Source organism: Heptranchias perlo, chromosome 20 (genome assembly GCF_035084215.1).
Source record: "Heptranchias perlo isolate sHepPer1 chromosome 20, sHepPer1.hap1, whole genome shotgun sequence".
Lineage (NCBI taxonomy): Eukaryota > Metazoa > Chordata > Chondrichthyes > Hexanchiformes > Hexanchidae > Heptranchias > Heptranchias perlo.
This window is the reverse complement of record NC_090344.1, coordinates 15,636,301-15,708,389: the sequence shown is the minus strand read 5'-3', so window position 1 is coordinate 15,708,389 and position 72,089 is coordinate 15,636,301. Positions and strand designations below refer to the sequence as shown.

Sequence of the window (72,089 nt, the reverse complement as noted above, 5' to 3'; positions counted from 1 at the left end):
GTGAGACCATCCGCTTTGAATCTCAAAGGGCAAATTTTAACATTGTCTCAATGGGAAGAGACCAAAAACTGTGGAGAAGCAAAGAGGTTTAGGTTTCCAGGCACACAAATCACTAAAAGCTAGTGCATAGGTACAAGTGGTAGTCAAAAGGCTAATCGGATGTTGACCTTTATCTCAAGGAGGATGAAATACATAGGGGAGGAAGTGATGGTTCAATTGCATAGAGCATTGTTTAGACCCCATCTGGAGCAATGTGTTCAGATTTTAGCATCACAGTTCAGGAAGGATACATTAGCCTTCAGATTTGTGCAGGGCAAATGTTTAAATTATGAGGAGAGATTGCATATACTATGTTTGTATTCTTTTCAGCATAGATAATTGAGGGTGATTGTAAACGAAAATAAGGAAACCGCGGACATGTTAAATAATTATTTTGCATCAGTATTTACAGCAGAGGAAGAGGATAGCATGCCAGACACCCCAAGGAAACTAATTTTGAATCAGGGCCGGGCGTCACCATAATTAATGTCAGCAAATTAACAGTAATGAAGAAAATAATGGCACTGAAGAGTGACAAATCTCCAGGCCAGATGGTTTCCATCCCAGGATTTTGAAGGAAGTAGGTGAGAACATTGCAGAAGCCCGAACTACAATCTTCCAAAGTTCTGTCAATTTAAGAACCGTTCCTTTACATTGGAAAATTGCACATATCACTCCGCTCTTTCAGAAAAGTGAGAGAAGGAAACCAGGGAATTATCGACCAGTTAGCCTAACATCTGTTGTCGGGAAATTACTAGAATATAAAACTAAGGATAGAGTGACTGAACTCCTTGAAAACTTTCAGTTGATCAGAGAGAAACATCATGGATTTGTAAAGGGTTGGTCATGCCTGATAAAACTGATTGAATTTTTTGAAGAGGTGACTAAAGCAGTAGACAGGGGAATGTCTATTGATGTCTATATGGACTTCAAGAAGGCATTCGGTAAAATCCCTCATAAAAGACTGTTAGCCATAGTTGAAACTCATGGAATTGAGGGCAAATTATTGGCCTGGTTAGGAATTTGACTGAGCGGCAGAAGACAGAGAGTAGGGATAATGGACACGTACTCAAATTGGCAAGATGTGACTAGTGGTGTCCCAAAGGGATCTGTGTTGGGGCCTCAACTATTCACTGTATTTATTAATGACTTAGATGACGGGATGGAGAGTCACAGGTCCAAGTTTGCCGATGACACGAAGATAGGCAGCATTGTAAGCAGTGTAGATGGAAGCTTAAAATTACAGAGAGATATTAATAGGTTAAGTGGATGGGCAAAACTATGGCAAATTGATTACAATGTAGACAACTGTGAGGTCATCCGCATTGGACCTAAAAAAAGATAGATCAGAGTACTTTCTAAATGGTGAGAAGCTCGAAATAGTGGAGGTCCAAAGAGACTTTAGGGGTTCATGTACATAGATCATTAAAATATCATGGATAGGTACAGAAAATAATCAAAAAGGGTAATGGAATGCTGGACTTATATAAGTAGAGGACTAGGATACAAGAGGGTAGAAGTTATGCTACAGCGATAGAAATCCCTAATTAGACCACACCTGGAGTATTGTGATCAGTTCAGGGCACCGCACCTTAGGTAGGATATATTGGTCTTGGAGAGAGTGCAGTGTAGATTTACTGGAATGATACCTGGACCCCAAACGAGGGCTAAATTACGAGGAGAGGTTACACAAACTAGAGTTGTATTCCCTGGAATTTTGAAAAATGAGGCATGATTTGATCAAAGTTTTCAAAATATTAAGGTGAACTGATAGGGTGGATTGAGAGAAACTATTTCTGGTGGTTGGGGAGTCCAGGACTCGGGGACATAGCCTAACAATTAGAGCCAGGACTTTCAGGAGTAAAGTTAGGAAACACTTCTATACGCAAAGGGTGGTAGAAGTTTGGAACTCTCTTCTGCAAACGGCAGTTAATGTGTGCTCAATTGTTAATTTTAAATCTGATATTGATAGATTTTTGTTAACCAAAGGTATTAAGGGGTATGGGGCTAAGGCGGGTCTCTGGAGTTTGGTCACAGATCTGCCAGGATCTTACTGAATGGTGGAACAGGCTCGAGGGGATAAATGGTCTATTTATGTTCCGATGATCGAGGCATTTAAAATGATAAAGGATTCCAAGAGTAGATAATGATACTATTTCCTCTGTTGGGGAATCCAGAACGAGTGGGCATAATCTTAAAATTAGAGCTAGGCCGTTTAGGAGAGAAATGAGGAAATCTATTTTCACCCAGAGGATAAGACAAACCTGGAAGTCTGTTCCCGCAGACGGCTGTGGATTCTGGGTCACTTGACACATTCAAGACTGAGATAGATAGACTTTTGTTGGGTAAGTGGATCAAGTGATATGGCCCAAAGCCGGTATATTGGGTTAAGATACAATACAGCCATGATCCAATTGAATGCCAGAACAGGTTCCAGTGGGGGTTGGTGGTGATTGTCCTCCTCATCTTCCTCTATTCCTCCCCTTCTCTCCAGCACCACTTGCACTAAGTGACGAATATCTGGAGCAGGGGCGCCTACTGCTGGAGCAGAACCTGGTCACGTCCCACAGTATCAGAGGCTGAGTGCATTCGGGATGCGGTTGATGGGTGATTCCACAATCTGACAATTACAGCCAGGATGTATAGAAACATACAGCACAGAAGGAGGCCATTCTTCCCAACTTGCCTGTGGCAGCTCATTGGAAGAGCTATCCAATGAGTACCACTATCCGGTTACTTCCCCATAGCCCTGCACTGTTATCCTTTTCAAGTATTTATCTATTCCCTTATGAAAGTTACTATTGAATCTGCTGTCACCACACTTTCAGGCAGTGAATTCAGGATCATAGCAATTCGCTGCGTAAAAAAACCTCCTCATCTCCTCTGGTTCTTTTGCCAATTATCTTCAAAATGAATCCTATGGTTTGCCGACCTTCCTGCCAGTGGAAACAGTTTCTCGTTATTTACTCTATGAAAATACATCATAATTTTGAACACCTCAGTTAAATCTCCCTCTTAACCTTCTCTGGTCTGGACTGGGAATTCCAGATGTTGAACAGGGACAGTGCAGCTGCAAGTTGTGGTTTTGAGAAGTCCCAGAGAGAGTTTAAACAGTTAGACAATAGTCTGAGATTGTAATATTTGAACTACTTTGTGCCATACGCTGGCCAAGTAAGGCCGAGGATGTCTGGACAGTTTAGCGGGTGGTTTAGCTGCTGGGCGAGGGTCTTCACATTCTTGGGCCATTGGAAGTAACTCTGGAACAAGCAAAAGAGGTACTGAAGATACAGTCTGTATCTGAACCAAATGGCCTAATGCCCTTGCGGATAGGTTAACAGGACCATTTGGAGAAGCTAAACTAATATTTCCAGGGTCGGCGGAACGTGTCGGCTTTGGACTAGAGGTAAAACATGATTAGTAACACAGTTGGCACAGAATAAGACTTGGCTGCAATAAACAATAAGAAATATCACTGGAGGAGGAAGGGAAAGCAAGAGGTTTCCAGGAAGTGAGGGATGCACGAAATGTATTAAAGTGGACAAGAGTTTGCCGGATTTAGGAGAGAGCTGCACAGAGTAGGACAGGAGCGCCCAGAGGTGTGGCAGAGGGAGGCGGAGGGACAGGAGGCCGGAATCAGAGGGACAAGGAGTACAGGGGATGGGGGGCTGGGAGAAGGTGAGAGGTGGGGTGTGGGGACATCATGGGGGAAGGGGATTGTAAACTGACAGTGTGGGAGGGGTGGTGGGGAAGGTTGAGAGATGGAGTGGGTTGACAGTTTGGGGAGAAGGGACTGGAAACTCTCGGTGTGTGGGGTGATGTGGGGCTGGAGATGGTTGTGAGATGGGGTGGGGCTGAAGCCATGGGGGGCGGGGAATTAAAGTGACACTTACGGGAGAAAGTTAAATTAGAAAATTAGAAATGGGAATCAGATGACTTTCTCAAATAATCGGGTCGGGATAGCTGATTATTTATGTGCATACATAAGGCATTGGAAAGATTTTTGAAGAATTAAAAAAGTTATGAATTACAGCTGGACATGACCGAATCGCTATAACAAAGAGATGCCTTATTTTTGGCAAGTTGGGGACCTTTATATTCCTGGAAACCATAGTTACAATGTGGTGAGGAGTTGAACTCCCCATTGCAATTTTTTCCCTATATCTCATTAACATTTATCCCCTTGGGCCCTTTCTCAGTCATTCTATCTCTGAACCATTTGTGCATGACTTTGTCACCTCATGAATTGGCCACCTTACTGCCCTCCCATACTCCACCCTCCAGAAACTCGACATTGTCCAAATCTCGGCTGCACATTCTCTGTCCCAAAACAATTCCTCACCGTTCATCATCCCTGTCCCACAACATTTCCTCACCGCACATCATCCCTGTCCCACAACAATTCCTCACTCCCCAGCATCCCTGTCCCACAACAATTCCTCGCCACCCATTATCCCTGTCCCCGCTGATAGTCTTCTACAGGCATGTAAACAGTAATCGGGTAGTCAGAGGAGGGGTCAGGCCGATTAGGGACCATAAAGGATATCTACTCATGGAGGCAGAGGGGACGGCCGAGGTACAAAATGAGTACTTTGCATCTGTGTTTATCATTAAAGAAGATGCTGCCAGAGTCTCAGTGATGGAAGATATAGTTGAGATACTGGATGGGCTAAAAATGATAAAGAAGAGCTACTAGAAAGGCTAGCTGTACTTAAAGTAGGTAAGTCACTTGGACTGGATGGGCTGCATCCTAGGTTGCAGAGAGAAGTAAGGGTGGAAATTGAGGAGATACTGGCCGTAATCTTTCAAATATCCATCGATAAGGGGATGGTGCCAGAAGACTGGAGAATTGCCAATGTTGCACCCTTGTTCAAAAAAGGGTGTAAGGATAAACCCAGCATCTAAAGGAATGTCAGTTTAACCTCAGTGGTGGGGAAACTTTTAGAAACTATAATCCGGGACAAAATTAACAGTCACTTGGACGAGCGTGGATTGATTAAGGAAAGGCAGCACGGATTTGTTAAAGGCAAATCGTGTTTAACTAACTTGATTGAGTTTTTGGTGAGGTAACAGAGGGTAGATGAGGGCAATGCAGTTTATGTGTCGTATATATGGACTTTAAAAATGCGTTTGATAAAGTGCCGCATGGTAGGCTTATCATCAAGATTGCAGCCCATGGAATAAAGGCGGCAGTCGCAATATGGATACAGAATTGGCTAAGTGACAGGAAACAGAGTAGTGATTAACGGTTGTTTTTCGGACTGGAGGGAGGTGTACAGTGGTGTTCCCTCGGAGTCGGTGCTGGGATAAAACTTGAAAGGGTAGTAAACAGTGAGGAGGATAGTGATACATTTCAAGAGGATATAGACAGGCTGGTGGCATGGGCAGACACGTGGCAGATCAAATTTAACGCAGAAAAATGTGGAATGATACATTTTGGTGGGAAGAACGAGGAGAGGCAATATAAACTGGAGGGCACTACACTAAAAGGGGTACAGGAACAGAGAGATCTGGGGGTATATGTGCAAAAATCGTTAAAAGTGGCACGGCAGGTTGAGAAAGCGGTTAAAAAAGCATACGGGATCTTGGGCTTTATAAATAGAGGCATAGAGTACAAAAGTATGAAAGTCATGATGAACCTTTCTAAAACACTGATTCGGCCACAACTGGAGTATTGTGTCCAGTTCTGGGCACCGCACTGTAGGAAAGATTTGAAGGCCTTAGAGAATGATTCCAGGGATGAGGGACTTTAGTTACATGGATAGACTGGAGAAGCTGGGGTTGTTCTCCTTGGAATCGAGATGGTTGCGACGAGATTTGATAGCGGTATTCAAAATCATGAAGGGTCTAGACAGAGTAGATAGAGAGAAACTGTTCCCATTGAAGGTAGGGTCAAGGACCAGAGGGCATAGATTTAAGGTGGTTGGCAAAAGAACCGAAGGTGACATGAGGATAAACTTTTTTACACAGCGAGTGGTTCGGACCTGGAATGCACTGCCCGAGGTGGTGGGTGGAGGCAGATTCAATCATGGCCTTCAAAATGGAACTGGAAGGCAAACATTTGCAGAGCTAAGGGGATAGTGGAGGGGAGTGGAACTCGCTGGATTGCTGTTGCATAGAGTCGGGTGGACTCGATGGGTCGAATGGCCCCCTTTGAGCTATAACTTTTTAATGATTCTATACACAATTCCTCACCACTAATTATCCGTGTCCCCGCTTATATACAATTCCTCACCACCCATTATCACTGTCCCCGCTTATATACAATTCCTCACCACCCATTATCCCTGTCCCCAATGATATACAATTCCTCACCACCCATTATCCCTGTCCCCAATGATATACAATTCCTCACCACCCATTATCCCTGTCCCCGCTGATATACAATTCCTCACCACCCATTATCCCTGTCCCCGCTTATATACAATTCCTCACCACCCATTATCCGTGTCCCTGCTTATATACAATTCCTCACCACCCATTATCACTATCCCCGCTTATATACAATTCCTCACCACCCATTATCCCTGTCCCCGTTTATATACAATTCCTCACCACCCATTATCCCTGTCCCTGCTTATATACAATTCCTCACCACCCATTATCCCTGTCCCCGCTTATATACAATTCCTCACCACCCATTATCCATGTCCCCGCTTATATACAATTCCTCACCACCCATTATCCGTGTCCCCGCTTATATACAATTCCTCACCACCCATTATCACTGTCCCCGCTTATATACAATTCCTCACCACCCATTATCACTGTCCCCGCTTATATACAATTCCTCACCACCCATTATCCCTGTCCCCGCTTTCCAATTCCTCACCACCCATTATCCCTGTCCCCGCTTATATACAATTCCTCACCACCCATTATCCCTGTCCCCGCTTATATACAATTCCTCACCACCCATTATCCCTGTCCCCGCTTATATACAATTCCTCACCACCCATTATCACTGTCCCCGCTTATATACAATTCCTCACCACCCATTATCCGTGTCCCCGCTTATATACAATTCCTTACCACCCATTATCACTGTCCCCGCATATATACAATTCCTCACCACCCATTATCACTGTCCCCGCTTATATACAATTCCTCACCACCCATTATCACTGTCCCCGCTTATATACAATTCCTCACCACCCATTATCTCTGTCCCCGCTGATATACAATTCCTTACCACCCATTATCACTGTCCCCGCTGATATACAATTCCTCTCCACCCATTATCCCTGCCTCCGCTGATATACAATTCCTCACCACCAATTAGCCCTGTCCACGCTGAGCTACTCATCCTCACGGCACATTATCCAAGTCCACACTGATGAAAAATAGGTCCCCACCACACATAACCCAGTCCACACTGATCTAAAACAGATCCCCACAACGCATAATCCCAGTCAACACTGATCGACAACAAATGCTCCCACACATAATCCCAGTCCACACTGATCTACAACAGATCCCCACAACGCATAATCCCAGTCCACACTGCTCTACAACAGATCCCCCCACACATAATCCCAGTCCACATTGATCTACAACAGATCCCCCCACACATAATCCCAGTCCACATTGATCTACAACAGATCCCCCCACACATAATCCCAGTCCACACTGCTCAACAACGTATCCCCCCACACATAATCCCAGTCCACACTGATCTACAACAGATCCTCCCACACATAATCCCAGTCCACACTGATCTACAACAGATCCTCCCACACATAATCCCAGTCCACACTGATCTACAACAGATCCTCCCACACATAATCCCAGTGCACACTGATCTACAACAGATCCTCCCACACATAATCCCAGTCCACACTGATCTACAACAGATCCTCCCACACATAATCCCAGTCCACACTGATCTACAACAGATCCTCCCACACATAATCCCAGTGCACACTGATCTACAACAGATCCTCCCGCACATAATCCCAGTCCACACTGATCTACAACAGATCCTCCCACATATAATCCCAGCCCATGCTATTCTATAACAAGTCCTCATTGCCCATCATCACTTTCCACACTGACCTATAAGGCATCAGACTTATATTCCTGCAGCCGCCTCTAAATGCTGACGTCTTCATCCCACCCTATAGCTGCAACTCTATCCAATCCTACATCCCCAAGCCCTGTGCCCTATGAGACCGAGATCCTCTGTGTTGAAACCATCTTTGCCCCACTGTTAGCAAAACATTCTGCTGACTCGCTACTCTCTGGTATCTCCTGCTACTCTCCTATGTCTCTCCGCTTCTCTCTCATTTTAAAAACCTTCTCAAAACCCATGAGATTGACCCAGATCTTCGTCACACCTCGTCTTTTGGAGAAAAATTTGTTTGCAGTGTAGCTGGGTTTTCAAAAAGGCCTTCAATTGGCAAATTGACATCTCACTGAAGGCTGGTTGTAAATGATCTATCGTATCATTAAGTATTCTTAATGAATACTTTCCGTCTGTCTTCATAACAGAGGTTGTAGTTAAGGAGTAAGAGTGTGAAATACTGGATGCAACAAACATAGTTGGAGAGGAAGTATTAAGGGGCTTAGCATCTTTGAAAGTAGATAAATTGCCAGTTCCAGATGAAATGTATCAGATTCTGTTAAGAGAAGCAAGGGAGGAAATAGCAGAGGCTCTGACCATCATTTTCCAATCCCCTTCCTGGCTACAGGCGTGGTGCCGGAGGATTTAAGGACTGCTAATGTTGTACCGTTGGTTAAAAAGAGAGAAAAGGATAGACCTAGTGATTACAGGCTAGTCAGTCTAATCTCAGCGGTAAGCAAATTATTGGCATAAATTCTGAGGGACAGTATAAACCATCATTTAGAAAGGCACGGGTTAATCAAGGACAGTCAGCATGGATTTGTTAAGGGAAGGTGGTGTCTGACGAAATTGGTTCATTTTTTTGGGAAGGTCGATGAGGGTCATGCATTTGCTGTCGTCTGCATGGATTTTAGCACGGCTTTTGACAAGGTCCCACATAGCAGACTGGTCAGAAATGTAAAAGCCCATGAGATCCGAGGAAAAGTGTCAAATTGGATCCAGAATTGGCTCAGTGGCAGGAAGCAAAGGGTAATGGCTGACGGACATTTTTCTGAATTGAAGGCTGTTTCCAGTGGGGTTCCGCAGGGCTCAGTACCAAGTCCCTTGCATTTTGTGGTATATATTAATGATTTATACTTAAATGTAGAGGGCATGATTAAGAAGTTTGCAGATGATACAAAAATTAGCATGTGGTTGATATTGAGGACAGCTGTCGACCGCAGGAAGATATCAATGGACTGGTCAGGTGGGCAAAAAGTGGCAAATGGAATTCAATCCGGAGAAGTGAGAGTTAATGCATTTGGGGAGGTCAAACAAGGCAAGGGAAAACACAATAAATGGAAGGATACTGAGAGGTGTAGAGGAAAAAAAGGGACCTTGGAATGCATGTCCACAGATCGCTGAAGGTAGCAGGACAGGTAGGCAAGGTGGTTAAAAATGCATACGGGATACTTTCCGTTATTGGCCGAGGTATACAATATAAGAACAGGGAGGTTATGCTCGGACTGTATAAAACATTAGTTAGGCCACAGCTTGAGTATTGCGTACAGTTCTAGTAACCACATTATAGCAAATATGTCATTGCACTTGAGAGGGTACAGAGGATATTTACGAGGATGTTGCCAGGACTGGAGAATTTCAGCTATGAGGAAAGATTGGATAGGCTGGGGCTGTTTCCTTTGGAACAGAGAAAGCTGAGGGGTGCTTCAATTGAGGTGTATAAATTTATGAGTCGTCGAGATAGAGTGGATAGGAAACACCGATTTCACTTAGCAGAGAGGTCAGTAACCAGGGGGCATAGATTTACAGTAATTGGTAGAGGGATTAGAGAGGAGCTGAGGAAAGATTTTTTCACCGAGGGTGGTGGGGGACTCGAAGTCACTGCCTGAAAAGGTGCTAGAGGCAGAAACCCTCATCATACTTAAAAGGCACTTTGATATCTACTTGAAGTGCTGTATCCTACAAGGCTACGGACCAAGTGTTGGAAATTGGGATTGGGCTGGGTAGTTCTATTTCGACCGGCACCGACACGATGGGCCAAATGGCATTCTTGTGCGCCGTAAATTTTCAGTGTTTCGATATATGATATAAATGGAGATGAAGCAGCATTGGTAGAAAGGTGGTTTTCGGACAAGAAGCTAAGTGTTGGAGTGCGTGGGCGTTGCTTGGATTGGAGAAGGTTTGGAAGTCCTACACCCCGGGTTCATTAATGCTCCACTTTTATTCCTGATATATAGATGATTTGGATTGGAGAAGGTTTGGAAGTCCTACACCCCGGGTTCATTAATGCTCCACTTTTATTCCTGATATATAGATGATTTGGATTGGAGAAGGTTTGGAAGTCCTACACCCCGGGTTCATTAATGCTCCACTTTTATCCCCGATAGATAGATGATTTGGATTGGAGAAGGTTTGGAAGTCCGACACCCCGGGTTCATTAATGCCCCACTTTTATTTCTGATAAATGGATGATTTGGACTTGGAAAAAGGGAACACAATACTGAGATTGGCTGACAATAAAACAGTAAGGGATCTGGTCGACAGTGAGAACAGTAAAATGTTTCAGGCGGACACAAACACGTTTGCAGAATGGTCAAATATGTGGCAGATTTAATTCAGTATGAATTTGGGGAATGCATTTGGGAGGAGAACCATGAATAGAAGCATACGTTCAATGCATTGATGTTGGCTGAACCGATACTTAGAACTTCACACAGAAAAGAGTGTATTTTGTGCTTCTATTAATCCGTGCTCATGGACGGACACTGATATTTTGGCCGTGCCCAAGTTCCTGGCGTGATTAAGGTTGCTCCATAATGCTTTGGTACTGTGTGTGCAGTTAAATAAAGAACAAATGGCCAATGGTATTGTGGATTTAACAAATAAAGACACAGACACAGGCATAGACATAAATCTGTGATGGGTTCCGCTTGGGTGATGACGGAAAGAGTATTTCCTCTCTCTGCAGAGTTAGTGGTGGTCCTCAAATCAAGATTGTCCCTTAAGTCTGAGACTCGAAGTTAGGAGAAATGTATTTCTGCAGGAAACTGTTAAAGGACACACTGCTTTGCCACAGGCATTAGTTGATGCACAGACTATTGCATTTTAACGGAGAATGTGAGTCATCATTTGAATCAGATCAACATTCAGTGCTTTGGGAGAGAGAAAGAAAGTGGGATCAGTTGTTGACTTATCTGGCTAGTAGCTGACAAATGGGCTTTCTGTGTGCTGTAAGTGCCTATGGAAGGAACTAGAACAAATCGCAAACCTTTTTTTACCTCGGAAATGTAGTGAGGAGAGTTGCTGACACTGCGGATTGTCTGTGGTTAGTGTACGGAACGGAAGGAGAGGCCAGTTGGTAATTTCTAATGCCGTTCATTTGTACTGTGGTCCTGCAGGAGTCAGCTGATACTGGAGAAGAGACAGGGGGATTGGTGGAATAAAAGGGAAGGCAACTTGTAGAAATGTTGCAAGGACTAATCAAGCTCTTTCAATCCATTACATCTAATATAACCTACTTGATTTGCAACAGAACATAAACAGATAAGACTGGTGGATGGCGGAAGTCCTTGTGCTGGGAGAGTGGAAATTTACTACAATGGTGCCTGGGGGTCAGTATGTGATGATTCCTGGGATCCATTGGACACCGATGTTGTTTGCAAGCAACTGGGGTGTGGATATTCACTCACGGCGACAGCTCCGGTTTCCTGTGGCCAGGCCTCGGGGCCAATTTGGTTGGATGAACTGAGATGCACGGGTAACGAGTCGCTACTTTGGGAGTGCGATTCATCACCTTGGGGAGAGCATGACTGTATTCATAAAGAAGATGTCAGGATCGTATGTTCAGGTAAGTGAGTCGACACAGCAAGAGGGTATTCATGTTAAAGGAGAAAGGATTGTATATTCAGATAAGAAACTAAAGACAACAGGAGTGTGTTCATATAAAACGGGTAAAGGATGTACATATATGGAAGGGACGAAACACTTGATCATCTTCCCGAGCCAGTGATGAATGAATTGATCGAGACGGTAAAAGGCCGGGAGTCATTAGAGATTAGGAGGCGGTATTGTTCACTGAAACTCTCCCCCTGTAGTCCAGGACTGAATTTATAAACATTAACAGTGAAGCGAATTCCATCAGATGTCGGTGACAGATTCCAGTATCAATATTCCTTCCTCACTCCATCAGATGTCGGAGACAGATTCCAGTCTCAATATCCCTTCCTCACTCCATCAGATGTCGGTGACAGATTCCAGTATCAATATCCCTTCCTCACTCCATCAGATGTCGGTGACAGATTCCAGTATCAATATCCCTTCCTCACTCCATCAGATGTCGGTGACATATTCCAGTAACAATATCCCTTCCTCACTCCATCAGATGTCGGTGACAGATTCCAGTATCAATGTCCCTTCCTCACTCCATCAGATGTTGGTGACACATTCCAGTATCAATATCCCTTCCTCACCCCATCAGATGTCAGTGACAGAGGGCTGTATCAATATCCCTTCCTCACCCCATCAGATGTCGATGACAGAGGGCTGTATCAACATTCCTTCATCATTGTCGAGTTACTGACACTCACTTCTATTCACAGAGCATAAGGAGATCAGATTAGTGAAAGGACGTCATCCTTGTGAGGGCCGAGTGGAGGTGTTCTATCGAGGATCCTGGGGAACAGTTTGTTACGATGACTGGGATAAGAAAGACGGTGAGGTGGTCTGTAAACAGCTGGATTGTGGATCAGTTATCAAGATTCCATTCGAAGCCCATTTTGGAGAAGGGACTGGGCCCATTTGGCTGGATAACGTTGAATGCCGGTCACACGAGTCCTTCTTGTGGCAATGTCTCTCCGCACCATGGGCTCAGCATGACTGTAAGCACAGAGAGGATGCCGGTGTGGTTTGCTCAGGTAACAGCCTGTGTTTACTCAGTGCAAGTACCATTCATGGATATCTTTACTACAGTGCATCATTTGGCGCATGTGTCTTGTACTGCAGGAAATCAATCGTTAACGAAGAGCGACAGTTTCCATTCTTGTACTGGGACACCTGACCACACAAGTGAACATTTACCAGGTAGTTTCCTTTTAAATAATATGGTCTTTACGTGGGATTCCGCTAATGAGTCATAAAATAACTGAACTTCATGTTGATTTGTTGCTATATTCAGGTCAACAATTACGGTTAGTTGGAGGAAAGACTAACTGTTCGGGAAGAGTTGAGATCATGTTCAATAACACATGGGGGACGGTGTGTGACGATTCCTGGGATAGGCGAGAGGCCCGTGTGGTGTGCCGGCAGCTCGATTGCGGCTCCGCCCTTGCGGATTCCGGGGAGCCCGTGTTTGGGAAAGGCGAGGGCCCTGTATGGCTGAACAGAGTCCAGTGCAAGGGAAGCGAACTCTTCCTGTGGGACTGTCGGTCATCAACATGGGCTGAGCGGGTCTGTGCTCACAAAGTCGCCAGTGTGATGTGTTCTGGTAGGAGCAGGAACATGTTTATTCAATCAATGGACGCCTTCATGTATTCATTTCCGTGCTTCATAGGAAATCTCTTGTTATCTATTTTAAAAGCGAGAGTGTAAAATGCTGATTTCCTTTCAACTGATATTGAATATTCGGCTTTGTCATCTCCCCATAAAACTGCAAAAAAACTACATGTACTTTTCAGTAGAAATTATTTTGTTATTTAATTTGAGAATATTGATTGATCCGGATCAGTAGTCACTCTGTTTACTGATAAGATGAGACTGTTTGTTGTTTCAAACATTCTAAGATTGAACCATATCCCCTTCCCCCTGTTTCCTGTAACAAACCAGTTCTCCAGTTTGTTCTCTTCCTACAAACAGCCTCAATTAAAGTGGAGGAATGTTCCCCCTTTCTGAAAGTGTTGTTTCATTGAAGCAGACTTATCGCTGTTCCCACAATAATTCGCTCTGTTTGTCTTAATCAAACTCCTCATTGCCCCTCCTCTGTCACTCCGCCTATCGTTTGTCTCTCTGCCGACAGTTACGGCAGTTCAAGTGGAGATTCATTGTGCCAAGTATTTTCAAACGTTTCGAATTGATAGGGCAAACAATAAATACAAATATATATTATTGTCTTTCATTCATGCTTTATCCCAATTTAAATTCATTAAGTTTTGACCATAGTTACTGCCCCTTCAATTGTGACATGCAACAAATCAACTGACCCACAGCCAGTTTGTCTCCTCTTCAATCCTTGTCCTTGTTATAAGAACTTCCTGCTGTGACCCTATCTCAAAGTTCCTATTTACTGCGATAGTTTTCTGCTCCTTGACTAAAAATCCAGCATTAACTCTCGACCTTAGTTAGATTTGAGTCTTGTCAATGGAGAAATCGCTGCTTTGGTCGGATCATTGTCCTCGTGTCTGTTTTAGTTACAGATGTGCTGATCCCGGGGGGAATAATATCCACGCCGGTTGCCGTTTCCATCATCCTGGGAACCCTGTTGGTTTTTGTGCTGATTGCACTAACTGTACAACAACAGAGACAGTCATCAAGAAGAGGTACCTTTAATCTTAGAGCCTCGGTGATCAGCAGTTTTCTGTGTGTGTTAAGGGGCTGTAAATTGCTCGCTGTAATGCTCGATCCCAGTTGTGAATCAGTCACCTTCTCACACTTGAAAGTACATTCTATTTTGTGGTTTTGAATGGAACAAGACAGGGGTCATTTATTCGGTGGATTTTGTTCTGTTCCTTGGAGATAGCTGTCGGGAGGAGTCCGGAATACAATGAATGAAATATATCTGTTTTACTCCTAAACAGTGAAAAATCGTAGCTTCAGTTATACGATTTCCAGACCGGGTGAACCAATTTATCAAGAAATCGATGACATTACAGCTGGAAGAGGATCGCGTGAGTCCCACCCCATGACATGTTCTGTCTGTCCAGGTGTCGCTTCCCCCCAATAAAACTCCGCTGCATTGAATGTATTTGGGACCAGTCCCGTGATATTCGGCCCTGTTCACAGGACACCTCCTTTCACGGTGAACATGGTGCTGTCTGATTGTTCAGATTATTAACTGTTGTCAGCTTCATGTTTGATGGGATTTCTATATTTCTCCCTTTCCTGTCTTTTCACAGTCCTCCTAGTTTCTAATTCTGAAGCTTTTTTTTGAGTGTTTTTCCCTACTCTCATTCAGAAGGTTGTGTCGATGTACTCTGAGCAGTCACTGTGCAGTTTATCACACTCTCCTTGCCGCAGAGGGCAATGATGCTCCGTGTTGCTCCCACAGGTGGGATCACTGAGAGCACTGCGGTTAAAGAGTCCATACAATGAATATGATCACACTTATTACAAAGGCTCTGAGGTGTGAAGACTGTAAATGTATTTTTGTCTTTGTATTCTGGTATCATACTAACTAATGATGGTATTTGCTGGCGATCTGAACAGTTGACAAGATTTCTGTATGACAGCGTTTGTGTATTTGAAAGAATTTAACAGCCTTAATTTACATTAAATGTTCTTCACCGTTCTCATTTGTTTTGACAGTTTATCGATCTAATAGCGGAGAGATTGATCTGGAATATTATACCAGTTCAAGTTTACATCAAACCGACCAGAACTCGCAGAATCCTGAAGGTATGTACTACCCAGAACTGTGTAATAGTTTGTGACTGTTACATTCCGCATCTAATTACTCAGATCTGTGTAATATTTTGTAAATGTCCTTTCGTTGTGTAATTACTCAGATCATAGAATTTTACAACACAGAAGGAGACCATCCGGCCCGTCGTGCCTGTACCGGCTCTTTGAAAGAGCTGTCAAATTTAGTCCCACACCCCAGCTTTTTCCCATAACGCTGTGAATTAGTCCCCTTCACGTACATACCGAATTGCCTTTAAAAGTTCCTATGGAATCTGATTCCACCGCCCTTTCAGGTAGTGCGTTCCAGATCTGAGAGAAACAATTTCTCCTCATTTCCTCTCTAGTTCTTTTGCCAATTATTTTAAATCTGTGACCTCTGTTTACCGACCCACTTGCCAAAAGAAACAGTTTCTCCGGACTGGCTCGATCAAACCCCCTCATAATTTTGAATATCTTTATTAGTTCTCCCCTTAACCTTCTCTGCTCCAAGGAAAACAATCCCAGCTTCTCCAATCTCTTCACAAATCTGAAGTCCCTCATCCCTGATATCATCCTGATAAACCTGCTCTGTATCCTCACCATCCTTCCTAAACTGTGGTGCCCAGATTTGTACACAATACCCCAGCTGAGGCCTAACCAGTGATTTGTAAAGGTTCAACATGACTTCCTTATTTTTTATACGATACCTCTATTTACAAAGCCAAGTATCCCATATGCTTTCTTCACCACATTATCAACTTGCTCATTATATACTAAGATCTGAGTAATATTTTGTTCGTGACATTTGGTTTGTAAATACTTAGATCTGTGTATTATCTTATAAATATGACATTCGGTGTGTAATTACTCATATCTGTGTAATATTTTGTGAATGAAATTCGATACCTTATTAATCAGATTTTGTGTAATATTTTGTAAATATTATGATCGGTGTGTAATTACTCAGATTCTGTGTAATATTTTGTAAATATTATGTTCGGTGTTTAATTACTCAGATTCTGTGTAATATTTTGTAAATATTATGTTCGGTGTGTAATTTCTCAGCTTCTGTGTAATATTTTGTGAATTTGATAATTAAGCACCAGCCACTGCTTGAAACATCGACAAAATGATACACACAGGGTGACAAAGAGCCAGGAATAACTAAAATAGTTTCTCACGCACCCAGATCCCTAAACCGGTGATGGTGATTGTTTTGCCATCAGATTGTAATAATGGCCGTGATGTCAATCAGGAATCCAGGAGCTCCACCCGATGGGTTCCCTTGAATACTTGTCAGGACGTGTGCGTCATTACTTTAGGAAAACTCTGTTTAAATGGTCTGGAAAAGACCGCCTTGCGGCTCCACCGCTGTTCTCCGCTAAAATGAACATTTCCTTTTATAGATTGGACCAGAGAGCGCCTCAGTAAACAGGATTACGATGACACTGATTCTGGCCCATTGAATGATCAGACCCCCAGCGCAGAGGGTCCTGGTAAGTTCACCCCTGGGCTCGGAGGCTGCCGACTCATTCCTTTATTTGTAAACACATTTCTGTACAATTGCACCAGCCCAATGCCAATCATTAATCGCCATTCGTACAATTGTTTTACAATTTGTGTTGAAAGTTCCCATTGGATGACTCATGCCTGTTGCCCTAAAAAGCCCGAAAATTGCTGTTGGTGATTAAGCCGACGAACACTTAACCCTGTCATACCACACTCAATTACCGGCTATCATGACAACGAAATAAGTCCAGTTTAAAGAAATAAATCAAACTCAATGTTAAAATAGCGGAGAAAGCAATTTCAATTTTTTTCGCCAATACCTGCGGCAATAATTAACGCCTACGGTTACATGTTGGTGAAAAGGTTTCTCCTGAATTCCTTATTGGATTTACTAGCCACTATTTTATATTTATGATCTCCAGTTTTTGTCTCTCCCACAAGTGGAAATCTTTTCTCTACTTCTCCCCTGTCAAAGCCTTTTATAATCTTAAATACCTCGATCAGTGGGGATATAGCATTGCATGTGTGAGGTCCCGCGTTCAATTCCCAGCATCCCCAAAGGCTTTAACTTGCACGGGCTCGATGGGCCGAATGGCCTCCTGTTTTGTAACCATTCGATATATCACCCCTTTGCTTTCTCTTTTCTAGGACTGAGGATTATTCCATATTGTCGATGGTCCCAAACTGCTTCCTGTAGTTTGATGATTGTGTAAAAAGGGGTTTGTGTTTTTCTCTGAAGTACGTTTTAAAACTCCTTCTCTGATTCCCAACAATCGTTTCCTTCCAGCACCAGTTCGGGGGAGTTGTGCCGATGTTGAGGGCGCGACCCCGAGCAGCACGCATTGTGACTCCTTGCTGGACAGAAGCTTCCGTCTCACACTCAGAAGGACCGCGGACCACCCCGCCACAGACTGTGAGTTCAATTCAGTAGAACGGCCCAGATAGTTAGTTCTCAGTAATCGACCGAGAGTCCATTAGTCTGTTTATTGACAGATCCCTGACCAGAAATATTCTATTATTAAAAAAGTTGGGGAGGAAAGTGCAAATTATCTTTCTGGCTTTCCACATGCAGCAATCTCAGTCTCTGTATCCCCTCCCTCTTTCTCTCCCTCTCTCTGTCTCTTGCTCTGTATCTCTGTCTGACTCTGTCTGTCTATTTATCCAGTTATATATATGTCGCTCTCTATCATCATTTCTATCTCTCTATCATCGTCTCTCTCAATCTCACTCTTCATCTCTCTCCCTCCATATTTCTCTCTTTCCATCTTTCTACATCTATTTCTCTATCTCTCTACTTCTCCAGTTTGACAGAAGGATTTTCCAAACAAATCAAAAGAATAATATAGACTCAATTCTTACACTGAGACAATGGAGCAAAAGGCACTGACCCGAGGGGTCAGAAGACAAAATTCGGTCAGAGGGACTTCAACAGCTGCATATTGTTGCCAAGAAGATTGGCTGAGGCCAGGTCACCGGACTCGCTCAACAAACAGCGCAATGTTCAGAAGGTTCTTCATTTGGAAACAAAAGGGTGGTCGGTGGTCGTGAGGGATTGACAGTAACATTTCACGTCCGGGTTAAAGTTCAGCCCTGAATAGTGTAATGGAAGCGTCCCCTCGTGCGAGCTGTGAGTGAGTTCAGACAATATCAGTCCCAGTTCCAGATACAACCCAGTGAGCACTGGTCCACAGCAAAATTCAGCTTCAATTTGCACGAAACTGACAACTTTACTGAAGGATGAGTGTGGGAATAAGAAAACATCAGACTCGGGCAATGGCAGGGTTCTGTTGAGGTTGCAGTTATGTAAGGTTTTTGAGGCCGAATAAAGGCTCTGACTGTCAACCGTATTACATGTGATGAGTGAGCAGCTGATACCATCACTGATGCACACAATGGTGTCCATGTCCTGCCAACAGAAGCGTTCTCAGGTGCTTTCAAAGGGTGGGGTTTGGAAATGTTGCATGGAATCTGGGAAACACTTGGGGTCCAGACCGAGGACGTGCTCCAACATGGAGCTTGATGCCTAGGAGTGAGGAGAGTGAGATCTGTGCATTCAGGTGGAGAAATACAAAGGCCCACCGCCATCTTCTCAGGACAACTAGGGATGGGCAATAAACGCCGGCCTTGCCAGCGTCATCCCACATCCCGAGAATTAATTAAATACTGAATGCAAATGGGTGATTTGCGAAAGGTCAACATTGATAGTGGGGGGAGTGGAGTGGGGTGATTCACAACAGACCATCGTCAGAGACGTGGAGGGCGTGTGTTGGTGTCTGTGGTAGAGCAAGTTGCAGAGGTGGATGGTCCGGACATTGGAGGGATTCATAAACAAGCAGGAGAATTTCCTTTCAAAAGAAATGCGGGAAAGAAACCCGGGCACGGTCGGCCCCGGCCATAACCCAGATTGATTTGACTTTATTAGTGGACAGTTTTTAACAGTGAGGTGAGAGCTCCTGACCGGCCATCCACAATTGGAAAGATTTCCTCAGTCTTCTGTCCCATTGCCTCTTTATGCGGACAATTTGAGTTTCAATTTCATAAAAGTTATCAACTGTCTAAAATTGTCTTAAATTCATAAATTGCAAATGTCCCAGAGAATGTGAGACACATCAGTTTAAAATAAAGACTGATCGTCACTGTCTGTATTTAGTCAATTTACAGAGTGGGAATGAGTTAATTAACTTCATTTACCAACATGTTTTCTTTTGTTTCGTGGCAGAATTTTGGTTGAAATATTCCAACCGGATGTGAATTCATCACCGGAAGTCCTAAAGTATTCGGCTCGATCATGGACGAATCTCGACTGACTGTCTCCACAGCCGTGGGTATTTTACATATTATCTCATGTTCGTTGCTAAGACAGCTTTATTTTCTGCTAAAATCCCTCCATGAAATTTGCCTTCTCAATCTATAGAATCTGATAGCGCAGAAGGAGGCCATTCGGCCCATCGTGCCTGTGCCGACTCTTTGAAAGAGCTGTCCAATTAGTCCCAATCCCCCGCTCTTTCCCCATTGCCCTGCAATTGTTTCCTTTTCAAATATACAAAAAGAAAAAAAGACTTGCATTTATATAGCGCCTTACTCAACCTCCGGACGCCCCAAAGCACTTTACAACCAATGAAATACTTCTGAATTGGAGTCAATGTTGTAATATAGGAAGTGCGGCAGCCAATATGTGCACAGCAAGATCCCACAAACAGTAATGTGATAATATCAGATGATCTGTTTTCGTGATGTGGATTGAGGGATAAATATTGGCCAGGACACCAGGGATAACTCCCCTGCTCTTCTTCGAAAAAGTGCGATGAGATCTTTCACGTCCACCCGAGAGGGCAGATGGGGCATCGGTTCAACATCTCATTAAAAAGGACCGCACCTCTGGCAGTGCAGCATTCCCTCCGGACTGATCTGGGAGTGTCAGCCTAGATATTGTGCTCAATTCTCTGGAGTGGGAATGAACCCACAATCTTCTAACTCAGAGGCGAGAATGCAGCCAACCGAATCACTCCAATACATGCAATTCCCTTTTAAAAGCTACGATTGAATCTGCTTCCACCACCCTTTCAGGCAGAGCGGTCCAGGCCAGTAACAACTCCCTGTGCAAATAAAACATGTCTCCTCATCTCCTCTCTGGTTCTGTTGATAATTATCTTAAGTGTGTGCCCTTTGGTTACCGACTCTCCTGCCAGTGGAAACGGTTTATCCGGATTTACTCCCTATCAAACCCCTAACTATTCTGAGGACCTCTATCAAATCTCCCCTTAACTTTATTTGTTCCAAGGAGAACAATCCCAGCTTCCCCAGTCTCTCCACATAACTGAATTCCCTCATCCCCTGTACCATTCCAGTAAATCTCCTCTGCACCCTCTCCAAGGCCTCCACATCCTTCCTAAAATGTGGTGCCCAGAATGAGACACAATACTCCAGCTGGGGCCTCACCTGTGATTTATAAAAGTTTACCATAACTTCTTTGCTTTTTACTTTATATCTCTGTTCAATAAGGGAAGGGTCCCTTTTATTTTTAACAGGTTTATCACCTTCTTCTCTGTTACCTCCTCCAGCCTGACAACCCCAGACACCCAATTTTCCCCGCCCTCTGACTCGGATCTCTTCTAACTCTCCCTCCGTCCAATCTGCCATCAGCGCCTCAGCCTTCAGCCGGCGAGCTCCCATATTCTAGAATCACCCCGCTCCACTCCCCCGAGGATCAATTTCCCTCGCCCCGAGTTGCACCCGGCTCTTTGATCAAGCTGCGTCTCATGCCTCCTCTTCCCTCTCCTTCACTCTGTGTTGCCTTTATTTCACATTCTCTTTGAAGCGCCTTGGGATTTTTTTCTACCTTAAAGGTGCCATTTAAAAAGCAAGTTATTGTTGTAAAATAAATAGATATAATGTCTTTCTTCTATAAATAAACATGGGGAATTTTTTTAACTGATGTAATTCTGCGGAAAATGTATTTTGAATTGAATTGTTTTATCAGCTGATGAACTTTGTATCGTTTTATGTCGCTGTTTTTACTCAAATGTTGTTAATGAAGAATATTAAAAATATCTGATGTAACAGACTGAGAACTGCGGTGCTTTGCTATTATTAAGTAAAATTGCTGTCCTCACCATTGCTTTCGGATCGGGATCATCCGTTTTAGTTACATTTTTAATCAGACTATTGCGGTTCCAACAGAATCACCAACACACAAATATTCCAGTTTCTCTGAAAGCCTCATGGAACCAACGAGGGACATCGGTTTCAAAATGACATATAACTCAATTTGGATTCTGCTTTTTGGAAAAAGTCCATCAGGACGTCACAGAAAAAATCAGCCTGTTTGTGTCAGTCGAATCCCCATCTCACACAAGTTATTCCTGCGGCCGAGTGTGGGGTTTAAGGAAAACAGTTACCGATAATTCAAAGATTAAATGCTGTTCAGCAAAATCCAGTGTTCATTAAACATCTGCTCCTGCCCTTGATTTCTGTTAAATTTCTAACTGGCATAAAGTCAATGGACAGACATAATGTAAGAGTTCGGGTGGGAGATGAGGATCATGTGAAAGGTACGAGTGGGATGTCGAGGCTGATCCGAGCTCTGGGTGAGGATGTAGATCTGGGACCGGGATGGGGACTGCATCATACAGCAGGGATATTGAGAGAATAATGTCACCTCCTGCTGGTGTGTACTCCATCATACAGCAGGGATATTGAGAGAACAATGTCACCTTCTGCTAGTGTGTAATCCATCATACAGCAATGATATTGATAGAATGATGTCACCTCCTGCTGGTGTGTACTCCATCATACAGCAGGGATATTGAGAGAACAATGTCACCTTCTGCTAGTGTGTAATCCATCATACAGCAATGATATTTATAGAATGATGTCACCTCCTGCTGGTGTGTACTCCATCATACAGCAGTGATATTTGTAGAATGATGTCACCTCCTGCTGGTGTGTACTCCATCATACAGCAGTGATATTTATAATATAATATCAGCCCCTGCTGGTGTGTACTCCATCATACAGCAGAGATATTTATAATATAATGTCACCTCCTGCTGGTGTGTAGTCCATCATACAGAGTGATATTTATAGAATAATGTCACCTCCTGCTGGAGTGTACTCCATCATACAGCAGTGATATTTATAGAATATTGTCACCTCCTGCTGGAGTGTACTCCATCATACAGCAGTGATATTTATAGAATATTGTCACCTCCTGCTGGTGTGTACTCCATCATACAGCAGTGATATTTATAGAATATTGTCACCTCCTGCTGGTGTGTGCTCCATCGTACAGCAGTGATATTTATAGAATAATGTCACCTCCTGCAGGTATGTACTCCATCACACAGCAGAGATATTTCTAGTATAATGTCACCTCCTGCTGGTGTGTACTCCATCATACAGCAATGATATTTATAGAATAATGTAACCTCCTGCTGTTGTGTACTCCAAAATACAGTAATGATATTTATAGAATAATGTCACCTCCTGCTGTTGTGTACTCCAAAATACAGCAGTGATATTTACAGAATAATGTCACCTCCTGCAGTTGTGTATTGCTTCATACAGCAGTGATATTTTTTAATAATGTCACCTCCTGCTGGTGTGTTCCCCATTATACAGCACTGTTATTAGTTTCATAGAATCATAGAAAGGTCACATCACGGAAGGAGGTCATTTGGCCCATCGAGTCCGCGCCAGCGCTATGGATGAGCAATCAAGCTCGTCCGACTCCCTGCCCTATCCTCGCAGCCATGCAACATTTTTCCTTGCAAGTACTTATCCAGTTCCATTTTGAAGGCCATGATCGAATCTGCCTCCACCACCCCCTCGGGCAGTGCATTCCAGATCCTAATCACTCGCTGTGTTGAAAAGTTTGTCCTCATGTATCTTTTGCAAAACACCTTAAACCCATGTCCTCTGGTCCTTGACTCTTCCTCCAATGGAAACAGTTTCTCTCTATCTACTCTGTCTGGACCCTTCATGATTTTGAATGCCTCTATCAAATCTCTTCGCAACCGTCTCTGTTCCACGGAGAACAACCCCAGCTCCTCCAGGCTATCTACGTCATTTAAGTCCCTCGTCCCTTGAATCGTTCGAGTACATCTCTTCTACACCCCTCTGTAAGGCGTTTACATACTTCCTAAAGTGCGGTGACGTTATCCAATAAATATCACTGCTGCATGATGGTGTAAACGCCAGCAGGAGGTGACAATATTCTATAAATATCAATGATGTATGAACATAAGAACATAAGAACATAAGAAATTGGAGCAGGAGTAGGCCAATCGGCCCCTCGAGCCTGCTCCGCCATTCAATAAGATCATGGCTGATCTGATCCCAACCACAAATCTAAAGAACACAAGAAGTCGGAGCAGGACCCGGCCACATAGCCCCTGGGCCCTCTCCGCCACCCACAGGGCTTTGACCGATCCGAACTCAGCTTCATGTCCAATTTCCTGCCCGCTCCCCATAACCCCTAATTCCCTTTACTTCTAGGAAACTGTCTATTTCTGTTTTAAATTTATCTAATGATGTAGCTTCCACAGCTTCCTGGGGCAGCAAATTCCACAGACCTACCACCCTCTGAGTGAAGAAGTTTCTCCTCATCTCAGTTTTGAAAGAGCAGCCCCTTATTCTAAGATTATGCCCCCTAGTTCTAGTTTCACCCATCTTTGGGAACATCCTTACTGCATCATGATTGTGTACACACCAGCAGGGGGTGACTTTATCCTATAAATAGCACTGCAGTATGATGCAGTAATCATGGTTGACTTTAATCTGCATATAGACTGGCCAAACCAAATTAGCAATAATACTTTGGAGGATGAATCCCTGGAGTGTGTACGAGATGCTTTTTAGACCAGTACGTTAAGGAACCAACCAGGGAACAGGCTATTCGAGATTGGGTATTGTGCAATGAGAAAGGGTTCATTAATAATCTTGTTGTGCGGGGTCCTTAAGGGAAGAATGATTCTAACATGATAGAATTCTTCATTAAGATGGAAAATGAAGTAGTCCATTCTGAAACTAAGGTGCTAAATCTGAACAAAAGAAAGTACGAAGGTATGAGGAGTGAGTTGACTATGATAGATTGGGAAGCTTCATTAAAAGGCATGACAGTGGATAGGCAATGGCTAACATTTAAGGAATGAATGCATGAATTGCAAGAATTATACTTTCCTTTCTGTCGCAAAAACACAAAAGGAAATGAGGCCCAACCATGGCTAACAAAAGAAACTAAGGATAGTATTACATCCAAAGAGGAGTCATATAAAGTTGTCAGAAAAAGGAGCAAGGCTGAGGTTTGGGAATTGTTTAGAATAAAGCAATAAAGGACCAAGAGATTTATTAAGAGAGGCAAAATAAAGTATGAGCGCAAACTTGCAACGAATATAAAAGTAGAATGTAAAAATTTCTACAAATATGTAAAAAGAAAAAGATTAGTGAAGACAAATGTAGGTCCCTTACAGTCAGAAACGGGAGAATTAATAATGTAGACCAGGGAAATGGCAGAGCAATTAAACAAATATTTTGGTTCTGTCTTCATGGAAGAGGACACAAAAAAATTCCCAGAAATGCTAGGGAGTCAATGGACTAGTGAGAAGGAGCAATTAAAGGAAAATAGTATTAATAAAAAATAGTGCTGGAGAAATTAATGGGACTGAAAGCGAATAAATCCCCAGGACCTGAAAATCTGCTTCCAAGAGTACTAAAACGTAGCCATGCAAATAGTGGATGCATTAGTTGTTTTCTTCCAAAATTCTATAGATTATGGAACAGTTCCTGCAGATTGGAGGGTGGCAAATTTAACCCCACTTTTTTAAAAAAGGAGGGAGAGAGAAAACAGGGAACTACAAACCGGTTAGCCTAACATCAGTATTAGGGAAAATGCTGGAGTCTATAATAAAGGACGTGATAACAGGACACTTAGAAAAGGGATTAAACAAAGTCAGCATGGATTTATGAAAGGGGAATAATGTTTGACAAACCTACTGGAATTTTCTGAGGATGTAACTGTTCGAATAGATTAGGGAAAATCAGTGGATGTGGTGTATTTGGATTTTCAGAAGGCCTTTGATAAAGTCCCACATTAGATGTTAGTGTGCAAAGTTAAAGCACATGGGATTGGAGGTAATATACTGGCATGAATTGAAAATTGGTTAACAGATAGCTAACATAGAGTTGGAATAAATTGATCTTTTTCCGGGTGGCAGGCAGTGGTAAGTGGGGTACCGCAGGGATCAGTGCTTGGGCCCCAGCTATTCACAACATATACCGATGATTTGGAAGAGAGAACCAAATGTTAAATTTCCAAGTTTGCTAACGACACAAAAGTACGTGGGATCGTGAGTTATGAGGACGATGCAAAGAGGCTTCAAGGCAAATTAGACAAGTTGAGTCAGTGGGCAAATACATGGCAGATGCAGTATAATGTAGATAAATGTGAAGTTGTCCACTTCGGAAGGAAAACAGAAAGGCAGAGTATAATTTAAATGGTGATAGATTGGGAAATGTTGATGTACAAAGGGATCTGGTTATCCTTGTACATCAGCCACTGAAAGCAAACATGCAGGTGCAGCAAGCAGTTATGAAGGCAAATGGTATGTTGGCCTTCATTGCAAGAGGATTTGAGTAAAGAAGCAAGGATGTCTCACTGCAGTTATACAGGGCCTTGGATATTGTCTGCAGTTTTCGTCTCCTAAGCTGAGAGAGCATATACTTGCCATAGAGGGAGTGCAGCGAAGGTTCACCAGACTGTTTCCTGGGATGTCAGGACTGTCGTATGAGGAGAGATTGTGTCGACTTGGCTTGTATTGATTGCAGTTCAGAAGAATGAGAGGGGATCTCATTGAAACATATAAAATTCTGATAGGGCGAGACAGACTGGATGCAGGGAGAATGTTTCCTCTGGCTGGGGTGGTCCAGAACGAGGGGTCACAGTCTCAGGATACGGGGGAGGCTATTTAGGACTGAGATGGGGAGAAATTTCTTCACTCAGAGGGAGTTGAACCTGTGGAATTCCCTACCACAGAAGGCTGTGGAGGTCAAGTCACTGAATATGTTTAAGAAGGAGCTCGATAGATTTCTAGACTCAAAAAGTATTAAGGGGTATGGGAAGAGAGCGGGAATATAGTATTGAGATAGAAGATCAGCCATGATTATATTGAATGATGGAGCAGGCTCGAAGGGCCGAATTGCTTACTCCTGCTCCTTCTTTCTATGTCTCTTTGTTTCTAACAGATTCACGAAAGGAAACATGGGTCCCTTGGAGACAGAGACAGGAGAAATTATAACGGGGAATAAAGAAATGGCAGAGACGTTTAACAAATATATTGCATATTTCTTCAAAGTAGAAGACACAAAGAACGTATCGGAAATAGTGGGGAATCTACCTTCTAATGAGAGTGAGGAACTTAAAGTATTTAAGATTAGTAATGAAAAAGTACTGTAAACATTAATGGGTCTAAAAGCCGCCAAATCTCCCGGGCCTGATTGCCAACATCATAGGGTTTTAAAAGAGGTGGCTGCAGAGATAGTGGATGCATTGATTTTGATCTTCTAGAATTCCTTGGATTCTAGAAAGGTTTCCGTGGATTGGAAGGTAGCAAATGTAACCCCGCTATTCAAGAAAGGAGGGAGAGAGAAAACAGGCCAGTTAGCCTGACAATAGTAGTAGGGAAAATGGTAGAATCTTTTAATAGGGACGTAGTAACAGGGCACTTAGGAAATCATAATTTGATTATGCACATGCAACACGGTTTTATGAAAGGGAAATCGTGTTTGACAAATGTATTAGAGTTTTGAGGGTGTAACTATCAGGGTACAAAAGTGAGAACCAGTCGATGTAGTATGTCTGGATTTTCAAAAGGCATTACATAAGGTGCCGCACAAGTGGCTGTTACTCAAGATTAGGGTCATGGGATTGTGAGTAATATATTAGCCTGGATTGGGGATTTATTGACGGACAGTAAACAGAAAGCCGGAATAAACAGGTCATTTTCGGGTTGGCAGGTTATAACTAGTGGGGTGCCGTGGAGATCAGTGCTTGGGCCTCAGCTATTTACAATCTATATTTATGACTTAGATGAGGGGACCGAGTGTAATGTATCCAAGTTTGCTGATGATACAAAAGTAGGTGGGAAAGTAAGCTGTGAGGAGGACGCAAAGAGGCTGCGAAGTGATACAGACAGGTTAAGTGAATGGGCGTGAAGGTGGCAAATGAAGTATAAAGAGGGGAAATGTGAGGTTATTTACTTTGTAGGAAGAATAGAAAAGCAGAATATCGTTTAAAATGTGAGAGACTACGAAATGTTGCTATTCAGAGAGATTTGTGTGTCCTTGTACACGGATTACAGAAAGTTAACATGCAGGTGCAGCAAGCAATTTGGAAAGCAATTAGTATCTTGGCCTTTATTGCGAGGTGGTTGTAGTATAAGGGTAAGGAAGTCTTGCTGCAATTATACAGGGCTTTGGTGAGACCACACCTGGAGTACTATGTACAGTTTTGATCTCCTTACCTGCGGAACAATTGCCTTAGAATTGGTGCTAAAAAGTTTGGCTGGATTGATTCCTGGGATGAGAGGTTGTCCTGTGAGGAGAGATTGAGTAGAATGGGTCAAAATCCTCTGGAGTTTACAATAATGAGGTGATGTCATTGAAAAGTATAAAATTATTAGAGGACTGGACAGTGTAGATGCTGAGAGGCTGTTTTCCCTAGCTGGAGACTCGAGAACTAAGGGTTATCATCTCATGATGAGGAGTCGGCCATTTAGGACAGATATGAGGAATAATTTCTTCACTGAGAGGGTTGTGAATCATTGGAATTCTGTACCCCGGAGTGCTGTGGATGCTGAGCCGTTGAGCCGTTGAATATATTCAAAACTGAGATCGATAGATATTTGGGTGCTCAGGGACTCAAGGGATATGGAGATAGGTCGAAAGTCGAGTTGAGTTCGTAGATTAGCGATGATCTCATCGACTGGCGGGGCAGATTCGAGGGGCTGAATGGCCGACTCCTGTTCCTATTGGTAAAGTTGGCCGTTGGAAAGGCAGAACTTGACAGCTGTTCCAAAATTTACAGCCTGAACAGGGACTTGATCCCGAGATCCTCAGATCCCGACCTGTTTTAAAAGTCTGATGTGCTAACGACTGAGTTACCCAGGCTCGCTGTTAGATTAGATCCCATTGTACAGATTCATGGTAGTACTATAAATTATTCCTTGTCGATGTCGAACGAGGGTGAGGGTCCGTTTTTTAAAATTCTCAACAACGTGTTTCGGAGAATCCTTGTTTCTGTTGAACATGATGTAAGAAACATGGACAGTGAACTCGTGAGTTCACAATTCTTTTTGTTTGTGCCAAATATTCTGTCTTCGTTCACACTAATTAAAAGAAAACACTTTACCCAATGGCTCAAAAGCTAAACTTGTTCCACACGGGAGCTGGAAATTGCCTCTTGACCTTTCAGCCGATCAACAATTGAAAGCTGATTAATTTCACACGTTACACCGTGACACCAGGAAGCAAATTTTCTTCCGGAATTTTCCCTACACGACACTTCAAACCGATGAATACCCACTTCACGGAAAGAAGAATTGTGTATTTGGTTCTTTAGATTTAAAGACCTCGTGCCGGCTCCTTTACCATTTCAGCTGCCGTCAATCGCCCCCTCTCCCTCCAAAAACAATATAAATTGGAGGGCGCAATTCTAAAAGGGGTGGAGGAACAGGGGGATATGGGGATGTATGTGCACAAATCGTTGAAGGTGGCAGGGCAGGTTGAGAAAGCCATTAAAAAAGCATACGGGGTGCTGGGCCTTATAAACTGAGGCATAGAGTACAAAAGCAAGGAAGTCATGATGAACCTTTATAAAACACTGGAGTATTGTGTCCAGTTCCAGGCACCGAACTTTAGGAAGGATGTGAAGGCCTCAGAAAGAGTGCGGAGGAGATTTACTAGAATTATACCAGAGATGAGGGACTTAAATTTCGTCGATAGACTGGAGAGGCTGGGATTGTTCACCTTGGAACAGGGAAGGTTAAGAGGAGAATTGATTGAAGTGTTCAAGATCAGGAAGGGTCTACGCAGAGTGGATAGAGAGAACCTGTTCCCTTTGGCGGAAGAGTCTAGAACCAGAGGGCATAGATTTAAGGTGATAGGCAAAAGAACCAAAGGTGATGTGCGGAGAAACTGTTTTTACACAGCGAGTGATTAGAATCTGGAATGAGCTGCCAGAGCAGGTGGTGGAGGCAGATTCAATCATGGCCTTCAAAATGGCAATGTGTCAGTAATTGAAACGAAAAAATGTGCAAGGCTACGGGGATAGGGCGGGGCAGTGGGACGAGCTGGATTGCTCATGCATAGAGCTGGCACGGACTCGATGGGCAGAATGGGCTCCTTCATTTCTGTAACCTTCTATGATTCTATACAGTAAAATGCCACCTGCTATTGCAACACAGTAGGCCAGAGGAGACTCAGTGCCCACATGGGAACACGAAGAAGTCGATGTGTTATGGAATATACTGGTTGAACTTTGAACTCTGGTCAAAATGTTCAGAAGCAAAAGGCTCAACTACTTTAGGTGAGGTTGAAACTCACAATCTCGGCATTTCTCGAGAGTATAATTGTTGTAGAAATAACGCGCGCTGACCGATTGCGCCACCAGAGCCGCGCACGGTCTGTGTCACCAGTGCTCCCATCAAACACCTTCCTCGTCGGTCTCTCAATTATCGCTGAGTGATGTTTCCCACACAGAAGCCTCCAACCAAGAGGCGCTTCGTTAAACATCCGCAGTGACCTTTAAAAGCCGTGGAATCTGAAATAAAACTCCAGAAGATAAGAACTTTTAATTATATTATTAGTGACTTAAGGACAATCATGGTACTTCAAGGAGGATTTGGGGAAATTGGGAGCTGAAACTGAGAAACTCTCTCTGGGCTGTCAGTGACTGAAGAGATGGGCGTTATTTCATTTCAAAATCGAGACTCTGATCTTTCTGATGGGGAAGTGTGACAGAAGATTGTGGTTAGTGGCAGTTGCCGGTGAGATCTAGAGAAGAGGGAGAAAAGACAAAGTCACAGCTGTGACAGCTCAAGTGCTCTGCTTATCTGTAATATTTAAAAAGTAATGTACAATACAGGACAAACCGATTTGGTATCGGTTATCAAAAATATTAAAAGTCCCGGGTTCAAATGGGGATTTGTGAAGAGGGAACGGATTTAACCGCCAGACCAAAATCATTCCACATGAATCTGAAGCGTCTTGCGGAAAACGGCAGTGCGAACTGTTATGTGCGTGTCATGACTTGAAAGACCCACCAATTACCGACAGTATCTTTGAACGAGTTGAGCAGCAAAACCGCGATTGAAGCCGCTTTGAATTTGTCAAACGTGTAGGTGACGAAGGGGATAATCTCCGAAAGCTTGTGATTTTAAAATAAATTTGTTGGACTATAACCTGGTGTTGTAAGATTCGTTCCATTCATTTAATCACCTTCAACAACTCGATTACATCATCACTTAATCTTCTATACACAAGGAAATACAAACCTTGTCTGTGCAACCTGTCCCGCATAACTTAACTATTTTAGCCCCGGTATCATTCTGGTGAATCTGCGCTGCACCCCCTCCAAGGCCAATATATCCTCCCTGAGGTGTGGTGCTCAGAACTGAATGCAGGACTCGAAATGTGGTCTCAGCAGAGTTGATATAACTGTAACAAAACTTCCACCCCTTTGAATTCCAGCTCCATTGAGATAAAGGCCAACATTCCATTAGCCTTTTGGGTTATTTTTTGTAAATGTACACTGACTTTTAGTGATTTCTGCACTTGGGCCCTTAAACATCTTTCCTCCTCCACATTTCCTAGCTTCTCACCAGTTAGAAAATATTCTAACCTATCTTGCTTCGGTCCAAAGTTCATACTTCCCCATATTGTAAGGTTGAACAGACTGGGGCTCTTTTCCATAGGAGAGAGAAGGCTGAGGGCTGACCTCATACTGGACTTCAAGATTATACAATGGTTTGATAGGTCAGATGCAGATCAGGTGTTTGAACTTTTGGTGGTGAGGATTCCAAAACTTGGGGCCATAAATAAAAGATAGTCACTAAGTAATCCAATATGGCATTCAAGAGAACCATATATACCCAGAGACTCGTTAGAATGTACAACTCGCTACCTCAAGAAGTAGTTAAGACGAAAAGCATGGATGCGTTTACGGGGAAGCTAGATAAACACACGGAGGAGAAAGGAATATAAGGGTTTGCTCATAAGGTTAGATGAAGAGGGGTTCGAGAAGGTTCGTCTGCAGCATAAACACCGGCATAGTCTAGTTGGGCCGAATTGTCTGTTTCTGCAATGTACATTCTATGTAATTCTATGTAAGTTCCATCTGCCACAGTTTTACCAACTCACTCAATCTATCAGTTTCCATTATAACTTTATGCTCCGACCTGCACTACTCACTGTGCCACCTAACTTGGTGCCGTCGACAAACTTGGATATACGGCTCTCATTCATTCATCTACGTCATTTATGCATATAGTAAAAAGCTGATGCCCCGGTACAGATCCCTGGGGGACACTACTAATCACATCCTGTCAATTTGAGCACAGATCCTTTATCACTACTCTCTGTCTCCTACCTCCTAACCAACTCCCCACCCATGTCAATGGGTTGTTTTAATTTCCATGTGCTCCCATTTCTGTTAACAATCTCTTATGTGGCACCTTATCGAATGCCTCTGGAAGTCAATATACATATAACACCCATAGACACTCCATTATCTACCACGTTATTATATCTTCAAAAAGTTCAACTAGTTTCGTTGGACTTGACTTCGCCTTTACAAATCCATGCTGGCTCTCTCTGATCAACGCACTGATGGACACACAAAGATAAACACAGCCTGAAACGCCGGCAGTATCGGGATTCACAGGGAAACGGGCAAGCGAAATAGACAAAGATGGAACAGTCTGAACCCCCAAATGAATGTGGCGTGTGGCTGATAGATATTAAAGAGAAGAGGTGAAAAGCAATACCAGGAATTGGCTCCGTGGCTTAGTTGGTTAAAGCGCATGTCTAGTGAACAGGAGGTCATGGGTTCAACTCCCAGCGGCGCCTTTATGTAATTTATACTGTTTCGTGAATCTGGTATGCGAAAACACACAGTGCGGTGTTTGTCCTTGTTCAGGAGCAAACACAGAACTGATCAGCATGCCTCTTCAAAAATGCCCTTTCATTATACAAATAGACCTCTCATGGAATGTGACCGGAACACGTCAATGGAAGGACACCTTCTTGTCTCTGGGTTGGTTGAGGTCGGGGAACAATTCTCGATTCGAGAGTCACAGCCCGGAGAAGCCTGAATTTAACCCTAGACTTGTGATCTTGACTTTTGCAAAGAGGGGAATGAAGTCCCCAAATCACTCCACCTGAATCTCAAGCACCTGCTGAAGAAGTTCAGTTCAAACAATCAGGACTTTAAAGGCACCTCAATGACCTGCACGTTCATTGAACGAGCTTTGCTTACAATTGCATTCGACCTTGAAACCGCTCTGGGTTTTCATCTCACTGAAGCAGAGTGTGTCCGCTTTGTATCTGTGAGCATGTCGGTGACGAGGTTAGCTTTGATATTGGTCGCTTTCAATTTTAAAATTTCACCAAGCATCGGGGAAAAGAAACCGAGAATCGAATTTTCCCTGTAAGTGATGAATTGAAGGGATTGGTGCTCCAAGCAGACTTTGAAAATGCGCAGTGCAGTCGCTCAGGAGTTCCAAATCCACCCTCTCGCCACTGGGCGATTATATTAACTGAACTTTACTCTGGCCCAGTGTCACCGCGCTGAAATCGAGTATTTCTCCGGCACGTTTCTCTTAACTTCATAGTTGCTGATTTCAGAGTGAAGACCGGCTCGTTGGATTTTCACTCCTGCAAGCTTCAACCATTCATTTTGGACTGACAGTTGACAACTGTTATATTGGTCACTGCAACCTCAAAGTTTAGCTGAGTGAATTATTGGTTTAGTCGGTAAATTCTTCAACTGTCTCGTGGTGCTATCGGTTAACGCGAAGGTTTGATGGTTTGAGCCCTAATTTTATTTTCTCGAAGGTTTCATCGCCTCCAAGTTCCAGGGTTTCAATGTGTGTTTTGTCTGCAAGAAAATGTCCCGTGATCATTGCCGGCTGAGCAGGGCTGATATTCCACCATTTACCCTGTGGTCGGAGAGCAGGCACATCAATCAGATAAAGGAATGGAACTTTGGCTTCACGGAAATCACAATTCATAACCCATTTATTTTAAGCGGGTTTATTTTAAACGAGTTAACGCCTGCCTTAAATGGTCGACCGAGGACTGTCACATAAACAGGTTAAATCTTCATAGAATAATTACCACAGTCATTTTTAGACTTCATGCCTCACGGCCACTTTGCTATCAGTGAACAGAGACAAGAAAGACCAAAGTGCTTTTTGCCCCTCTCAGTGTGGCCCTGAAGGATTGTGTCCAGGCTGAAGTTCTGTTCCCACCGGACGATCCTCCCCCCAGATTGTCCTTTCTGAGCTCCAGCCAGGTGATGCTAAACACTCAGGTGGGAAAGACCAAAATCTACAACAAGTTGTGTAAAACAAAGCTGATTTATTTAACAGATATCCAGAAAATTAATCTCCAGCCCAGTTATAGGGTTATTAACATCAGAAGAAACAAACCCCAAATGTCAGAATGAAAATGGTTCAGTTCTGGATGGGATTAACAGCAGAATCCAACCCCTGCAGTCACTTTTGAACTCCCTGGTGTCTCAGCACGTGTGATGACTGAGTGAATCCCTTCCCACACACGGAATCATAGAAACATCGAAAGTTACAGAACAGGAGGAAGCCATTCGGCCTATCGTGTCTATGACGGCCGAAAAAGAGCTATCCAACTTAATCGCACTTTCCAACACTTGGTCCATAGCCCTGTAGATTACGGCACTTCAAATGCACATCTAAGTACTTTTTAAATGAGTTGAGGTTTTCTGCCTCGACCACCCTTTCAGACAGTGAGTTCCAGACCCCTAACACCCTGTCCGCTTCTGTGTATCCTGTTACTTTTTCACTGCTGTCCGGAAGTCTATGAACAACTCCCACCAAAGTCTTGCATTCTATTCTGTTACTCATTTCCACGCAAAGCCTTTCGACTGCGTGCTCACCTTTACTGATATGTCTTCTTTCTAATGCAGTAATAGTATCCCTCCACAATATCGCTACTCCACCGCCTTTTCCAATGTCCCTATCCTTTCTAAACGGCTTATAATTTAAATATTTATCCGCCAGTCATGCCCAGTTTGTAGTCAGGTCTCAGTGATGAGCACTGAGTCATGCACTATTAGCTCAATTTACGCTTCTAATTCCCTTGTTTTATTTCTTATGCTACGGACATTAGTGTATAGAACATTTAATTGGGCATTAGAACTTGTCCTACCCTTATGCCATGATGTTGTGTTTAACATACTTGGTAAATAAGGTTGGTGAGCTGCAGACACAAGTGGTAACATGGGATTATTTTATAGTGTCAATAATGGAGACCTGTCTCAAACAAGCGGAGGAGTGGCCACTTACATATTCCTGGCTACAACGTATTCAGGAAAGGCAGGGGATAAAAGTTGGGGGGGTGGGCCAGGCACCATTGATCAAAAATACTGTTACAGCGGTAGAAAGGGTCGCCATGCTTAAGGGTTCAAAGGCAGAATCTATTTGTTTAGAATTAAGGAACAATTGAGGAGCTATTACGCTGCTGGATGCAGACGATAGGGGGCCAACTAGTGGGAAGGAGATGGAGGAGCAAATTGGCAGCAAATTGCAGAAAGATGCAATAATTTTAGAGCGTTGATAAAAGGGAACTTCATTTATCCGAATATAGACTGGGAAAGAGCAGTGCTAAAGTCAAAGAGGGCGAGCAATTCCTGAAATGTGTCCAAGAGAACTTTCTTAATCTGTATGCTTTCAGCTCAACGAGGAAGGAAGCAGTGCTGGATTTATTTAGGGGAAAGAAGTGGGGCAAGTGGAGCATGATTCAGTGGGGGAGCATTTGCAGCAGGTTTAGTGTAGTTATGGAAAATGCAAGGAAATATCAAGCATGAAAATACTGAACTGGGAAGAGCGAATTTCAGCGAGTTGAAAAGTGATCGGGTCCAGGTGGATTGGAATTAAAGATTGGCAGGTAAAACAGTAAATGAGCAATGGGAGGCTTTGAGTGAGGAGATAGTTCGGGTACAGACTGGACACATTCTTACTAGGGGAAAGGTTGGGCATGCAAAACTAGAGCTCCCTGGATGACAACAGAATATTTGAGACAGCATTTTGTACATTCTGACTACCAATGTCCGGACAGGTGTGCTCGCGGTTATCAACCACAACCTCGTCACCTCCACGCTGAAAAAAAAGGGGCCACATTCTGCTACAGTGTGATGAAATTCAAGAGCGGTTTCAAGGTCAATTGCAATTGCAAGTGGAATGCATTCAGAGGACGTGAGGTTCGTGAGGTTATTGAGATACGTCCAAACACTCTGCCAGTTTGAACAGCAGCTCAAGATCAAAAGTCGGGGTTGGGGGAGAGAAAATGAGGGCTCGTCCGGGATTTGAACCCGGGATCTCTCACATATTTCAAACAACAAACCCGAAGCGAGAATCATACCCCGAGACCAACGAGCCCGCTGAGCAAAAAAAAACAAGCAGTAGTTTCTGAGTATCAGCGGCCACTTTCCCCAAATCTCCTTCAAAGTACCGTAAATAAAAATGTGTCCGTACATTAGTGAAGAATCATAAAAGCCAATTTCTTCATTGTTGGGTTTTGTTTAGGGCTCCTGACGCTGATAAAGATTATTGGGGACAGTTGGTGAGTTAATGGTTGCAAAGGCGCAGATACTCCGGTGCAACGCTGCAGATATTCTCGTGTGAGGGTGCAGATCCTCCAGTGTGAGGGTGCAGATGCTCGGTTTTAAAGCTGCAGATACTCCGATTTAAGGGTGCAGATACTCGGATGTGAGGATTTGTTGCCGCGACTGAAATGCGGCTTAGAACTTTTGTTATTATCCAAGGCAGCGCTGCAGGATCCTTTCATGATCTCTCACAAATCAACTGAAACCGTTCGGAATATGAATACAATTTTGCGTTTCCAAAATAAAAGTGAGTGACATTCATTGTGGAAACAGTCTGGTGTCGCTCACTGCAGAATTATCCATGTCAGACCTTGTCTGTCAAGAAGAATTCAGATTTCCGCGAAGCCAATCACAGGTTGAATGGTGGAAGATCGGCCGCGCTCAGCTGGCCATCGAAACCGGACATTTGTTTTGCAGCCAAAACAAACATCAGAAACCAGGAAATGCGAGACCATGAAGATAAAAGTTACCCAACGGTCTCTGGGTCGGCTCGAACCACCAACTTTTCAGTTGATAGCAGACGCGCTAACCGATTGCGCCACACAGACAGTACACACTTGTGACTGAACCACTGATTCAACGAGCTAAAAATTCAGGTTGCAGCGATCAAAATAAATTCTCTCTGCTATCAGTTTACTTTTCCAAAATAAAGTGTGTGAAGTTTGCACGAGTGAAAATCTGTGCTCTATTATTCCTGAACATTAAACTCACCTTGCCATTAAACACCTGTATGTTGGAAGACTGAGTCCCCTCGTGGTCGAGAGGATTGATTTATCGAGCTGTGATTCGCCATTCTCTATTCCAGTAATATTCAGGTTTGCTGAAAATGAGATGAGATGAAATGAGCAGGTCCGATGAGCAGGTCTGTGACACGACTCGGTGTTTACAAAGATGTCTCTTGCACTTACAGTGAAGCGGACGGCAGTTTTCACTCTTAAACCAGTAACCATGATGTTCAGAAAAAGTGTGGCCGAGACATACTCGATTGCAGCGCGGTGACACTGGGCCAGAGTAAAGTTCAGTTCATGCGATTGCCGAGTGGCGAGAAGGTGGATTTGGAACTCCTGTGCGGCTGCGCTGCGAGTTGACGGATCTGCTTGGAACGATATTCACTTCAATTCATCACTGACAGGGACAATTTGATTCTAAGTTTCTTTTTCCCTGCTGCTTGGTGAGATTTCAAAAGTTGCAAACGACCCATACCAACCCCAAACTCGTCACTTACACTCTGACAGATGGAACGCGGTCACACTCTTCACTTCAGTGAGATGAAAGCCGGGAGCGATTTCACGGTCGAATGCAATGGCGAACAAAACTCATTCCAAGAAATTGCTTGTAGTAATTCTATTCCTGTAAAACTAGCTCCTGAAGTGTAGGATGGAAAGTATCCTGGCTGAGCGGCCTCTGGCGCTGGTTTAAAGCTCCAGTTAAATCCCACGATTTGAAGATGGATCAAAATCATCGGTTGAGTCAGCAAAACTGCAGCCTCCCTCCTGAAAACAAGTAATACTAAACATCTCATCTGCTCTTCCAACCGCGTCGTCCGGAGGAACCACATGGCAATTCAGATAAGTAGATGCATTTTGGAACACACCAATTGTACCTTCAACTCCGGTCGAAATGTTCACAAGGCATTTCCCGAGCCTGCAACTCATATAATGACCGATTGATCCGCTAGAGCCCGGTCACTCTGATCACCTGTCCCACTCTGCTAGAAAGAATCTTAAGGTGAGATGTCCTTACCTGTGGAAACGTGTCCTGTCCCCGTGATGAAACTAATATCTGCACTTTCACTTTCAGCTTCTTTCACATCCTCTGCTCCATCGCACTGCAATCGGGTTTTCTGTGAACAGGTCAAAATCGATATTTGCAGAAATTCTGTCAGTGATAAAATTCGAACCGAGAAACGCCCCAGAAATTGAAACAAGCGATTTAAACCACTCGCTCAAACTTCCACAAAACAAGGCCTGTCTTTTAAGGTCTGTTTAATGATCAAACAAATTAATTGAAGCGAATTGACCGCATTTGCCTAGTGCTGGGGTTGTTCCCCTCAGAGCAGAGAAGGTTCAGAGGAGAATTGAAAGAAGTGTTCAAAGTCATGAAGAGTTTAGATAAAGTAAATCACGAGAAGCTGTTTTAATTGGCGGAATGGTCGGGAACCAGAGGACACAGATTTGAGGTGATTGCAAAAGAACAAAAGGCGATATGAGGAAAAACTTAATGACGCAGCGAGTAGTTCTGCTCTGGAATCCGCTGCTTGAAAGGATGGTGGAAGCAGATTCAATCGTGACTTAAAAAAGGAATTTGAAGGGGAAAAATACAGAGCACCGGGAAAGGGCCGGGGAATGGGACTAATTGGATTGCTCTTATAAAAATCAGGCACGGGCATGAGCCGAATAGCCTCCTTCTGTGCTGTAACCATTCTATGATTCGATGGACAGAAGCGGTCTGAATGAATGGGCGATCGGTTGTGGGTAACAAGGAAATTTTCGACTGGTTGTCCGGTTGTGTTACTGACGGCTCCTTGTTCTCGGATTATGGTTTTCATTTTGGGCGTTTCACTGTTTGATATGTGAGAGGTCCCCAGTTCAAATCCCAGAAACCTCCTATTTCACGACTTCCAGTGAAGATTCACTCATTTCTTTCTCACATCTTTTCAGCGTTGTAGAAAGCAGGATTGATTTAATTCTCGAGCATGTTTGAGGACAAGGGGCCGGAATGCAGCCGGTTTGTCGACACAACACACACGGAGAAAGTAAAATGCCTCACGGCGGTGTGCAGGTTGAAACTGAAAGTGAATTTATCACAATTCAGGCGATCTCAGAGGTGCAGAATAAAAATGCGCCTTAATTGGTCGGGAATATGAACCCTGTTCCCTCGCGTGGTAAGTGCAAATTCTACCAGTGAAACAGCAACGTTTGCATGGTATCGGACTCTCTGTGTCCAGTTGGAAACCTGTTTGAAACAACATATAATTTCACAAATTTCCTCTGAGTACCTTGCGCATTCTGATTTACAGCCCTGCATTACCAGCACTCGCTGCTTGTGATGGCCGAGTGGTTAAGCCGTTACATCTGAAAATCGACAGGGTCTTTCGGTGCAACATTGGTATGCTGCTCGCTGTGCTATTGTTTCCAGTTTTGTTCAATGATCAAATAAATATGAACTGGAGATAACGGGCCGCATTTCCTTCTCTCAGAGAGATCCTCCACCGCGGCAGAGCCTTTTAATTGGGAGCCCAGTGGTCTCTTGCAAAACTTCAAGGTGCTTGAAGGAAACTTCACAATAATCCACAACTGGAGTATTGGCTCCAATTCTGGGTACCGCACTTTAGGAAGGATGTGAAGGCCTTAGAGATGGCGCAGAAAAGATTTACTGGAATGGTTTCAGGGATGAAGGACTTCAGTTACGTGGATAGACTGGAGAAGCTGGGGTTGTTCTTCTTAGAGCAGGAAGGTTGAGAGGAGATTTGATGGAAGTGTTCAAAATCATGACGGGTTTAGATAAAGTAAATAAAGAGAAACTGCTCCCGTTGGCGGAAGGGTCGAGAATCAGAGGACACCGATTTACGGTGGTTGACAAAAGAACGAAAGGCGATATGAGGAAAAACGTTTTAAATCAGCGAGTCGTTATAATCTGGAATGCATCTCCTGAAAGGGTCGTGGAAGCAGATTTAATCTTTAATTTCTAAAAGGAATTGGATAAGTATTTGAAGGAAATATATTTGCGAGTCGACAGGGAAAGAACGGGGAAATGGGACGAACTGGATTGCTCTTAAAGAGATCCGGGGCAGGCTCAATGGGCCGAATGGCCTCCTTCTGTGCAGTAACAATTCTATGAGTGTATGATTCCATCTCTCTCAAGCTTCATTTAAAATTCTGCTAACTTGATATTCAGGCTTATTTTCTATACTTTTATCTCTCTATCTCTCCCTGTCTCTGTCCCGCTCTGTTTTCCCCTGATGGACTTCTCAGGCTTCATTGAACGGCCCAAGCTCATCGAACCTGCGACACCAGCAGAGAACGCTAAAGATCGAAAGACTGAGACGGTAGGAAAAGTAAAGGACCAACCCAGATGATGAATTCGTAGCCAATGTCCACATATTGATGTCTCTTCGTCCTCATAGTGAAATTATCAGTACTTTTAGCCCAGTATAAAAACAAAGTCTTGCATTTACAAAGCGCTTTTCACGACATCAAGACGTCCCAAAGCGCTTTACAGCCAATGAAGTATTTTTGAAGTGTAGTCACTGATATACTTGTGGGAGAGTGGATAATCTGCGGATGCCGAGACAGACAACAATGTAGCTTTAGAGCAATGAATTCTGCAAAGTCTCACTTGATATTACAACTCGCACATTCGAAACGAATGTGCTAAAGAGAGGCTAATATTGTTGATATGAAATAGTGTACAACTTCATATTGCCGTACATCGGAATAGATAAAGTGATAGGATGGACAGAATGGTGGCCGATCGGCTGTGGGTGGCACAGAATTCTGCATTGGTTTCACCCCTCTGTTATCAGTGGCTCGTTGGTCTTCGGGTATGATATCTCGCTTTGGGGATTTGCTGATTGTTATGTGAGAGATCCCGGACGAGCCCTGCGGTGTTACCATTTTTAGTTCAAAATCACTAATTGGCTTCTCACGTCTTGTCAGCGGTGTCGTCGGCAGGATTGTCTTAATTCCAGTGCATGGAGGACAGAATGCAGAGGTTCTGTCGACGACAACACACATGGAGAAAGGAAAATGTCACAAGATGGTGTTCAGATTGAAGCTGAATGTAAATGTATCCCAATTCACGTGAACTCATGAATGGAGAATGAAAAATGCTCCTCTATTGGGCGGTGATCGAACCCAGGCCTCCCGCGCAGAAAGCAAGAACTTTATGACTGAAATAACAAAGTCCGCACAGCAGCCGGCGGCATGCGCTCACTTCGAAACCTGTCGAAAAGAACATACAGTCTCAGAGTTCTCCGGTCATAACTTTCTTCATTCTCTTCTGCAGCCGTGTCGGATTTGTCACTTGCAGCTGCGATGACCCAATGATTAAGGCGTAGGACTTGCAATTCCGACCCCGCTTCGACGCAACACACGTGGAGAATGGAAAATGTCTCAAATGGTGCGCAGATTGAAGCTGAGGGCGAATGTCGCACAATTCACGCGATCGTATGAATGGAGAATGAAAATAATCCTAAACGAACCGGAAATCGAACCCCGGTTTCTCACGTGATAAATGAGAATTCTATCACCGAGACAGCAAAGTCAGCACATTAACAAGCTGTAAGTTTCCAGTTGGAAACCTGTCTGAGAGAACAAAGTGTCACAGATCTCGTGTGATAACCCTACGCATTCTGATTTATAGCTGTGCATGATCGATATTTGCCGCTGCGATGGCCGAGTGGTTAAGGCGTTGGACTTGAAATCCAATGGGGTTTCCCTGCACAGGTTCGAATCCTGTTCGCAGCGTTACTTTTTAAAGTTTGTTCACTGTTCAAATTAACATGAACTTGAACGAACGGACCTTGTTCGCTCCCTCAGAGAGGTGCTCCATCGCCAACGACGCTTTTAACTCGGAGCCCAATGATCTCTTGCAAAATTGCAAGACACGTGAAGGAATCTCTCCCAAGCTCCATTCTAAGTTCTGCACGTTCGCAAAACTTGACATTTATACAATTTATTTATATGTTTTAATCTCTCCCTGTCTCTGTCTCTTGACTTTGCCTGTTTTCTCCTGATGGACTTCTCAGGCATCGTGAACAGCGAAGAATGATGGAACCTGCAACACCAGCAGAGAAGGGTAAAGATGGAAAGACTGAGACGGTAGGAAAAGAAAAGGTGCAACCCAGCTGATGAATTCGTAATTAATGTCCACACATTTATGTTTCTTCCCCTCACAATGAAAAAATCAGCAATTTGAGTACAGTACACTTATGGTAGAGTGTATAATATGCGGATGTTGAGACCGACAATCGAACCTTTGCCGTGGTGATGAAAGCGCCGAATCCTAAACACTAAACCCCAAGGAAACGCTGAAAATTCTTTGCTGCGAACAAGCAGAGCAACGCAGCCTTTCCTTCTTGGCCCTTTGTAACTCAAGTCATTTTCCTGCCAGACAAACTGCTCGCACAAAATGGCATTTTCTGTTCGAAATAATATCGCGACAGAGGTGATGTTCAGGCAATGACATCACCAATTGCAAGTAGGCATGTACATGAAATGCAAAGTGAGGTAAAATACGACCACAAGCTGCTGATGGACAAGTTTCCATTTCCAAAATTCACGCACTGAATGCAGCTCCTTGGAAAACTGCAAGGCCACGCAGGTCCATCATGAATCGTTTGAAGCAACTGGCAGTTTAAAGTGGCATCTCCTGCTGCTTCTGTGGGGAGTGAGAGAGAGGCACTGTCGGTATTTGCGTGCAGTTTGATTTTGCACAGAACTGCACAGAGAAACAGCAAATATACCGGGGCTGTGAGATGTTCTATATTACTGATATTTAGCCACAGGAATATACGCGGTCAGAAGCTGAAAAGAAGGAGAGATAAGAGGCCTGAGAATAGACACAGAGCTGCATGAATCAGGAAAGAGCGAAAGAAAAAATAATGTCATCAGTTCCACTTTGTCTCATGCACAATCTTGGGAGCTCCCCAATGGCCTGGTGGTGAGAATTCGTTACTCTTGCCGCCGCGAGTTTCGATTCCCAGTTAGGGAATTAACTTTAAAAAGAGTTATGAACTTATTAAATTAATTATATGAAGCTAATTAAATCCTGTTCGTAGTTGAATCCCTGCTTTAATCACCATGAATCAATCGATAACTTTCTATTTCAGACTGAAGGAGATGTTGACGTGGTTACCAAGAGACAGTCAAAACTTTAATAAGATTTTTATGCTTTGAATGTGATGAATTTTTTTCATTTTATAGACTGCATCTTAAGAGTGGGATTAAAAACGCAGTGGAGTCCTTGTTAAATTTAACATTAACTGGCAATTGTCGCTGTTTATCACAGGAACGCCCGAACTGGTTCTCCGATCAAGATGAAAGTAACGCAACGAGGAACATCTGATACAACACGAAAGGCATCGGGCTATGACAAAAATCCCCACCGTTTTGCTTTTCCAAAATAAAGGGTGTGAAATGTATTCTCTGAACATAGGAACAGTCTGGTCTCACTCACTGCAGAAATCTCCATGTCACAGCGAACCAGCTCTCCTGAGCGAATGCGGCCTCCCTTCGGGCCTTTCGGGGGCTTGTCTGTCAAGGAGAATTGTAATTACCGTGAAGCCAATGTTCCATTCCTTTATATGATTCATGTGCCTGATTCCCGACCGCAGGGTAAATGGTAGAATATCAGCCCTGCTCAGCTGGCAATGATTCTTGATTCCAAAACATGCGTTGAAACCCTGGAACTTTGAGGCGATGAATCCTGAGGAAAAATAAAATAAGGGCTCGAACAATCAAACTTTCACACTAACGGATAACACCGCCGAGAACAGGTGAAGAGATCACCTGCTAAACCAATTATTCACTGGGCTAAACTTTGAGATTGCAGCGGCCAATCTAACAACTGTCTGCAGTCAGTGAAAAATGAATGATTAAAGCTTGTAGGAGTGAAAATCCAACAAGCCGGTCTTCACTCTTAAACCAGCAACTATGAAGAAAAACATGCCGGAGAAATACTCGATTTCAGTGCGGCGACACTGGGCCAGAGTAAAGTTCATTCAATATAATTGCCGAGTGGCTGGAGGGTGGATTTGGAACTCCTGACCGATTGCACCACGCATTTTCCAGATCTGCTTGGATCACCAATCCCTTCAGTTCATCACTTAGAGGGACAATTCGATTCTCTGTTTCTTTTTCCTGACGATTGATGAAATTTTACAAATTGGAAGCGATCAATATCAAAGCTAAACACGCCACCGACATGATCACAGATGCAAAGCGGCCACACTCTGCTTCAGTGAGATGAAAGTCAAGAGCGATTTCACGGTAGAATGCAATGGCTCACACAATTCATTCAACGAAAGTTCAGGTCGTTGAGGTGCCTTTAAAGTCCTGATTGTTTCTATTGAACTTCTTCCCAAAGCATTTGAGATTCACGTGGGACGATTTGGGGACGTTATTTTCTTTTGTGCAAAAGTTTCAACTGCAGTTCAAGATCAAAATTCCTGGGACGACAGTTGTTCACAATTTATCGGTGCTGGGACCACTGCTGTCCACAATTTATCGGTGCTGGGACCACGGTTGTTCACAATTTATTGATGCTGGCACAAATGTTGTTCACAATATATCAGTGATAGGACCACTGTTGTTAACACTTCATCAGCGGTGGGACCACTGTTGTTCACAATTTATCGGTGCTGGGACCACTTTTGTTCAAAATTTACATTCATGATTTGGACACGGGAATCGGAAGTACAATTTCAAAATTTAGGGACGACACCTAATTGCGAGCTGCAGTTAATGCAAAGAAAAATGCGAATAATAAAGGAAGACATTAGTAAATTTGCAGAATGGGCGTGTAAATGGCAAATTAATTGCAATATTTATTATATACTCCCTTGCCTTTTTGCCCCCCCCCCCACCCCACTAAATGCATTACCTCACACTTCTTCAGATTGAATTGCATTTGCCACTTTTCTTTCCACCTGTCTGCTCTATGGATATTTTCCTGCAGTCGACAGCTTTCCTCCTCACTATCAACCACAGGAACAATTTTTGTATCATCTGCAAATTTCTTCATCATGCCACCTACATTTAAATCCAAATCAATGATCTGTACCATGAAAAGCAGGGACCTAGTACGAAGCCGCATGGAACCCCACTCGAAACAGCCTTCCAGTCACAAAAGCACCCGTCGACCACAACCGCTTGCTTCCTGCTACTCAGCCAATTTTGGATTCAACTTGCCAATGTCCTTTGGATCCAATGGGCTTTTACATTTTTGACAAATCTGCCCTGTAGGACTTTGTCAAAAGCCTCGTTAAAATCCATGTTGACTACATCAATCGCGATACCCTCACCGATCCTCCTTGATACCTCCTCAAATAATTCAATTCAAACGACCATCCCTTAACAAATCCACGCTGACTGTCCTTGATTCATCCGTGCCTTTCTAAATGACGATTCATACTTCAGCTCGAGTTTAGGCCGACTGGCCTGTATTTACTTGATCTGTCCCTTTATCCCTTTTTCAAAAATGGTACAACGTTAGCAATCCTCAAATCCTCCTGCACGACACCTTTTGCCAGGGTGGATTGGAAAATGATGGTCAGAGCCTCCGCTATTTCCTTCCTTGCTTCTGTTAACAACCTGGGATATATTTCATCTGGGCCTGGAGATTCAGGTCGAGCGATTTGAGGACTTCTTTTTCCTCTTTGCAAACGTTTGTCCGGCAGGTCAAGATCACAAGTCTTGGTCCAAATTCGGACGACGTCCGGCTTTGAACCTCAAATCGTGAATTATACCCCGATCCCAACGAGCCCAGAAACAAGAACGTGTCCTTTCATTAACGTGTTGCAGACACATTCTCTGAGAGGTCTGTCTGTGGAATGAAAGGGCGTTTTTGAACAGTCATTCTATTATCCGTTTCCTCCTGAAACCTGAACAAACACGAACACCACATTGTTATTTTGTCGCTTTATTGCATAAATTAGGTAAAGTAATGAGCTGCACAAGGCGCTGCTGGGAGTTGAACCCAGGATCTCCTGTTTACTAAACAGATGCTTTAACCAACTAAGCCACAGCGCCAATTGATGACAGGGTGCCCCCACCTCCTCACTAATATCTATCAGCGACACTTCACTGTTGGGGGTTCAGGCCGTTTTATCTCTGTCCATTTCGCTTGTCCGTTCACCTGTGCATCCCGACACTGACTGCATTTCTCGCTGTGTTTATCTTTGTGTATCCTTCAGTGCGTTGATAAATGGATGATTATGTGTGATTGTATTTGTGACATTAAATAAATCAGGGCTTCAGAGAATTCTCGCTCTGACATTGGAGAACTATTGAGCCGAACTTTACAGCGGAGTGTTGTTTATTGTGGTGCTGAAACTAAAAAAAAGCGTAAGAGGAGCAAAAAGGGAAAAGGAGAAAAACTTGTGAGGGAAAATGTGGACAACTCTCAAGGTTTTTACGAGTATATTAAGAGAAAGAAGGGAGGCTGAGAGTAATGTGGGCTGCTTAAAGACAGATGGAGGTGATATTGTAATTGAAAATCAGGAAATGGCAGAGTTGCTAATTTTTTACTTTGCATCGCTCGTCACAGAAATGGATGACGCTAACATACCAGAGACACGAGGAAAACTGTTAATAAATCAAGGGGATTCAGTAAAAGTAAAATAATGGCAATGGAGAAAAAGAGGAGGCGAAAGATCGACAAATCTCCAGGACCTGATGGTTTCCACCCCAGGGGATGAAATGGAACAGGTGAGGAAATTGTACACACTTTAGTCATGATCGATCAAAACTCTCTTGATTTAGGAATTGTTATTTAACGAAGCGCATCTTGATTGGAGGCTTCTGTTTGAGAAAGATCTCGAAGTGATAATTGAGAGACCGAAAATAAAGCTGTTTGGCAGGAGCGCTGATGCTGTCGGATGTTCGCTGCTCTCGTATTGTACAATTGTTAAGCGTGCGTTACTTATTTATAGCAGTATGGGCTCCAGAAATGACCAGGTTGTGAGTTCGAGCGTCTTCTAAAACAATCAAACCTTTTTCTCTGAACATTTTGATCGGAGTTCAAGGTACACATGGTATCTTCCATAACGCATCTTGTTAACAACCAGTCGTTTTTACAACACGCCCTTGTGGGACAAACGTATGGAGGTCAACAATCGGCTTCTTAGTTTTCCCATGTGGGCACTTGGGTTCCTCTGGCCTACCGTCTTTCAATAGCAAGTGCCAGTTTACTTGTTCAAAGGGGGAGAGGGGGCTTTTAGCGGCAGCTCATATGGCAAAGGGGCCGGTACAAGATCTTTAAATCTAAAGAACCAAACAAACAATTATTTTCTTTAAGCCGATTTTGATCGGTTGGAAGTTTCGTGTGGGGAAAATTTGGAAGAGAAATATGCTGCCTGGTTTCACTGTGTAACGGGTGAAATTATTCAGCTCACAGATGTTAATACGCTGAAAGGTCGAGAGGCCGTTTCCAGCTCCCGTGTGGGACAAGTTCAGCTTTTGAGCCGGTGGGTAAAGTGTTATTTTAATTGCTGCTAACGAATGACAAGACATTTGGCACAAACAAGAAGAATTGTAAACTCACGAGTTCACTGTTCATGTTTCTTACATCTTGTTCAACAGAAACAAGGATTCTCCTCAACACGTTGCTGAGAATTTTATCAAACGGTCCTCACCCTTGCTCGACGGCTGCAGGGTTAATTCAGAGATCTCCCATGAATATGTACGATGGGAGCTTATGTAGTATCGAGCCTGGGTAGCTCAGTCGGTAGAGTATCAGACTTTTAAAGTGGGTAGTGAGCTGAAGGTCCAGCGTTTAACTCCATGTCCAGGCTCCAAATTTCGGAACAGCTGGCAAGCTGTGTCTTTGCAGGGGGACCTGCGATGTGTTGTCAAAGTTTCGATAGTATCTTGTTTCCCAGGGATGGGCAGTAATGCGCTGTCTGAGGCGGTTTCCGATCAGGAATTGAACTTTATTGTGTTAGTTCACTGTATTAATTTCGCAAAACTCATTCAACTCTGTAAAAAAGACGAATATTTGTTCAAATCGCCATTGATCATCCAGTAACTTTCTGTTTCCGGCTGAAAGAATTGCTTACTTTTTTTATCCGCTCATTCACCAGGCCGAATTTAGGGAGTTCAGTGGGGAAGTGAAAAAGGAAATGAGAGGCAAGGAGAATTATGACTATAGACTGACGGCCAACATAAAAGGGAACCCAAGAGACTTCGACAGGCATGTAAACAGTAAACGGGTAGTGAGGGGAGGGGTGAGGCCGATTAGGCACGACAAAGGAGATCTACTCCTGGAGGCAGAGGGGATGGCCTTGGTACCAAATGAGTACTTTGCATCTGTCTTTACCAAGAAGACAGATTCTCAGCAAAGGAAGTTATCGTTGAGATACTGGATTGTCTAAAAATTGATAAAGAAGAGGCACTTGAACGGCTGGCTGTACTTAAAGTAGATAAGCCACCACGTCCGGATGGGATGCATGCTCGGTTGCTGAGGGAAGTAAGGGTGCAAATTGCAGAGGTACTGGCCATAATCTACCAACATCCTGAGATATGTGTGTGGTGCCAGAGGACTGGAAAGTTACAAAGATTACACCCTTGTCCAAAAAAGGGTGTACGATTAAACCCAGCAACTATAGGTCAGTCAGTTTAACCTCAGTGGTGGGGAAACGTTTCGAAACGATAACCCGGGACAGAATTAACAGCCACTTGGACGAGGGTGGATTGATTAGGGAAAGGCAGCACGGATTTGTTAAAGGCAAATTGTGGTTAACAGGCCTGTTAGAGTTTTTTGATGAGGTAACAGAGAGGATAGATGAGGGCAATTTGGTTGATGTGGTGTATGAGGACTTTCAAAAGGTGTTTGCTGAAGTGCCGCATGGTCTGCTTCTGATCAAGATTGCGGCCCATGGAATAAACGGGGCAGAAACAACATAAATGCAGAATTGACGAACAGAAGGAAACAGATTACTGGTGAACGGTTGTTTTTCGAACTGGAGAGAGTTGTACAGTGGTGTTCCCCAGGGATCAGTGCTGGGACCACTGCTTTTCTTTTATATATTAATGACTTGGACTTGAGTGCACAGAGCACAATTTCAACATTTGCAAATGAAACAAAACTTGGAAGAGTCGTAAAAAATGATAAGGATAGTGATGAACTTCAAATGATATAGACATGCTGGTGGCATGGGCGGAGACGGGTCAGATGAAATTTAACGCAAAAAAAATGCGAAGTGATACATTTCGGTCGGAAAAACGAGGAGAGGCAAAATAAACTCCAGGGCACAAATGTAAAAGCGGTAGAGGAACAAAGAGGGGTTTATGTGTACAAATCGTTGAATGTGGCAGGGCAGGTTCAGAAAGCGGTTAAAAAGCATACGGGATCCTGGGCTTTAGAAATAGATGTATAGAGTGCAAAAGTACAAAAGTATAGAAGTCAGGATGAAACTTTATAACACACTGGTTCGAACACAACTTAAATTTTGTGTGGGGTTCGGGACACCGCACTTCAGGAAAGATGTGAAGGCCTTCGAGGGGGTGCAGAAAAAAATACTGTCAGAATTCCAGGGATAAGGGACTTTACTTACGTGGATAGACCGGAGAATCTGAGGTTGTTCTCCTTGGAACAGAGACGGTTTTGTCGAGATTTGATAGAGGTATTCAAAATCATGAAGGATCTCGGCATGGAAGATGGAGACAAACTGTTCCCATTGGCGGAAGGGTCAAGAACCAGAGGACATAGATTTAAAGTGATTGGCAAAATAACCCAAGGTGACATGAGGAAAAACTTTTTTACACAGCGAGAGGTTCGGATCTCAATGCACTGCCCGAGGGTGTGATGGAGGCAGATTCAATCATGGCCTTCAAAGGGGAGCTGGATCAGTACTTGAAAGGGAAAAAAAATGCAGGGCTTCGGGGAAAGGCGGGGGAATGGTTCCAGCTGGATTGCTCTTGCAGAGATCTCGCACGGACTCGATGGCGCGAATGGCCTCTTTCCGTGCTGTAAGCTTTCTATGATTCAATTCTATGTGTTGGTTGCAATGCAAAGGGAACAGAGCGTGCCATAAATCGACACGACTCTGAGTATCCTCACAAGCAATGTATTTTAAGAGCAACTAATTCTGAAACGTCTTACTTGATATCTCAAGTCGTGCACTCGAAAGCAATTTGGTAAAGGGAGACTAATATTGGTGAATGGAGATAGTTGGTGCACAACTTGATATTGCTGTCCACCCGAACAGAAAACGAGATTGAATGGATCGAAGTGGTCTGAAAGGATGGGCGATCGGCTGTGAGACGCAACCAACTTTTACACTGGCTGCACAACTAAAGTAACAGCGTTTCGTTGGTCTAGGGGTATGATTCTCGCTTAGGGAGTTTCATTGAGTGATATGCGAAAGGTCCCGGGTTCAAGTCCCGGACGAGGCCGTATGTGTTTCGACAATTGGTGAAAAGTCACATCTTTTCAGTTTTGCTGTTGGTGGAACTGAATTATATCCGGAGGATGTTTGAGCTCCAGTGGACTGAATGCCGAAGTTTCGTCGACGCAATACACATGAAGCAAATAAAATGTCTCAAGATGATGAGGAAATTGAAACGGAATTTGGATTTTTCCCAATTCAGGCGGATGTTAGATGACGGGATAGAAAGCCACATATCCAAGTTTGCCGATGACACCAAGATGGGCAGCATTGTTAGCAGTGCAGATGAAAGCATAAAATTACAGAGCGGCATTAATATAAAAAATGAATGTGCAAAATTGTGGCAAATCGATATGAATTTCGTCAAGTGTGAGGTCATCTACTTTGGACCTAAAAGGATAAATCAGAGTACTTTCTAAATGGTGAAAAGCTCGAAACAGTGGAGGTCCAAAAAGACTTTGGGGTCCATGAACATACATCATTAAAATGTCATGGACAGGTACAAAAAATAATCAAAAAGGATAATGGAATGTTGGTCTTTATATCCAGAGGACTAGATTCAAGGGGATAAGCATTATGATACAGTTATACAAAGCTCTGGTGAGACCAGACCTGGAGTATTGCCTTCAGTTCTGGGCAACGCACCTTAGGAAGGATATATTGGCTATGAAGGGAGTGCAGCGTCGATTTACTAGAATGTTGCCTGGACTCCACAGTTAAAATTACGCGGGAGATTACATAAACTCGGGTTTGCCTCGAATTCAGTCGATTAAGTGCTGATTTGATCGAACATTTCAAAATATTAAGGGGAACTGATGGGGTAAATAGAAAATAAAAGATTTCCGCCCGTTAGCGTGTCTAGGACTCGGGGAAGCAGCCTAAATATTAGGGTCATGACTTTCAGGAGTGAAGTTGGGAAACACCTCTGCAAGCAAAGGGAGGTAGAAGTTTGGAACTCTCTTCCGCAAACGGCAGTTGATGCGAGCTCAATTGTTAATTTTAAAACTGAGATTGATAGATTTTTGTTAACCAAAGGCATTAAGGGACATGGGGCTAAGGCGATAATATGCAGTTAGGTTACATATCAACCAGGATCTCACTGAATTGCGCATAAGGCTCGAGGGGCGAAATAGTATACTTTTGTTCTTCAGCTCCTCATTGTTACAGAATGATCCTGCATTGTATCGGGAATCGAACAAAGGTCTCCAGCGTAACAAGTAAGAATTCGACCCCAAGCACCATCAATGCGCGCGTTTGTAACAGCAGCATGTGTCCATTTGGAATCCGATCTGAATGAACATGCCGTTTACAGCTGCGGTGGCCGAGTGTTTGAAGCGTTGGACTCAAAATTCAATTGAGGTTTTCCTGCCCAGGTTTGAATTCTGATCGCAGAGCTACTGTTTAAAGATCCCTTCAGTGCTGAAATAGATTAATTGGAGTTAATTGACCGCATTTATCTCTCTCCCAGAATGAGAGATTCTCCAGCGAAGCCGGTGCTTTTAACTTGTGTCCAATCTTCTCTTGCAAGATTTCAAGACGCAAGAAGGAATCTCTCCCAATCTGTAACATAAATTCTGCTAGTTTGAAAAACCTGACATTTATACTCTTTAATTTCTTTGCATGCATCTCTCTGTCTCTCCATGTCTCCGTCTCTTGTCTCTCTGTATTGTCCACAATGGACTTCACAGGCTTCCTTGAACGGCGATGGCTGATCTAACCTGCAAAAATAGCAGAGAAGGGTTAAGAAAAAAAAGACTGAGGAAGTAGGAAAAGGAAGGGTGCAACCCAGCTGATAAATTCGTAGCTAATGTTTCCACATTCGTGGCTCTTCGTTGTCATGGTGAATGAAAGCAGCAATTTGAGTAAAGTGTACTTATGGTGGAGTGTAAACTATGACGATGCCGAGACAGACGACAATGTCGTTTCAGAGTAATTCATTCTGTAAAGTGTTACTTGATAATACAAGTCGTACATTCAAAACAAATTTGATAAAGATAGAGTAATATTGTTGATCTGAAATAATCAGTGTAGAACCTGATATTGCTCTACATCGTATATCGTACAAGAAAGCGAGTTTGAATGGCCATGGTGTTCTGAAAGGATGGCGGATCGGCTGCGTGGCAGCGAAATTTTACAGTGGCTGCACGGCTCTGTTACCAGTTGGACTTTGGATCTGATTCTCGCTCAGGGAGTTTCACTGGTTCAAATCCCGGTATGAGCCCCCTTGCGTCCCCATTTTTCGCCAAAAACCACCAATTGGCTTCTCATATCTTTGAAGCAAGTGCAGGAGGCAGGTTTGACTTATCTCCAGCCGAGCATGTTTGAACACCAGAGGACAGAATGCAGAGGGTTTGTCCACGAAAGACACGTGGACGAAATGAAGATAATCTTTCAAGAAGTTGTACAGATTGAAGCCGGCACATGAATTTATCCCAATTCAGGCGATCTCATGGGTACAGATACAAAAGGTAAAGGAAGCTGCATTGGCCTGGAACCAAACCCCTGGTTTCCCGCCGGCAGGCGAGGGTTCTACACTCAACCACCAATCCACACACGGCTGCAGGCTGCACGTGTAGCGTTGGATACAAGTCTGGAACATGCAGTCTGGCAGAGTTCCTGTGATGAGCCTGCGCAGTCTACAACCGCGTGCTACCTGTGGGTGACCAAACGAGTGGGTCAAGCATGGTCTTGAAATTCACTGAGATTCGAAATCACTTCACACCGCCACTGTAAAATGGTCAAATAAATAAGAGCTGTAGTTACCAGGCAGCGTTTACTTTTTTCAGAAATAATGTAAGAATCCAGCCCTATGTACACGTCTAAGATTTCACGGCATGCGACGAATTTCCTTTAAGCTGCCACCTAAATTCTGCTCAATCACAGAATTGGAGATTTATACTATTTTTCTTTGCATGTATCTCTCTATCTCTGTCTGCGTTTCTTCACTTTCGCTGTTGATCCCTAATGGACTTATCAGGCTTCCTTCAACGGCCAGGTCTGCAAACCCGGGATGGGAAAAGGCTGTCGGTTCTTCGTCCAATTGTTGGATTTCAACGGGATGAGATTTGCTATGTTCCGTCTCCGTTTTCGGAAAAAATGAACCCAGATGGGATTCCCCGTCCTCGGGTCCCGTCACCTTCGGGTAATGGGAATGAACCCGATCTAGCACTCGATTTAATATCTGTATTATCATTGTTTAACAATAAAATTATAGGGATATATTTATTTTGAGGACACATTTTAGAAATGAACACATTACAGACTTATTCGAAAACTAGAAGCACGTGGGATTAAAGGGTCGGTGGAAACGTGGGCAAGTAATTGGCTAAAGGATAGGAGGCAGAGATTCGTGGTGAACGGATGTTTTTCTGACTGGAGAGAAATATGCAGTGTGATCCCCCAGGGGTCGGTATTAGGATTATTGCTTTTCTTGTTATATATAAATGACTTGGATGTGGGAATAAGGAATACAATTTCGAAGTTTGCGGATGATACAAAACTTGGTAACGTAGTAAATAGTGAGCATGATAATAGCAGACTTCAGGAGGACATGGACAGACTGGTGAAATGGGCGGTCACGTGACAGATTTAACGCCGATCAGTGTGAAGTGATGCACTTTTGGAAGAAGAACATGGAGAGGCAGTATAATCTAAATGGAACAATTTATGGGGGGTTCCAAGAGCAGAGGGACCTGGGGGTTCATATTCAGAAAACAGGGCAAGTTGATAAGGTGATTTAGAAAGCGTATGGGATACTTGGCTTTGTGAATCGGGGCATTGAATATTAAAAAAGGAAATCATACTAATCCTTACAATCAGTGGTTAGGCCTCAGCTGAAGTATATTGTACAGATCTGGGCACCACACTTTAGGATGAAAAAGCATTGAAGAGGATTCAGAGCAGGTTGACCTGGATGACACCAGTGCTGAGGGACTTCAGTTCTGTGGTGAGATTGGAGAAGCTGGGATTATTCTCCTTACAGCAGAGATGGTTAACGGGAGACCTAATAGAGATATTCAAAATAATGAGGGGTTTTGAAAGAGCAAGTAGGGAGAAATTGTTTCCTCTGGCAAGTGGGTCGGTAACCAGAGATCACAGATTTAAAATAATTGGCAAAAGAACAAGAGGGGAATTGAGAAGAATTTTTTTCACACAGAGGGTTGTTAAGATCAGGAACGCACTTCCTGAAAGGATGGTGGAAGCAGATTCCATTGGATCATTTAAAAGGCAATTGGACATAATTGAAGAGGAGTAATTTGCAGTGTTATGGGGAAAAATCTGGGGTGTGGGTCTAATTTGGTCAGATCTTCGAAAAAGCTGACACTGGCACGACGGCCGAATGGCCTCCTTCTGTGCTGTAATATTCTATGATTCTCTGATTACCTTCTGAATCATTGCAATTGATGCTATTCAGTGTTGAGCAACCAAGAAAATTATAACCGTGATATTCGGCTTTTCCATTCCCTTATGAATATCGCAGATTATAATGTCCAGGCGGGGTGGGACTGAATGGGGGATAGAGTGCGGAGCTTGGAATGGAAGCTCATCAGAATGAACTTGGTCTCATCAGTTTTTGTTATTTTTCCTACCAGTTGCCCGAAACAGGCGGTGAACCTTCTTCTCGAGAGAGGATCGTCATTGCAGTACAGAAGGAAAAAGGTCTCAAGAAAATCGGGTAAAACGCACACAGAATGATCCGGGACTTACAGCACACCCCTTTTAAACAGACACAGATACGGAATAATCCGGGACGAACAGTACGTCCCTTTTTAACGGACACGCACACGGAATGATCCGGTCATAAATCTTCATTGTGGTCCATAAGTTTCTCTTCCGTTGACCATAAGATTTACTCTTTTTACAATGACACCAATGTACAATCTGATACTTCGCGACCATACAATCTCAACACCTTCCTGGAAGGAACTGTAGCTGATTTCAGCAAACAATGCAATACCCACGGTCTGCCGTTTCGAGAAGGATGGGACTTCGACCAGATCTTCTGGGTGGACTGAATGAGAGAAAGAAAACTTAAACAAAATAACGACGAGGATGGGATTCGAACCCACGCATGCATAGCAAAATGGATTAGCAGTTCATCGCCTTAACCTCTCGGCCACCTCGTCGCATGCTGAAATAAGCGAAAGCTCCTTTATTCAAAATGAAAATACTGGCTATGTTGCCAACCTGAAGCGACAACTGTAAATGTGTTTATCCTCAGCAGGTCAGGCAGGATCTTTCGACATGGAAACAGAGTTAACGTTTCAGGTCGATGGCTATCACATGAGTATTCCAACTCACTCAACTTGCGCCTTGTCGATGGTTGAACGGCATTGGGGAATTAGAAGGTGAGTGACTTGGCTCAGAATATCCAGCCTCTGACCTGCTCTTGTAACCACAGTATGTATGTGGCTGGTCCAGTTATGTTTCTGGTAAATGATAACCACTAGTATGTTGATGGTGGGGGTTCGGTGATGTTAATACCAAATCCCCACAGAAGAGATTTACTGCAAAGATTCTTGGGATGAGGGGTATAAGTTTCATGGATAGATTGGAGAAGCTGGGGTTGTTCTGCTTGGAACAGAGACGGTTACGAGGAGATTTGATAGATGTATTCAAAATCATGAAGGATCTGGACAGAGGAGATAGAGAGAAACTGTTCCAATTGGCGGAAGGTTCAAGCAGCAGAGAACATCGATTTAAGGTGTTTGGCAAAAGAACCAAAGGTGACATGAGGAAAAACTTTCCTGCACAGCGAGTGTTTAGGATCTGGAATACACCGCCCGAGGGGGTGATGGAGGCAGATTCACTCATGGTCTTCAATAAGGAACTGGATAAGTATTTGAAACGAAAGAAAATAAAGGGCCACAGGGAAAGGGTGGGGGAGTGGGTCTGTCTGGATTGAACTTGCAGAGAGCCGGCACGGACTCGATGTGCCGAATGGCCTCTTTTCGTGCTGTGACCTTTCTTTGATTCTATTCTATTTGTGGGAGGCGATGCGAAGCGACCGGAGCGTGACGTAAATCGACCTGCTCATGTACATTCCCTGATAATAAATCCTACTGTGATGCAAAGAAGAAATTCATAATTATGGTCCATATCTTTTATATTATACTGACTATAAGAGGTACTCGGTTCACCAGGGCGCCATTGTGCACATTGATTGATACTTCGCCGAGATCACCCCTTACAGTCCCAACACCTCCGTCTAAGAAACAGTTGGGTGGCAATCCAGACTTAGCTGAATTGTGCAAACAGGTGTAAATCAGCAATGCGGAAAAGCACTTCTTATCAAAGAAGGGTTTTTGGTGAGGCGGCCAAAATGGAAGGGTGCACAAATTCTGGCAGCAGTGAGATTCGAACCCACATAATTCAAAGATGGAAACCAGCATCTGAGACAGCGCAGTGAGTCACACATGTGATCAGCCATTCAGATCTGATGATAAAGGTCATGGAGCTGAAAAGTTCCCTCTGGTTCTTTCACCACAGGTGCTGCCTGACCTGCTCAGCGTTTTCAGCATTTTCTGTTTTCATTTTTGTGATTTCACAATGGCTGTTTTCCTGAAAACACCCAATTTGATCCAAGGACGCAGCTCGCACTTCACTTTCCTCACGCTCTTAAAGTCTGCCGTTTCCGAACAAAATCTCCTCCGCGCCGAGCTTTCAAAGGACCTTTCGCTCACGGCCAACCTCCTGTAATCGTCACCTTTTCACCATTGCCGCTCTTTTCATTTCTGCTCATTCCTTTTCAATCGGACATTTCCACAGACCTATTAAGATCAAGCGAAACATTTCCGACTTTGCTGCACCGCCCAGATTACCAATAATGCACCTTCCAGCCGTCATTCGCAGCTATGCAGCGCCGCCCGTCTCTCCCGCACATCAACTGCTCGGGGAAAAGCGCCAATGACCATGGAAACAAAACCCAGTTCTTCAGTTAACATCCCCCGTATCACAAGATACCCATGGAAATTTCACGGAAAAGTATGCGCTGTCCGACCGAATGCCAGCCCTGCTTTCTTAGAGCTTGTCTCTGGAGCAGATCGAAATGTATCGACTGGTTTCAAGTCACAAATGAACATTGATGCGAACGGGACATGTGCCCCCGAGAAACAGCGGTCGATGTGGAGCAAACTTAAAGGCGTAAGAATGTGAAAGTAAATGTTAGAGTGGGCAAGGCCGCAGTAAATCTCAATGAAATAGACCATGATTGTGGAAGGAAGGAAAAGCTGGAAGAAGCGGCGGGTCTGAATTTTGGATCATCCAACAGAGACACATGAGGGAACAAAAACAGGATACAGACAAAGGTGCTGGGGCAGAAAGGCAAAGAAAGAAAGAAGAGGAATGAAACGAGAGTGAATGAAAGAATGGGAGAGATGGAGGTGAAAGAAAGAAAGAGAGAAAGAAAGATAGAAGGGAGCGAGAAAATCAAGCGTGCAATACTCACCCCGCAAACGGGCGCTGCTCCCAATCGGCTACACTTCGCCCCACAGACCCTCATCCCATTCACACCATCCTACAATACACTGTCAATGCTGTGCAGAGAGACAGAGAGGAGAAAGGCATAAAGAAACACACACCATCCTACAATACACTGTCACTGCTGTGCAGAGAGACAGAGAGTTTAAAGATACAGAGATACTTACATACTATCCTACAGTACACATTGAACATCAGTGCAGTGAGTCAGATAGTTCACAGGTACAGAGACACTCACAGCGTCCCACAATACACTTTAAACCATGTGCAGTGAGACAGAGCGTTTAAAGATGTAGAGAAATTCACCTTTTTTTCCCCAAAAGTGGCACATCCCAGAAGTAAGAGAGAGCGTGGGTCAGTCTCCCTCTCCTGATAGAGCTGAGGCTTGTCAGTAGGGAGATCCCTCCTCCCTGTATTTGCCGTGGAGGAAGTGCAGAGTAGATTTAATAGAATACCTTCAGCCTGACCGAGGTTAGGCTGACTGGCCTGTAATTACTTGATCTATCCTTTTCTCCCTTTTTGTACAACAATACAACTTTAGCAGTCCTCCAATCCTTCGGCATATCACCTGTAACCAGGGAGGATTGGAAAATTATGGTCAGAGCCTCCGTTATTTCCTCCCTTGCTTCTGTTAACAGCCTGGGATATATTTCATCGGGGTCTGGAGATTCAGGTGGAGTGATTTGGGGACTTCATTTTCCTCTTTGCAAAGATTTTCACCGCAGGTCAAGATCACAAGTCCAGGTCCAAATTAGGACGACTTCCGGGTTTGAACCTCAAATCGTGAATTGTACCCTGACCCCAACGAGCCCAGAAACAAGAACGTGTCTTAAGTTAACCCGTTACAGACACATTCTATAAGAGGTCTGACTGCACAATGAAAGGGCGTTTTGGAAGAGTCAATCTGATATCCGTTTCCTCCTCAAACCTGAACAAATACCAATTCCAAAGTGCCATTTTGTCGCTTGATTCCACAAATAAGGTAAAAATAATTAGTTATACAAGGCACTGCTGGGAGTTGAACCCAGGATCTCCTGTTTACAAGACAGATGCTTTAACCAACTAAGCCACAGCGCCCATTCATGATAACATTGCCCTACCTCCTCTCACTAATATCTATCAGCGATACGTTTCATCAGACCGTTTCATCTTTGTCGATTTCGCTTGTCCGTTCACCTGTGCATCCCGATGCTGCCTGCATATCTCGTTGTGTTCATCTTTGTGCATCCATCAATGCGTTGATAAACGGATGAGTATGTGTACTTATGATTGTTACATTAAATAAATTACCGGTTTAGACAATTCTCGCTCTGAAAGTGAAGAACTATTGAGACGAACTTTACAGCAAAGTATTGTTTATTTTGGTGCTGAAAATTAAAAAACCGGAAGAGGTCCAAACAGGGAAAAGGAGAAAAACCTGTTAGGGAAAATGAGGACAACAGTCAAGATTTTTACCAGTATGTTAAGTGAAAGAAGGGAGACTAAGAGTAATGTGGGCCGCTTAAAGACAGATGGAGGTGATATTGTAATTGAAAATCATGAAATGTAGAGTTGCTAAATATTTACTTTGCTTCGTTCTTCACAGAAATAAATGAGCCTAACATATCAGAGATATGAGGAAAACTGTAAATAAATCAAGGGGATTCAGTATAAGTAAAATAATGGCAATGGAGAAAATAATTAGATTAAAGATCGACAAATCTCCAGGACCTGATGGTTACCATCCCAGGGGACTGAGAGGACTCGGTGAGGAAATTGTACATGATTTAGTCATGATCGTTCAAACTCTCTCGATTCAGGAATTGTTCCTTCGATGGAAACAATTTCAATGTCACTCCATTATTTGGGATGGGTAGCAGAGATGATGTTGGAAATTATAGACCCATTTATCTGACATCCTTTGTGGGGAAGTTGCCAGTATCCGTTATTAGGGAAAGAGAGATTGAGCACTTGGATAAACATGAATTGATCATAGAGAACCAGCATGGATTTGTAAAGGGTAAGTCAAGTCTAACAAAACTAGTTGAACTTTATGAAGATGTAACTAACGTGGTAGATAATGGAGTGTCCATGGTTGTTATATGATATTGACTTCCAGAGGTATTCGATAAGGTACCATATAAGAGACTGTTAACGACAATGACAGTGCGTAGAATTTAAGGCAACCTAATGAAATGGGTAGGGAGTTGGTTCGAAGGTGGGAGACAGAGACCCGGCATATAAATGACGTAGAGGAAGGAATAGAGAGCCGTGTATCCACGTGTGTCGCTGACACCAAGATAGGTGTCGCAGTGAGTCGTGTAGATGGAAGCATAAAGTTACCAAGGGAAATTGATAAATTAAGTGAGTTGGCAAAACTGTGGCAGATGGAGTAACATAGAATTACATAGAATGTACATCACGGAAACAGGCAATTCGGCACAACTAGACAATGCCGGTGTTCATGCTGCAAACATGCCTCCGCCAACCCCTCTTCATCTAACCCTATGAGCAAACCCTTATATTCCTTTCTCCTCCATTTGTTTTTCTAGCTTCGCTGTAAACGAATCCATGCTATTCGCCTAAACTACTCCTTGTGGGAGCGAATTGCACATTCTAACGACCCTCTGGGTAAATGTGTTCCTCTTCAATGCCATGTTGAATTAAATGGTGACTACCTGATATCCATGACCCCAATGATTTGGAGTCTCCACCTCCACAAATGCAAACACCTTATCTACGTCTAACCTATCAAACCCTTGCATAATCTTAAAGTCCGATATCAGGTCACCCCTCAGCCTTCTCTTTTCCATACAGAAGAGTTCCAGTCTGTTCAAACTTTCAATATGGAGAAGTGTGAGTTCATCGACGTTGGACTGAAGCAAGACAGATCAGAGTATTTTCTGAATGGTGAGAAGCTAGGAACTGTGGAGGAGCAGAGATATTTAGGGGTCCAAGTACAGAAATCGCTGAAAGCCAGTGGAATGGGTGAAAAATTACTTTAAATGTCTCATGGGATGTTGGCCTTTATTTCAAGGAAGCCGATATTCAAAGGGGGGAAGTGTGTTAAAGATATAAATCTCTGCTGAGACCCCATTTAAAGTACTGCATTCAGCTCTGGGCACCACACATCAGGAAGGAAATATTGGCCTTGGAGTGGTGCAGCGCCGAATGACGAGAATGATACCGGGGCTAAAATGGTTAAATTATGAGGACAGGTTATGCGGAGGTCGGTCCTCATTTTTCTCTTATGAATCCGGCCCCATCCGTTCACTGTTGACGGGAGCGCGTCTGATACTAAGTCAGTCAGAATCGGATGAAAATCACATCACGGGCACAGCGGGTCTGGGACTGGCGACTGGTTTTACATTGAGTCTTTTTTTGGGATTGGCTGTACATTGTTTGCATAATAATAATAAGTTAGATAAAATGAAGGTTTTTTCAGTTATTTCCCATTTCCACCCTCACCAGTTTTATATAGTAAAAGGTAACAATGTTTAAGGGGTGTGATGTACAATGTTGGTGGAATCAGTGGAATTTAACTTGAGAAATTGTAGAATCTCTTGTCAATCCCAGGCTCTTACCTCAGGTTTAGACCCTCAGCTAGTTTAAAACCTGTCACTCACTGATATAAATAAACCAGTAACAACCCCGAAACCTCAGCGGGTATATTTGTTCCGATACTAAGTGACGGTCCCAATTTCCACTGAAATTCTCGATCAGCAAATCCCAGAGGCTGTTTTGGGTTTGACAAACTGTGAAACAGATTGTTTTAAAAGCCGGAAAGAGGGAAAAACTGGTGGTTGATATTAAGTGTTATACATTAACTCTTTCTGTTTCCGATTTACAATTTATCTTTGTGTGTGACTGACAGGAGCGGCTATAACGGAGCCCAGTGACTGGGTAACGAGCTGCACTGAATCATTGTCCTGTGTTACAGACCGGCTCGTTAGACCTGTTCATTCCGTCTCATCTCATTGTCAGCAAACAGGAAATTACTGAAGTTAAGGCTGGTGAATAACAGCTCGAAATATCAATCCTCTCCACCATTGGGGACAAAGTCTTCCGAAAAACAGGGATTTTCACTCGTGCAAATTTCATCCACATTTTCTGCTCTTCATTTCTCTGATCTGTTTGATGCGGCTTTCCCTTCAATTCACGACCTACAGGAAAAGCCCGATTTTACAGTCGAGTTTCGGGTCAAGAGGTATGGTGAGATTTCAAATAATTGAAATCGACCCTTATTAACGCCAATATCGTCACCTACACGTTTGACAAATGCAAAGCGGCTTCACTCACGGTTTTGCTGCACAACTCGTTCAAAGATACTGTCGGTAATTGGAGGGTCTTTGAAGTGATGACACGAACATCACAGTTCGCGCTGCCATTTTCCTCAAGACGCTTCAGATTCATGTGGAATGATTTAGGTCTGGCGTTTAAATCTGTTCCCTTTTCACAAATCCCCCTTTGAACCTGTATCCTTCAGTATTTTTGATAACCAATACCAAATCGGTTTGTCCTGTATTTTACATTACTTTTTAAATATTACAGATAAGCAGAGCAATTGAGCTGTCACAGCTGTGGCTTTGACTTTTCACCCTCTCCTCCAGATCTCCCCGGCAACTGCCACTAATCACAATCTTCTGTCACAATTCTCCATCAGGAAGTTCCGAGCCTCGGTTTTCAAATGAAATAACGCCCATCCCTTCAATCAACGACAGCCAGGAGAGAGTTTCTCAGTTTCATTTCACACTTTTTCCAAATCCTCCTTAAAGCACCATCAATAGTTGTCCTTTAGTTAATAATAAGATCAATAAAAGTTCTTATCTTCTGGGGTTTTGTTTCAGATTCCACGGCTTTTAAAGTTCACTGCGGATATTTATCGAAGCGCATCTTGATTGGACGCTTCTTGGAGAAATCGGAGAAAGATCACAAAGCGATAATTCAGAGACGGAAAATGAAGCTGTTTGACGGGAGCACTGATCGGACCGATTGTGCGCTGCTCTTGTGGCGCAAGCGCTCAGCGTGCGGTACTTTTATGAACTCCAGAAATGCCCAGGTTGTGAGTTTGAGCCTCATCTGTAACAATCGAACATTTTGAGTTCAAGGTACAACTGGTATGTTCCATAACGCATCTACTTCTCAGTGTTCCCATGTGAGCACTTGGGTTCCTCTGGCCGACCATCTTGCAATTGTCGGTGTGAATTTACTTGTTTATAGGGGGAGAGGGAGCTATTAGCGGCAGCTGATATGGCAAAGGGGCCGGTACGAGATCTTTCAATCTAAAGAACTAAACATACAGTTCTTCTTTTCGTTTAGCGGATATTCATCAGTTGGAAGTTTCGTGTGGGGAAAATCTGGATGGGAAATATTCTCCCTGGTGTCACTGTGTAACGGGTGAAATTATTCAGCTTACAGATGTTAATACGCTGAAAGGTCGAGAGGCCTTTTCCAGCTCCCGTGTGGGACAAGTTTAGCTTTTGAGCCACTGGGTAAAGTGTTATTTTAATTTCTGCTAACAAATGACAAGACATTGTTGAATAATAGCTACATCATTAAATACATTTAAAACAGAAATAGATAGTTTCCTAGAAGTAAAGAGAATTCGGGGTTACGGGGAGCGGGCAGGAAATTGGACATGAATTTAGATTTGAGGTTAGGATCAGATCAGCCATGATCTTATTGAATGGCGGAGCAGGCTCGAGGGGCCGATTGGCCTACTCCTGCTCCTATTTCTTATGTTCTTATTTGGCACAAACACGAAGAATTGTAAACTCACGAGTTCACTGTCCATGTTTCTTACATCATGTTCAACAGGAACAAGGATTCTCCTCAACACGTTGCTGACAATTTTATAACAGGGACCCTCACCCAATTTCGACGTCGACGATGGATAATTCAGAGTCCTACAATGAATATGTACGATAGGAACTTAACAAATTGCTGAGCCTGCGGAGCTCAGTCGGTAGAGCAACAGACTTTTAAAACGGGTTCTGGCTGTAAATTTTGAAACAGCTGGCAAGTTCTGTCTTCGCAGCGGAGCAACAACTACGGGACAGACGATGCCTGCAATGTGTTGTCAAAGCTTCGGTGTTATCTTGTTTCCCAGGGATTGGCAGTAATGCGCTGCCTGAAGCGGCAATTACAGCTTCCTGCCAGCCACTTGTGATCGGACAGGCGGCCTGAATGTTGTTGCTCTCGTGGCCTCACTCAATGCGGGAGCTGGGGAACATCGAACATCGAAAAACTGATCTGTTTGTTGCCGCGGCTGCAATGCTGTTTATAACTGTATTTATAAACAGAGGCAGCGCTGCAGGATCCTTTAATGACCTCTCACAAATCAACTGAAAACAATCGCAATGTGCAGCTTTGAGTGGGGCTTCCTGCACAGTCGGGGCATGAAACGTGAATGAGGGCGAGACACTGTCTGTATATGTGTAGTGTTTGAATGTGTATTGAACTAGACAGAGAATGGAAAATATATCGGTTCGGTGAGGTGTGGTATTTTATTCACATTGAACCACAGACTGAATTCTTGCTTTTTTTCAGACGTATTGATTTTGAGTGCGTAACTTTTTCGAAATGTTTCTGCCCGGTTTTGAACCGGGGACCGTTCGCGTGTTAAGTGAACGTGATAACCACGACACGACAGAAACTCTGCTGCGCACCTTGCTATAGGAAACCCTCAGAAGATAGCTGCCGACTTCAAATGCTCTCAGTGTGGGAGATGGGTCCCTTTCCCGTTCACGGAATTAAATTCTACAAAATAGTTTACTGTATTAATTTCGCAATACTCATTAAACTCTGAAAAAAGACGAATAGTTGTTCAAATCGTCATTAATCAACTCATAACTTTCTGTTTCAGGCTGACGGAAATCCTAACTTTTTTTTTTATTCATTCACCAGGCAGGATATGGAAAGTTCAGAGGGGAACTGAAAGTGGAAATAAGAGGGGCAAAGAGAGGGTATGAGAATAGATTGGCGGCCAACATAAAAGGCAATCCAAAAGTCTTCCACAGGCATGTAAACTTTAAACGGGTAGTAAGAACCGGAATCTGATTTGGGAGCATCAAGGAGATCGATTCATGGAGGCAGAGGGTTTGGCCCAAAAGACTGTGGACCAAACTCTGGAAAGTGGGTTGAGGCTCGATACCTCTTTTTCGGACGGCTCAGACACGAAGGGCCGAATAGCCTCCTTCTGTGGGGTAACTTTCTATGATTGTATGATTCCATGATATTATTGCCGTCTGTCTCGGAATGGTGTGAATATACAATCTACTATAAGTATACTTTAATCAAATTGGTGCCTCTGTTTCACTGCGAGAGAGAAGAGGCATTAATGTGTGGACATTGGCTGCAGCAGCTGGATTGCCCCTTTACTTTTCCTCCTGTCCCAATCATTCTTTAACCTCCTCTGCTGGTGTTGCAGGTTAGATCAGCCATCGCCGTGCAAGGAAGCCTGAAAAGTCCATCAGGGGATAACACAAGAGACAGAGACATGGAGAGATAGAGAAATGCATGCAATGAAAATAAACTGTATAAATAGAATTATACAGTCATTATTTTTTGAGTTCGTTCATGGGATGTGGGCGTCGCTGGCGAGGCCAGCATTTATTGCCCATCCCTCATTGCCCTTGAGGTTGGTTACAGTACAGAAGGAAGTTATTCAGACAATCGAGCCCGTGCAGGCTCATCGTAAGAGCAATCCAGTTAGTCCCAATCCCCCACTCCTTTCCGGTAGCCCTGCATTTTTTCCCTTCAAGTACTTATCAAATTCCTTTTTGAAAGCCACGATTGAATCTGCTTCCACTATCCTTTCAGGCTGCGCGTTCCAGATTACAACTACTCGTTGGTAAAAAAGTGTTTCCCCATGTCGCCTTTGGATCTTTTGCCAATCACCTTAAATCTGTGTCCTCTGCTTCACGACCCTTCCGCCAATGGGAACAGTTTCTATTTATTTACTTTATCTAAACCCGACATGATTTTGAACACTTCTATCAAATCTCCTCTAAATGTTCTCTGCTCCAAGGAGAACAACCGCAGCACGGGGTAAATGCGATCAATTAGCTTCAATTCATTTATTTGAGCATTAAACAGCTCTTTAAACATTACTGTGACATTATGGTAGCGTGCCCTCGCGGTCTCAGGTGTTCCATCAAATTTCTACGGAGGCGTGGGTTTGAATCCCACTGCTGTTAGAATTTCTGCCAATGTTCATTTTGGCCTGTTCGCAGAAAACCCGATTGTCGTTCGATGGAGCAGAGGATGTGAAGAAGCTGAAAGTGAAAGTGCAGATATTATTTTCATCGCAATGACTGGACACGTTTCCACAGGTAAGGGCCTCTCACCTTAAGATTCTTTCCAGCAGAGTGGGACAGGTGATCAAAGTGACTGGGCTCTAGCGGCGCAATCAGTCAGTGCGCGGTCCTTATATGACAGTCCAGGGCCGGGAAATGGCGAGGTTGTTATTCGAGGCCCACCGAAACCAACCAATCCTTTTCCTTGTGAAAATTTCGGCCGGAGTTGAAGGTACAATTGGTGTGTTCCAAAATGCATCTAGTTATTTGCATAGCCGTGTGGTTCCTCTGGCGTATGCTGTTGCAATAGCAGATGAGAACATTTCGGACTGAAATGAGGAGAAATTTCTTCACTCAGAGGGTGGTGAACCTATGGAATTCTCTACCACAGAAGGCTGTGGAACCCAAGTCACTGAATATATGTAAGAAGGAGCTGGATAGATTTCTAGACACAAAAGGCATCAAGGGGTATGGGGAGAGAGCGGGAATATGGTATTGAGGTCCAGGATCAGCCATGATCATATTGAACGGCGGAGCAGGCTCGAACGGCCGAATGTCCGACTCCTGCTCCTATTTTCTAAGTTTCTATTTACAATTGGTGTGTTCCGTAATGGATCTAGTTTTTTGTTCAGCCATGTGGTTTCTCCGGCCGACGCTGTCGCAATAGCAGATGAGATGTTTAGTCTTCTTAGTTTACAGAGGGAGGCTTCGGAATTGGAGCCACATACTATGATTTTGATCCATCTACAAATTATGGGATTTAGCTTGAGCTTTAACCCTGCGCGTTCGACGGCTCAGCCACGATACTTTCCATCTTGCGTTCTTCACGTGCTACTTTTACAGGAATAGAATTACTGCAAGCAAGAATTCTACCCCTCAAGCACCAATGCTCGCACGGCAGCAGGATGAATGTGTCCAGTTAGAAACCTGTCTGAAGGAACATTCCGTCTGACAGAGCTGGAAGTCCAGTAGATTGACTTTCTCGGTGAGCAGATGATGAGCCTCCTTCTTGAGAGTGTTTCGCCAATCCAGCTCATTATAAATTCAGGTGGGACTGGAGCCACTAGTATAAGAGAAAGTGGATGGGGGCTGTTTCCCTTCCTTGACAGATATTAATGATCTTGTTCCGGTTTTGCTGCAAAATTTCACTTCCCAGCTCCGAAATCAACGAACTAAAATTTAACGGTGGTGCGATGCGAACACACAATTTCTGAGCGAAAAGTCCGATGTGCTACCCATTGCGCGAGTAAACCGGTTATGAATTATATGATTTCACATTACCCATATGCAGCTTATGAGCTTTTGATGCGGCAGAGCAAGTGGTTCGAAAGCTCAGTGGGGTTTCAAATGAACTCCTGAGAAAGTTTGTTCAATGCGGAGTGCTCTCTCTCCCTCTTTCTTTTGCTGTCTCTCGCTTTCTCTCTTGAGCTCTCACTCTCCCCGTTTATCTATAGAGGGTTCGAATACAAAGAGGTGGAAGTTATGCACAGAGCTCTGGTGAGACGCCATCTGGAGGACTGCATTCAGTTCTGGGCACCCCACCTCAAGAAGTATGTATTAACCCGGAGGCTCGAGGGGCTGAATGGCCGATTCCTGTTCCTATTTTGCAATGAATGAAACAATAATTCAAGAAAAGAGGCGCTAATGTATCAGGATGAGTGAGTGAAGAATGTTTTCTGTTTGAAGTACTGATTTCATTCATTGAATATTCTCTGTGTCCCAGCTCAGTGCAGTCCAGTCCAGAAAAGCTGCTCGCACAAAGTGGCATTTTCTGTGAGAACACAAAAGGCTTGTTCAGGCCATGACAGTACCGAGTGCGGGTAGGTCTGCGCATGAAATGGAAAAGTGAGGTGAAATGCTCCCACGAGCAGCGGATGTCTCTGTTTACATTTCCAAAATGCACACACGCATCGGCCGAATCGATTCAACTCATGGGAAAGCTGCGAGGCGAGACAGGGCTGCAGTGGATCATTTGAAGCAACTGACATACACAAGATTCGGCCCGTTTCACGTGGCATCTCCTGTTTCTGACTATTCTTCCCCTCCCGCTTCCTCTATTCCTCCAGCTGCCAGGTGAATTAGAAGCTTGATGAAAACACAGGGGAATTCATGAATCCCATCCTGACCTGGACAGCAGGGAGGGAGAGGGAAAGAACCGTGCTGGCCTTTGAGAAGGGATGGATTTTGCACATGACGGGAAAAATAGACACAAAGATCTCATCTCCCTGCTTCTTTGGTATGTGGGCTATCTTAATGCTCAGGTGATGATATCACTCCCCCCACCCCCGAGACCATGACCTCCACTCACACTCTCCATCCAATCTCGCACACCTTTGCTTAGGTTTGAAATCGTGTAAGTTTTCACACTGGGATTCAATTTGAAGAAAGCGATGCTGTGATAACATGTGGCTATTGAGGAGCTGCAGTGCAAGAAGGCTAATGATAACAGTGACTGTTCTGACACTGTGAGCGACAGTTAAAGGTGGACAACATTTAAAGTCTCATGCAGCAGGTCTGGGTCCAAATCTTTCACGTGGTATCTCCTTCTGCTCCTGTCACTCATTTTCCTCCACGGAGAGTTCATTTGGAATTCCTGTGCTGCTGCATTGCGCATTTTCCAGTTCTGCTTCGAACAATCGGGACTTTAAAGGCACCTCTGTGACCTGCACTTTATTTAAATACGTTTTGTTCGCGTTGCATTCGACTGTGAAATCGCTCTCGGTTTTCATCTCAATGAACCAGACTGTGACCGCATTGTATCTGTCAGCGTGTAAGTGGCGAGGTTGGGGTCAGCACGGGTGGTTTTCAACTTTTGAAATCTCACCAATTACAGGAGAAAAGAGACATTGAATCAAACTGTCCCTGTCAGCGATGAATTGAATGAATATCGCTACAAGCAGATCTGGACAATGCGCAGTGCAGCCGCACAGGAGTTCCAAATCCACCCTCTCGCCACTCGGCAATCGCATTAACTGAACTTTACTCTGACCCAGTGTCACCGCGCGGAAATCGAATGTTTGTCGGCCACATTTTTTCTTAACATCATAGTTACTGGTTTAATGGTGAAAACTGCCGTCAGCTTCATTGTAAGTGCAAGCGACCACTTTGTAGACACCGTGCAGTGCCACAGACCCGCTCGTTGGACCTGCTCGTTTCATCTCCTCTCATTTTCACCACACCTGAATATTACTGGAATTGAGAATGGAGAATCACAGCTCGAAAAATCAATCCTCTCTGCCACGATGGGACGAAGACTTCCAACATACAGGTGTTTAATGGCAAGGTGAGTTTAATGTTCAGAAATGAGACAGCACAGATTTTCACTCGTGCAAACTTCACACCCTTTATTTTGGAAAAGTAAACTGATAGTGGAGAGATGTGATATTGATCGCGGCAACCTGAATTTTTAACTCGTTTAATCAATGATTCAAACACAAACGTGTCGTGTCTCTGTGGCGCAATCGGTTAGCGCGTTCGGCTGTTAACTGAAAGATTGGTGGTTCGAGCCCACCCAGGGACGGTAGGGGAACTTTTGCCTTAAGGTTCATAGTCTCGTGTTTCCTGGTTTCAAATATATGTTTTGTCTGCAAAAAAATGCACGGTTTCGATGGCCAGCTGAGCACGGCCGATCTTCCACCATTTAACCTGAGATTGCCTTCACGGAAATCAGAATTCTCCTTGACAGACAAGGTCCAAAGATTGCAGAAGTGCCGCTTCACTCTGACATGGATGTTTCTGCAGTGAGCGACACCAGACTGTTTCCACAATAAATGTCAGTCCTTTTATTTTGGAAACGCAAAATTGTTTTCGCATTGCGAAGGGTTTCAGTTCATTTGTGAACTCCACCACTGACACTGCTGAAGGTTGTAGGCTCAGGGAGTGGGACCTCCAGGAGTGGACTGTAAGAAAGCTGTGTTTAGGCATCCTGACAAATATATGCCGAGGAACCAGAGGAAACCTTACGAAGGAACCGTCTGGGGTTTTACCTGTAAGTTTAGGTCTCAAGGTGAATGATTCCTGACTCCCCGAACTGTCTTACATTTAACTCAGGTCAGATCAGGATGAATTCAGTTTACAGGAGGATAGTGTCAAATATCACCCACAATCGAGGGAGACAAAAGCAGCCATTGGAGATGCGACGAGATCATTGGAAAAGCAGAAGGTGCACAATTGTGGGAATAAAAGCAAACGCCTTTTCAGCTGCGTCAGAAGACCGTTAAAGATAGTTTAGGTCCACTGAAAGGCAGTTCAGGGCAGATTCCCAGGCTATGGCAGAGCTGTTAAATGACTATTTCTCATCAGCCTACACTCCTGTGGATGATGCTCAGATTCCAGCTGTGGGATGTGCTGTCGACAATAACATCATAAATATTAAAATAGAAAGGGATGTCATCTTGGATAAAATACGAAATCTCAAAATAGATTGTGCTCCAGGTCCCGATGATATTCACCCACGGGTGTTTAAAGAGATCAGACGGGTGCTCTGTGAGCCCCTTGCGTGTATCTTCAACAGCTCAGTAGAGTCAGCGATTGTCTCCTGAGATTAGAAAATAGCTTACGTAGTTCCCATTTTCATTAAATGGGACAAATCAGAGCCAGGGAATGACAGGTCCATCGGTGTGACATCGATCAGAGGGAATATGCTTGAAGGGATCCGAAGAGATGCTGTTTATGACCACGGGGAAAGAGAAGGCGCCATTAGAGATCCTCAACACTGCTTCCGGGAAAGAAGGTCGTGTCTTGCAAACTTGCTTCAGTTTTTTGAAGAAGTTGCTGGGTTCGTGGATGAGGGTAATCCGCTTCACTTTGTCTATCTTAGGCTTGTCAAACTCATTTTGGATGATGAGCCTGATCCGATATTATGGCACTTGGCCTGGGCCACATTCAGCAAAAGTTATTAAACTAGAAATAGATGAAGATGAACGATATTGGTACTTACTTACGTTTAGATTTTATTTATTGCTACTGCTGCTCCCAATACCTGGCACCTCTTAGCTTGAACCATTGCATCAACATTTGGAGTAAATGACTGGGCTGTGTGATGTCTTGGATAAAAACATGAGGCCACTTGTCATTACAGAACTTTGGAAGTGATTTCCACAGTTTCACAACTCCCTGTGTAAAGAAGTTTCTCTTGATCACTGCATTAAAGCAGGAAGTAGGGGTTAAGGTTCGCTCATCAGACTGGTAAAAGGTGGAAATTGGTGTTCCACAAGGATCGGTGCTGGGACCACTGTTCACAATTTATGATGTGGAGATGCCGGTGATGGACCGAAAGCTTGTGGGATTAAAAATAAAATCGTTGGACTATAACTTGGTGTTGTAAAATTGTTTACAATTGTTAACCCCAGTCCATCACCGGCATCTCCACATCATGACCACAATTTATATAAACGATTTGGACTCGGGAATCGGATGTACAATTTCAAAATTTACGGATGACACCAGTTTGGGGCGGGGTATAGCTGATACTGATGAAGACTACAAGAATATACGAGAAGACATTAATAAACTTGCAGAATGGGGGTGTAATTGGCAAATTAATTTTAATAAAGATGAGGATGAAGTGGAGCATTTTGGTCGCAAGAACAAGGAGGCCGCATACTGCTTGTA

The 72,089-nt window shown here is 43.6% G+C and overlaps 1 protein-coding gene and 6 non-coding genes across 7 annotated transcripts in view; 4 read left to right on the top strand and 3 right to left on the bottom strand.

Annotated features, from left to right (window-relative positions):
* The window catches only part of LOC137335940 (deleted in malignant brain tumors 1 protein-like), a gene marked incomplete at its 5' end in the record, with an annotated part of 25,414 nt that extends 3,718 nt beyond the window's left edge, over nucleotides 1–21,696 (top strand). The window contains 10 exons of the mRNA XM_068001451.1: nucleotides 11,631–11,945; nucleotides 12,697–13,011; nucleotides 13,100–13,177; nucleotides 13,272–13,580; nucleotides 14,500–14,628; nucleotides 14,887–14,976; nucleotides 15,614–15,703; nucleotides 17,095–17,184; nucleotides 17,985–18,110; nucleotides 19,917–21,696. Of these exons, the coding sequence (XP_067857552.1) occupies nucleotides 11,631–11,945; nucleotides 12,697–13,011; nucleotides 13,100–13,177; nucleotides 13,272–13,580; nucleotides 14,500–14,628; nucleotides 14,887–14,976; nucleotides 15,614–15,703; nucleotides 17,095–17,184; nucleotides 17,985–18,110; nucleotides 19,917–19,918 (1,544 nt within the window). The remainder of the gene's footprint in view (nucleotides 1–11,630; nucleotides 11,946–12,696; nucleotides 13,012–13,099; nucleotides 13,178–13,271; nucleotides 13,581–14,499; nucleotides 14,629–14,886; nucleotides 14,977–15,613; nucleotides 15,704–17,094; nucleotides 17,185–17,984; nucleotides 18,111–19,916) is intronic.
* An 11,048-nt stretch (nucleotides 21,697–32,744) lies between these two features.
* On the top strand, nucleotides 32,745–32,818 carry trnat-agu (transfer RNA threonine (anticodon AGU)). Its single transcript has one exon. It is a non-coding gene; the product is annotated as a tRNA-Thr (tRNA).
* Nucleotides 32,819–41,997: 9,179 nt separating this feature from the next.
* On the top strand, nucleotides 41,998–42,079 carry trnas-uga (transfer RNA serine (anticodon UGA)). The gene has a single exon. It is a non-coding gene; the product is annotated as a tRNA-Ser (tRNA).
* Nucleotides 42,080–46,289: 4,210 nt separating this feature from the next.
* On the bottom strand, nucleotides 46,290–46,363 carry trnat-agu (transfer RNA threonine (anticodon AGU)). Its single transcript has one exon. It is a non-coding gene; the product is annotated as a tRNA-Thr (tRNA).
* Nucleotides 46,364–55,765: 9,402 nt separating this feature from the next.
* On the bottom strand, nucleotides 55,766–55,847 carry trnas-gcu (transfer RNA serine (anticodon GCU)). Its single transcript has one exon. It is a non-coding gene; the product is annotated as a tRNA-Ser (tRNA).
* Nucleotides 55,848–59,203: 3,356 nt separating this feature from the next.
* On the bottom strand, nucleotides 59,204–59,277 carry trnat-ugu (transfer RNA threonine (anticodon UGU)). Its single transcript has one exon. It is a non-coding gene; the product is annotated as a tRNA-Thr (tRNA).
* A 10,645-nt stretch (nucleotides 59,278–69,922) lies between these two features.
* trnan-guu (transfer RNA asparagine (anticodon GUU)) lies at nucleotides 69,923–69,996 on the top strand. The gene has a single exon. It is a non-coding gene; the product is annotated as a tRNA-Asn (tRNA).
* The last annotated feature ends 2,093 nt before the right edge of the window (nucleotides 69,997–72,089 follow it).